General features: G+C 34.9%; 2 protein-coding genes across 2 annotated transcripts; one reads left to right on the plus strand and one right to left on the minus strand.

The window, feature by feature from the left end:
• Nucleotides 1-29780: 29780 nt before the first annotated feature.
• On the minus strand, nucleotides 29781-30965 carry LOC127080344 (uncharacterized). Its single transcript, XM_051020673.1, has one exon. The coding sequence runs from the start codon at nucleotides 30963-30965 to the stop codon at nucleotides 29781-29783; it is 1185 nt and encodes a 394-aa protein (XP_050876630.1).
• A 37692-nt stretch (nucleotides 30966-68657) lies between these two features.
• Nucleotides 68658-70747, plus strand: LOC127088229 (uncharacterized). Its single transcript, XM_051029141.1, has 2 exons — nucleotides 68658-68791; nucleotides 69601-70747. The coding sequence occupies exon 2, from the start codon at nucleotides 69724-69726 to the stop codon at nucleotides 70597-70599; it is 876 nt and encodes a 291-aa protein (XP_050885098.1). The 5' UTR covers nucleotides 68658-68791; nucleotides 69601-69723; the 3' UTR covers nucleotides 70600-70747.
• The last annotated feature ends 1342 nt before the right edge of the window (nucleotides 70748-72089 follow it).

Raw genomic sequence — 72089 nt, forward strand, 5'->3', positions numbered from 1 at the left:
GAAAAAATAAGCGTGTTTATTGAGTTTCTTTGCAATTTTTAAACAAATCTTTCTCGTCCATTTAGTGAGTATCAATGCTCAAGACACTGTCATTAGTGATCCGTGTGAAACCTAAAATAAATTCATTCAGAAGGCTCATGCCACATTATAAAAGCATTATAAATATAAAAAATTTATCATGAAAGATTTGTCATGAAAACATTGAAACTTATTTGTTTTATATCAGAAACATTGAAACATTGTTCTCTATGATGGATTGCAAGAGTAGAAAAATATTTGGGCTTAAGGTTTGTATTCTTAAATAATCATATAACTAACTATTTATTTTATTTGTTTAACCTTTTTTCTTATATATCAGAAACAAATGTATGAAATATGCAATATTTTATCTTTTCCAAGATTCAATGAATCAGATTCCAAATTTGTGAATATTTTTACTTTAATATTTTGTGTAAAAAATATAATATTCTGCGTAAATAATGTGATTTGTAAAAAAATTAATTTAATATTTTGAGTAAACAATGTAGTTTGTATTTTTTTTAAATAATTTTTCCCCTCGGTTTTCGCCATAAACCGAGAGGTATGTGACGCTAGTTTTGAAAATATAAAAAATATTGTTGTTGGGGATATAACTAATGAACATTTCAACTATCCCTTTGTTTATTCAGAAATTGAGGGGTAAAGTGGCAAGTCTTCATGATGCTCTTCATTAGATCGCTTGTATTACCTAGGTAAAATCCAATTCACGCCCGAGGTAACATGTGTTTTATGTAGTAGTGTATATATTACATTGAGAAATGGGGTAAAAAGAAAGAGATGAAGCACATAACAAATTAATCTATTGATGATTAATTTAGAATCCTTAACTCAGTTCTTATAAGAAAGAATCTTTATTTAGGAAGAGGTTTAGTAAAAGTGTATGCTAGTTGATTAGATGAAGCCATAAACTCAATTATGCAATCCTTTTTTTAGACATGATCCTAAATAAAATGGTGCCTAATATCAATGTGCCTCATATGAGAGTTAAGTACTTGATTCTTAGTGAGATTTTTGGCGCTAGGCTTTTTCGCATTTTATCAGGATAGTTTTGAGATTAACTCAATAAACACTTCAATGTTGTTTCATTCAGATAACTTATGAACAACAACTACATGCATCGACATATTCTACTTCAACTATGGATAACAAAACACTTGTTTGTTTCTTGCTATGCTTCGAGACAAGCATTTCCCTAGAAAATGACATGTACCATTGGGAGTTAGAATACCCAACTAAAGCATAATTTATCCCTTTAAGAAACCATAAAACCATAAGTGGTGTTCTAGTGAGATACCTCATAATGAATTTGACCATAGTGAGGTGTGATTCTTTAGGGTTTGCATGAAAGCATGAACACATACAGACTGAGAACATAATATTGAGACGAGATTCATTAAGATAAAGAAGGGAAACTATCATACCTTAATATTTACTTTCTTCAATAAATTTTCCTCCCACGTCTTTATCTGGACGACATGAGGTGCTCATGCGAGTTGAGGTAACTTTTGATTTTTCCATTCCAAATATTTAGCTTTATTGAGGAAGGTTCCTTTCTTTGATTGATAAATTTTAAAACTGAGAAAGTATCAAAGCTTCCCCATCATAGACATTTCAAATTTGTTTTCCATCACATCAAGAATATCCTTACAAAGAGACTCGTTAGTAGAACCAAGTATAATATCATCCACATATATTTTGACGATTAAAAAGGCATGCTCATATTTATTAATAAAATGTGTTGTATAAACCTTTCCTCTTTGAAATTGTTTATCAAGATGAAACTTGCTCAAACGGTCATACCAAGTTTGAGGGGCTTGTTTTAAACTATAGACAATCTTTTAAAGCTTAAATAAGTGATTAGGAGAAAAGAAGTTATGAAATTCAGGAGGTTGATTAAATACATACACTTCCTATTTGATGTAACCGTTCAAGAACACGCTATTTACATTAATTTGGAAGAGTTTGAAATTTAAAATGCATGAAAAAGATAAAAGAAGACTTATGGATTCTAATCTAGCTACATGAGAACAATTTTTTGTTCCACTGTGGAATTAGAAATGGAGAAGATTATGGAAGCTAGGGTGGAATGAAGCTTTGCGAATAATTCAGTGATACAATTTATTGGATCGAATGTTACGATCATGACACATCATGAATTAAAGACTTTGATCTTGACTGGTGCTACTAATATGTGGTACGGTGGACCTAGGGGGTTGCCTGCATGGTTAGCATTCCAACGGCCAAGTCAATTTAGGGTTCAAGATTAGAGATTATGTACCTGAAACCTTCTTAGAAATGTACTTATACCTTGGGCTCAATGGGGTCGGCGAGATGAGTGAGCCTTATCTTATTGGGCCTTTGGCCGACCCAAAACAGTTTCACTGAAATATACTCCTTTCTATTGATTGTACCTTATTGCAACAAAAGTTTCGTTATTTATCAAAGAAGTGTAATTTTCATCAAGTTTGCTGTGAAAGACTTATTTGGTTCCAATAACTAGATTATATTTAGGTTTGGGAACAATTTCCCAGACATCATTTCTCACAAATGAATTTAAATCTTCTTCCATATAAAGATACAAATATTCATCAATGAGAACTTCATTGACGTATTTTAACTAAATTAGGAAAATAAAAATTGTAAAATTACATACATGGTTAAGGGTGTGTCGAGTTGTTACTCCCTTAAATATATCCCTTATCATGTTATTTATTTAATGGTCTCCATTGTTCTTCATTCCTTAGATAGATCTTGATTGTTTTTACTTGTTTCTTTGACTTGGTAGTTATTTTTACCTTCAGTTTGATTTTTGTCTTGACTTTGATTTTTATCTTGATCTTGATCTTCCAAGAGATTCTTCACCAAAATACATGCACAATCAAAACTTTATATTTCTATCAATATGGGGTTAGTTTCATCGAATGTAACATTGGTTAATTCTTCTATACTAAAGGTTTGTTTATTAAATATTCTAAAAGCTTTAATATAAGTAGAATATCCTAATGATAGACCTTTATCATCTTTATCGTCGAATTTTCCAAGGTTATCCTTCCAGTTATCAAGGGAAAAGCACTTGCATCCAGAAATATGGAGATGATAAAAATTAGCCTTCCTTCATTTGTATAATTTATAGGGTATCAATTTTAGTATTGGTATTACAAAACACGGTTCATCAGAGAACAAGTGGTGTGATCAGTGCATTTTGATACACATTCTTCTATAATTGTATTTAGGAATTTTCCTAGTTTGTTTTGCTTATTTTACTATTTTATTATGTTTTTAGATTTAAGTTCATGTTTGCCTTTAATCAATTTTCGTTTGTTATTTTCAGGTTTAGTGGTTATTTGATACCTGTTCACTGTTCCGATCATAAATGGAGCTACGAGATGTTGTTTTGTGTGTTCTAATATGCATTGGAAAGCTAAGAGAAAGAGCTACAACTTTCATGTTGAAGCAAAAGTCTTATTCGCAAGTTAGGAAATAATTTCCTTTGGATCATTTTTAGATCGGGTTTAAGTTTTCCGACCCAGTTTGAGTTATAGGTGCAATCCTTATTTTATTAAAAGGGGTGAGCCGCGGTACTGTAGCTTACATATATTATTCACGATAAACTTTTTTCTCTATATGATTAAAAAGAGGAACTAATCTTTCAGAGTTGATTTACTATAACCGAGTTTCCAACGCTTTGAGATTCTTATTCTATCAATTAAATTATATTTCTCTTTCAATTCTATTCTATGAAAAATCATTTTCTTAATCTATATTTTATGGAATGGTTTTGATTAAATTCGTAAGATTTCATTCCTAACTGTTAATCGTTGTTTACGTCGCTTTTTCATTAAATCGCATTTGTAATCGTGTTTGCTTAATTCACAATTGTATTATTCCGTTTGTTTAATTTGGAATATAGGAATACCAGTATGTCATATATCTATTAAGCTTGTCAATCGATATGGAATCCTATAGAGATCGAAGCTTCTTAGGGAATTGGTAAGTAAAAACCAGTGATTAGCCGGAAACCAAAAATAGTAGGTTGCCTTATTTTATAATTTCTTATTTTTAATCACTTGTTTAATTTTTTTCTTAATCGATCCCTAAACCATAACCCCCAGAAATCGATTCAATTAGGTTAATAATAATTCAAGAATCCTTGCGATACAATACTCGAGTTGTCGCTTTCGCTATACTCGACAGCGGATCAAATTGGCATCGTTGCCGGGGATTCTTGTTATTTTAAACCGCTAGTTGAGTCATAGGTGTCGATTGTAGTGTTTTTGCCCCTACGATTTGTTGTTTTGGCCAATTCGCGCCTGTACGTCCGACCTAGTCCGAAAACCCGGTTTTCTGAAAAATTGTGTTCGATTTAAAATCTATTTTGTGAACATAGGCTCAACTTTTTCATCATCTTCCATTTTGAAAGCCTCATATTTATAGGTTAAGGCCAAGGCCTTTGTCTACTTTACTTGAGTGTTTCCCTCATGAGTCATTCTCAAAGAGTCAAAGATGGATCTAGCTTTATGATGATTTTTTAAGTCTTTCTTCTGTTGATCAAACATAACACTACTTGCTAAAGTATTTCCTTCAGCATTTACTAGGTGAACATAGTCATCGACTATGAGATCCCAAAGATCAACAACATAACCAAGAAAGAAACTTTCTAGTCTGTCTTTCCAGTAGTCAAATTTCTCACCATCAAAAATAGGTGGTTTTGCACTATAATGATCTATATCATTCTTATTAACAATGTTAGTAGCGTTACCAGCAACCATTGTGTAAGACCCCAATTTTGACCCTAAGATCCCTCATGCAATTTCATCATATGCACTAGCGTTGGGATCATACATTGACATCTTCCTTACCCCTCTTTCATTGGGTTTGTTTTGGGAGAGATCACCAAGCACCATGTGATTGTATCATACTTGTATATTATCATTTTACTAACCAAAATACCAAAAATATGTCTTTGCATTTGTCTAACTCTTTTGTAGGTTAGGCATGATCCCCATTGATCTATCAAGTTTATATCTAGGGTTTGAGACCATCATGGTTAAGAGCACAACCAAGGAATGATCCAAAATGTCTCTAAGCATCATACATGAGTTCCAATTATCTTTGCATGTTATTTTGATCAATATTTCTTCAAGAGTTTGGAGTTGGTTTGCTTTGGAAACCCTAGTTTGTCTGGGTATCTTGAGTAATTTTTTCAACAAGCTTCCTCATCAATTGATAAAATTTCTCAAGGGGGAACTTCAAAATTCATCATCTTATGCATATATGATCTACCATGAGCCTAAAAAGTCAAGAGAATTGCAAGTTAGTAAGTTGGTTGATGGTGGTTGGCCAGATGAATTCATCTGATCAAAACAGGGTCTCCCTAGACCCTATCTCCTACAATTTTCATCCTATGAAAATGATTTCAAAAGCAACGTTACTATAAATGACATTCCAAACAACTTTCATGTTGAGGTCTAGATCTATTTTTGCTTGGAAAAGCATTTTTTATGTTGAAACATTATAGGTCATTTTGTCTAAACCCTAATTTGAAAGTCAACTTCCCAAGGCCATAATTTGCTCAATTTTTATGAGATGAAAGATTTCCAAGTTTCACAATCAAATCCAAAATGTCTACTTAAACTTTTATGTTTGGAGTGAAATCTAAATCAACTTTTATGAGCATGTGATATGAGGATACATTATAGGTCATTTTGGACCAATACCATTGAACAAGTGATTTTCCTCAACTTCAAAAATGCATAACTCTCTCATTCTAAATCCAAATGATGTCAAATTGGTGACCCTTTTGAATTTCTTTGAAATATATACAACTTTGATGAAGACATGTTTCTCATTTGGAGCACACATAAAAAATTAAGCAAGGTGGAATATTGAAGTATATGACTTGACATTTAGAATTTTTTTCAACATGTTTAAATTTCCAAACTTCCACCTCAAAATTCATCATGATCCAAGTCCCAAATGGAAAAGTGTTCAACATAAGAGTTGTTTCTATTGATCTAAGCTTTCTAAAGAGTCCTAATTCATTCATTTTGGATGAGGTTTGCTAGGGTTGTGCATGGTGTTAACAGGCCTGCATCAATTAGCAAAATCAAAACTTCAAATGACCATTTCACTTTGCCTTGCCAATCAAGCTTCATTCAGACTTCAACACAGCTGAATTTGGACCTTAGTGCATTGCTTTATGAGCCTGTACACGCCCATGCAAGCATGAACATGACATTGCCAATTTTGAAAGAAATTTCAAGTGTGCAAATAACACTTCAATTTGCTATAAATAGAGACCCTCTGAGCTCATTTTTGAGGATCCTGGCGCGCCAGCTTTTCTTCCCCTCTTCAAACCCTCACAATTCAAAGGAAAACCTGATAATTTTCACTTGAAAATTGAGTTTGAATCTCACTTTTTGGAGATTCAAAAACTCCAGGATCCAAAGCTTTGTACCAATCCTAAACCACTTATGCAAGCTATTGGAGCAAGATCAAACGTGAATTGAAGCAAGAGAGACCAAGTTCTGCACATCATTGAAGGTATTTTTTAGATTTTTTCTTCTCTTGGATTCTCATTCAATTCTCATCAATTCTCTTGGATCTTTGGTTGTCTGAAGTCCTACCAATGCAGGCAAGAAGATTGAGTTGCTTTGAGGTCAAATTGAAGCAACTCAGTTAACACACCTCAAAATTCAACTCATCATATGTTTCTATATATTTGGAGTTAGTTAAAATTGAGGTCAGATTCGTGCTCTACGCTATTTTCTCTTTCAGATCATGTCCTCTTTTTTTATTTTAGTCATGGTGATGATTGAACTAGTCCGGCGAGGTTCGCCTGAGAAGGTAACCGGCCTTTGGCTCCGGCAGTGAGGTGGCACGGTTCAGAACCATTGATCCTTTTCAAATTGTTTTAATCACAAGCGTTGGTTCTGATTACCACTTGTGTGGCGCACTGACTGAGTTCCATCATGGAACGCGTGTTTGTGTCCACTTGATCTACCACCTCAATTAATGAGGGAGATCAAGTGGTCCACGTTTTTTTGTAATTTCTGATTTTCATTTTATTCCTTTGATTTTCATTAATTCATATTAATTTTAATATTGATCGAAAAAATATGAGAGTTTCACCAAAAAAATTTAAATAAAATCCTCTTTCATATTCTGAATTAAAATTATTTTTTGGATCATTATTAATATTTTTCAAGATTTAATTGATTTTGTGATTATTTTTAATTGTTTAAAAATACTTAAGTTTCCAAAACTGCTGAAATTTTTTCTCCAAGGTCCTTTGACCTTGTTTGACCTATGATAAATATCATGGCCATTTCTTTGGTGTTTTGATGAGGTTTTAGGAATTTGACCAACCATATTTAAATTAATGCATTATTTTTAGTATTTTTAATTTAATAAATGCCAAATAATTGTGTTGAGCCATTTTGATTGATTGTTGTAAGTTTGACTTGTGTTGTTGGGCCTTGGTCAAGGTTTATTTGACTTTGCTAGGTTAAGATCATTGAATTTAGGGGATTGATGGAATGTACATTCCATCTCCCAAAATGAATGAATGATCTTAATTTGGTAAAAGTACTCCTTTGTCCAATTTGAGTTTGATCCACTTCCCTTCCCTCTTCATCTCATCCCCCTTCTTTATGCATTCATGTCATGGTCCTATGATATCTCTATATCCTAAGGCTAGTTGATTGCAAAATCAACATGAGTATGGATGAGATTAGGCCACCACTTTTGCATATTCTTTTTGTGTGTGGTATGTTTTTTGAGCATAGTCCACTATACTATGTCTCTAACATGCATTAACACCAAAGTTCTATTGCCCGACCTCAAATAGTTGTGACTTCTACGTAAGTCCAATTACGATTGCTTAACATAGCGCTAAATTTTGACACAAAAGGCATAGAATTCTAGTTAGTAAGATTGTAAGTCTCCCCTCATTCATGGTATTTTGTGGAAACTTGTCCTTTTTTCCTTCCTTTGGAAGATGTCTTGGTTCAAGGATCCATGCTTGTGATAAGTGGGTTGAGTGTTCTCCAAAGAATGACTTAAACAAAAAAAGAAAAAGCAATACTAACTTCTTACTTATTAACAACTAACATTTAATTTCAAGTCCTTTATTTTCAATTCAATTTAATTTTAAGCCTTATTCATTTGCCATTACTCATACCATTTTAATTGTTTATGTTAATATCATTTTCACTTTGTCCACTTGGACCACACTTTGTGATGTATTTTGCTTGTGTTTGATTGTGTGGTCTTTGACCATTAATGTACATAATAAGAACAAAAACCCTAAAAAATACCTTGTGTGGACTGTTGGTTTGATCTGGAATAATTGGACTTAGAATTTAGGCAACACTCCTTATGCAAAGGACTTGGCCAATGCCAACTTTCATGTAACCAAGTGCTCGTAATTTGAAACTTCATCTGATACATCATTGAAGACCTATTTGAGTTCATCTGCAACATGATTATTGTGAAGTTGTTACTTTAAACCTGTGACTTGTGGAATTCATCTACTACATGGGCAAATTTGAAGAAGATCATGGAGTTGCTAAGCTTGGATGTGGTTATCTTTATTTGATGCCTTGCTCTTCAAATTGATATTTTGTGCATTGTTTGTTGCTTGATTCTAAATTCCAAGGGAAATTTGGGTTTCTATATGACATTCTTGTCTATTGGATTGCATCCCATTGGTCAGATCTTTTCAACTCTCAAATTTTAAATTTATGCTTAGGATTAGTCTCTTCATCTCCTCCCCGGTTCTTTAATTTCAAAGTCTCTCCCTTCTTTCAAAAATCTTATTTGCTTGTGTTTGTTGATTTCTAATCTTTAACCACTTTTGCAAACTAGAAACTTTGGCCTTATGCCATTGCATTTTCAAACTCATTTTCTTAATCAAACTTGTAAATAGACTTAACCATACTTGACTTAAAATTTTCAAAAGCCGAAAAGAACTAACTCATTCAAACCATTTTAGGCCTTTGTGCCTTTCAAGCTTAAATTTTCGTTAAAAGCAATGTACCCACTTTGAATGATACCACGAACTACGAGGTTTTGATCCCTCATTTTTATGTTCGTACGTAGGCACAAGTCCGAAGGTCTTGTCAAACTCAAAAACATAATTAATGAATTCTTTTCTCATCCCCCCATTCTATTTGTTTGTAAACATCAATTTGTACAAAAAATACATATGCACACAAGAAAGGGCTCCCTAGGAGTACCTAGGACACTTTGGGTGCTAACACCTTCCCTCTGTGTAACCAACCCCCTTACCTGTAATCTCTGGCATTTTATTAGTTTTGATTTGAAAACTTTTTATTCTTGGGTTTTGTTCGTATTTTTTCCTTTTTCCCTTAGAAACAATAAAAGCGCGGTGGCGACTCTTGTCATTTGATGTCTAGCTTATCCATAGCTTGATGATCATGAATTTACCGCTAGAAATTAAGTGGCGACTCTGCTGGGGAGTAGTCTCCAGTGGGTTTAGCCTACTTTTTTGTGTGTATATAATTGTATAATTGATGTATGTATATTTGTTTGTATGATATAATCTGCTTGTTGTGCTTGATGATCTCTGAGTGGTGAGATAAGTTCTAACTCGAACTTGAGTGTAATTAAGATAGGAGGATGGTATAGTCATGTTCGACTTGTGTGGAGTAGTCCTTAACAAGTTGGCTTGAGATCCATCTACTCAGTGGAGACCCTTTTGGATTTGGAAATGTCACACAAGTATTTGTGGTTAGGCATTACTATCTCTAATTTGGGGTCCGAGAAGCTGAGGAACGTAGAACATTTACCCCCTCTTGGCCTATTTAGGACGTAGTGCGGAGAATGTTCAAGTGTAGAATTGATAACAGTTGTTACGCGATGCTACACTCAGACGAGTTTCTCTTGAGAATATTATGGGTTAATGAGTCAGTCATCCTAACCTGTAATATCCGATAGATGGAATTAAGACTCTGGGAACTTCTTAGAACATGATCTACAGGTTGTTATCCTTAGTTCACTCCTTTGGGATGGTTCTTACCCAGACTCCATGCTCGTGATTTACAATAAACCCTTGATTCTTGGTTGATCCAATCAAGTCTTGTCAATATCAATGGAACTTGGGTGTTGATAGGGTGAAAACCATAATCCACCAAAATGGATGATTGATCTTGATAATGACTTGATTCATCCCTTGACCTTTGTTTGTTTTCCTTGTGTGTGATCCCTTCTCTGTGATTGTTACATTCATGCATTCATGCGCATCATAACATTCATCACACAGAAATTTCAAGGAACTGAGGTGTTATTTGCAAATATTTTCAGACCATGGATTGTGGACGAAGGAACACTAATAAGTACAGTTTCAGATGTCCCGACTTGAAAGAGTTAAGGAAGCTAGCATCTTTTATATTAGATCCCTTGGACTTCAAACAACGTCATGGGAAGCTTCTGTCCATCTTGTCTGCTGATGTGGTTGAAGGACTATTGAGTGTGTTGGTGCAGTTTTATGATCCTCTCTACTATTGCTTCACTTTTCCTGATTATCAGCTTGTGCCTATGTTGGAGGAGTATGCCCATCTCTTGGGAATACCCGTTTGTAGCAAAGTGCCATTTAGTAGATTGGAAGAGATTCCCATATCTCATATTATTGCTGAAGCTCTTCTCCTGAAGAAGTTTGAGATAGAGGCTCATTGGGTGAAGAAAGGAGAATTGTTTGGGTTGCCATCTGATTTCCTCATCAAGGAAGCTACTGCTTTTGCTCAAGCCGGTAGTGTGGATGTTTTTGAAGCTATCTTTGTGTTGCTCATCTATGGATTAGCTTTGTTTCGTAACATCGACGATTTTGTTGATGTTAACGCCATTAGAATTTTCTTGATTGGGAATCTTGTGCCTACTTTGTTGGGTGATATGTACTTCTCTTTGCATCTAAGGAATTCTAAGGGTGGTGGAACTATTGTCTGTTGCATTCCTCTTTTGTACAAGTGGTTTATTTCGAACTTGCCTCAGGCACCTGCTTTTGTGGAGAACAAACAATGTCTACAGTGGTCTCAAAGACTTATGTCTCTCACTAATGATGATATAGTTTGGTATGATCCTTCTTTGAGAAGCTTGGAGATTATTGGTAGTTGTGGTGAATTCTCAAATATGCCTCTCATTGGTACACAAAGAGGAATTAACTACAACCCTACTTTGGCTCGTCGTCAACTTGGGCTCCCCTTGAGAGACAAACCTAATAGCATGCTGTTAGAAGGTCTTTTCTATCAAGAGGGTAAAGATCTCCAACATTTGAAGCAGAAGATTGTGCATGCTTGGCATAATGTGTATAGGAAAGGAAAATCCGAGCTTGGTCCGCACAATTGTGTAGCTTTGGAAGCTTACACTCTTTGGGTGAAGAAGAGAGATTTGGAATTGAAGATGCCCTATCCTTGTGAAAGACCTATGTCTGTGGTTGTGGTTGAGCCATTAACCCTGCCTAACCAAGATGTAGAGGAGTTGGAAGACGCACTCGCCAAGATGAAGCGAGAGAAGGATATGTGTGAAGACCGAGTGACTTGAAGACCGAGTGACAAAGAGACAGAGAGAGTTGGAGGTTTCATCTTCTAGCATGCCTCAGCCTTTCGTTGCTTGGAAGAAGATTGTTGATCAGCTTGTCCTCGAGAAAACTCAAATGAAGGCTTCTTTTGAGACCGAGATCCGACGCATTCGAAGGAAGTACGCACCTACAGCCAGATCTTCTGACATTGTTGTTAGGGATCCTTAGGATGACTAGTCTCCTTTTCTCTTGTATTTTTCATTTGGTTTCTGAAATTGTATTCAGTGTAATCCCTCCAATTGTATAAATAAAAGAGATTTTTATGGTCATATCAAAATTGTTGCAATACTCGCGCTAATACTCGCGCCAATCACTCCAGAATTATGGAACATCTTAAGCAAGAGAATAGAGACTTGAAAGAGGAGATCGCCCGCCTGACTGCCATGATGGAGTCAGTTCTAGCTGCACAAAGCCAGTCTTCTCCAACACCTGCAACTCCCCCCCTCAGTGGACTGTTATTTCAGAAGTGGATGCATCTAATATTCCCGCAACTGCTGCGTATTTCGCGCCTGCCATGCCTGCCGGATTCCCGTGGGGAATGCCTCCGAACTTCGTACCTAAAGGCTTTGCGCCTATATTTGCTTCCATGCTGGCATCTAGCCAGGTTATGTCGGTACCACCGCCTGTCGTGCATACCTTACCTCGTGTGGAAGACACCATTTATCATTCCGAGCCGTCTGAGGGCCCGGATGTATATGAGAAAATGGATGAAATGAAAGATCAATTTCTTGAGCTGCACAAGGAATTGAAAACTTTGAGAGGTAAGGATCTATTTGGGAAGAGTGTTGCTGAATTGTGTCTGGTGCCGAATGTGAAGATTCTAGTGAAGTTCAAAGTGCCTGACTTTGAAAAGTACAAAGGGAAAACATGTTCGCTCAGTCATTTGGTGATGTATGCCCGCAAAATGTCTACGCAAACAGATAACGATTATCTGTTGATCCACTACTTTCAAGACAGTCTGACTGGCGTTGCATTAAGATGGTATATGGGGTTGGATAGTGCGAGCATCTGCACTTTCAACGATTTGGGTGAAACATTTGTAAGGAAGTATAAGTACAACGTTGATATGGCTCCCAACCGAGATCAGTTGAGATCACTATCTCAGAAGGACAAAGAGACGTTTAAGGAGTGTGCGCAGAGGTGGAGAGAACTCTCTGCTCAGATTAACCCTCCTTTAGAGGAAAAGAAGATGACCAAAATTTTCCTGAAGACCCTTAGCTCATTTTATTATGAGCGTATGATCGCCAGTTCCCCCAGTGACTTTACCGAAATGGTAAATATGGGGATGAGCTAGAAGAAGGTGTCCGAGAAGGACGGTTGTCTAAGGAGGAAGTATCGTCCAGCAAGAGATACGACAACATTTTTGGTAAGAAGAAGGATAATGAAACCAATGTAATTTCTAGTGGGAGGCAGAGGAGGCCTCAAATCAGAAGAAGTCAACCACCCCATCAACATCATCATCAAGTATCTTCGGTTATTCCTGTATTTTCAGCAAGTCAATCAACACCAATTCAACAACAACAACGTCAACAACAACAACTACAACAACGAACAAACACCTACAACAACAACAGTACCAACAATCATCAACAATAGAATTTTGAGAGGAAGAAGGTCTCTTTCGACCCGATTCCTATGACATATGCAGAGCTTTATCCCTCTTTGGTTCTCAAGAACATACTCCAACCAAGAAATCCTCCACAAATTCCTGAACCACTTCCATGGTGGTACAAGCCAGAACTTCGATGTGCTTTTCATCAAGGGGTACCCGGACATGACATTGAGAACTGCTATCCACTCAAATATGAATTTCAAAAGCTGGTTAAGAGTGGAATGGTGTCCTTTGAGGACCGTGCGCCAAATGTTAAAGCTAACCCACTGCATGCCCATGGAAATTCATCTATTAATATGGTAGACGGCTGCCCTGGGGAGTTCAAGGTATTTGATGTACGCTTCATAAGAAGGTCCTTGGTGACAATGCACAAGGATATTTTCTTGGTTAGTGATTGTGAGCATGACCATGATAGTTGTGCTATCTGTAGTGTTAACCCAAGGGGTTGTATGGTTGTGAAAAGAGACATCCAGCGGTTGATGGATGAGGGTATGATTCAGATTGTTCAATCCCGACATATAGATGATGATGTCAATGTAATTGTTCCCGTGTTTAATAATCCCGAGAGAGTGGTGATTCAATATGATAGCAGCAACAGTAACAGTATCATCCAAAGATCGGTATTTCCATTAGTCATACGGTTGGCGGGTCCAGTCCCGTACGCATCCGATAAGGTTGTTCCTTATCAGTATAATGAAACTATGGTGAAGGATGATCAAGAGGTTCCATTACCTACGACCAATTCTGTCATGAGCATTGCTGATGTTACCAAGGTGACCGGTAGTGGTCAAAAGTTTGGGCCGGTGTTCCCAAATGATGTAGAAGATTGTCTAGTCGGTAAGAAAATAGAAGCGCCTGTAGTAGATCCAGTTAGTACTTCAAAGCGCCAGTCTGGTGAATCCAGCAATTTGAAGAATAACGATGATGATGAGGTACTTCGGTTGATAAAGAAGAGTGAGTTTGATATGGTGGAGCAGTTGCTCCAAACCCCCTCGAAGATTTCAGTATTGTCTCTACTCATGAATTCAGAAGCGCACAGAGAAGCACTGCAAATAGTTCTTGAGCAAGCGTTCGTGGAACATGATTTTAAGGTGGATCAGTTTGATCATATTGTAGCTAACATCACTTCCTGCAACAATCTCAGCTTCTGTGATGAAGAACTCCTAGAGGAGAGTAGGAATCATAATCTGGCTTTGCATATCTCCATGAATTGCAAAGATGATGCTTTATCCAATGTTCTTGTTGACACCGGATCTTCGCTGAATATGCTGCCGAAGTCAACATTATCGAAGTTGTCATATCAAGGAGCGCCTATGAGATATAGTGGTGTAATCGTCAAAGCTTTTGACGGTTCGCGCAAAACAGTGATTGGTGAAGTGGACCTTCTGGTGAAGATAGGTCTGAGTGATTTTCAAATTACTTTTCAAGTAATGGATATCCACCCGGCCTACAGTTGTCTGTTGGGAAGGCCATGGATCCACGAGGCGGGAGCTGTTACCTCCACATTGCATCAGAAACTCAAATTTGTCAAGAATGGGAAATTAGTCATTGTTGGCGGGGAGAAGGCGTTGTTGGTCAGCCACCTGTCATCTTTCTCTTATGTTGAAGCTGAAGATGAGGTTGGAACTCCGTTCCAAGCCTTACCTATTGCTGCTGAAAAGAGAGTTGGGGCACCTATGTCCTCATTGAAAGATGCAAGGAAGATTGTTGAAGAAAGAATTGTTGACCAGTGGGGGCGAGTAGTAGACGTCGCCGATAACAAAAGTAGGACCGGTCTGAGTTTTCAGCAAGGTTCGTCAGCTGTCAGATCAGAGGATATGCAACTCAGCTTCCGTAGCGGAGGGTTCATTCATGGCAATGAACAACACTTAGTTGTTGTGCTAGAGGACGACGAAGAGGAAGACTGCACCAATTTTGTGACGCATAGAAATGCTTGCAACAATTGGACTGTTATTGATATTCCTGTTATTTTGCACTGGTCTAAGTAATTGCTTTTATTTGCTTTCAAAAATCCTTCTCCTATGCCTAAGGGAGAAGTGAACATTGTTTGGAATTTTCAAATTTGATCATCAATAATATATAATTCTATTCATCCACATCTATGATGTTTTGTTTTTACTTTTCGCTTTATTCTGAAAATGGTAATCATAAAAAAACATAAATAAATAAATAAACTTGTCCATCTGCATAATATTTGGTCACAAATCACTTCTCTAAAATCAAAATATCAAATCATTATATAGGTTGGTTTCTAACCCCATTGAATACAATGATCCTTCTCCTTCTCCAAATTTTGAATTCCTTGTGTTTGAGGCTGAGGAGGAAAGTGATGAAGAAGTGAGTGATGAATTGTCTTGTCTTCTTGAGCATGAAGGAAAAGCCATTCAACCATTCGAAGAGCAGATTGAGTTAGTCAACTTGGGTTCCGAAGATGATGTGAAGGAAGTCAAGATTGGGTCTCGATTGTGTCCAGAGGTTAAGAAGGGGTTAATTGATCTTCTCTGAGAATATTCAGATGTGTTTGCTTGGTCCTATCAAGACATCCATAGTTTAGATTCTGAGATAGTGGAGAATAGATTGCCGTTGAAGCCAGAATTCCCGCCAGTCAAGCAGAAGTTGAGAAGAACGCATCCTGATATGGCAGTAAAGATCAAAGAAGAAGTGCAGAAGAAGATTGATGTCGGTTTCCTTGTGACCGTTGAGTATTCGCAATGGGTGGCCAATATTGTGCATGTGCCAAAGAAAGATGGAAAAGTCCACATGTGTGTTGATTATAGAGATTTGAATAAAGCCAGTCCAAAAGATGATTTCCCTCTGCCACACATTGATATGTTGGTAGATAATACATCTAAATTCAAAGTCTTTTTGTTTATGGGCGGATTTTCTGGATATAATCAGATCAAGATGGCACCCGAAGATATGGAGAAGACCACATTCATTACACCTTGGGGAACATTCTATTATAGAGTGATGCCTTTTGGTTTAAAGAATGCTGGTGCAACTTACCAAAGAGCAATGACTACTCTTTTTCATGATATGATGCATAAAGAGATCGAAGTATATGTTAATGATATGATTGCTAAATCTATTGATGAAGAAGAACATGTTGAGCATTTGTTGAAGTTATTCCAGCGTTTGAGGAAGTATAAACTCCACTTGAATCCCAATAAGTGTACTTTTGGTGTTCGTTCTAGTAAGTTGTTGGGCTTTATTATCAACGAGAAGGGTATTGAAGTTGATCCCGCCAAGGTCAAAGCAATACAAGAGATGCCTGCGCCCAAAACTGAGAAGCAAGTCAGAGGTTTTCTCAGCCGCTTGAATTATATCTCAAGATTCATTTCACACATGACTGCCACGTGTGCGCCTATATTCATGCTTCTTCGGAAAGATCAGTCTTGTGATTGGACCGAAGATTTCCAGAAAGCTTTTGACAGTATCAAAGAATATTTGCTTGAGCCTCCAATTTTGTCGCCACTTGTTGAAGGAAGATCGTTAATTATGTATTTGACTGTGCTTGAAGATAGTATGGGTTGTGTTCTTGGCCAGCAAGATGAAACTAGAAAGAAAGAATTTGCAATTTACTACCTCAGTAAGAAGTTCACCGACTGTGAGACTTGGTATTCTATGCTAGAGAAGACTTGTTGCGCATTAGCTTGGGCTGCTAAGCGTCTGCGTCAGTACATGTTAAATGATACCACTTGGTTGATATCCAAAATGGATCCAATCAAGTATATATTTGAGAAGCCTGATTTAACTAGGAGGATTGCCCGTTGGCAGATGTTGTTATCAGAGTATGTTATCGAATACCGATCTCAAAAAGTTATTAAGGGTAATGTCTTGGCTGGCCATTTGGCTCACCAACCAATTGAAGATTACCAGTCAGTGTAGTATGATTTTCCCGATAAGGAGATTTTGTACTTGAAAATGAAAGATTGTGATGAACCATTGCTTGAAGAAGGGCCAGAACCTGGTTCCCGTTGGGGCATGGTATTTGATGGAGCTGTTAATCAGTATAGTAATGGCATTGGGGTAGTGATTATTACTCCTCAAGGCACGCATTTTCCATTTACAGCTAGATTGACTTTCAACTGTACAAACAATATGACAAAATATGAAGCTTGCATTATGGGGCTCGAAGAGGCCATTGATCTCAGAATCAAGCATTTAGATGTCTTTGGAGATTCAGCTTTGGTTGTAAATCAAATCAAAGGGGAATGGGAGACGAATCAACCCAGTTTAATACCATATAGAGATTATGCGAGGAGGATTTCAACTTTCTTTACAAAGGTTGAGTTTCATCATATCCCTCGAGATGAAAATCGGATGGCAGATGCTCTAGCAACGTTAGCGTCAATGATTGTAGTGAAGTATTGGAATGAGGTTCCCAATTTGACTGTGATGCGTCTTGATAGGCCAGCTCATGTGTTTGTTGTTGAAGAGGTCAAAGATGACAAGCCGTGGTATTTTAATATCAAGTGTTTCCACCAAAGTCAGATTTACCCGCCTGGGGCATCGTTGAAAGATAAGAAGACTTTGAGAAGATTAGCCGGCAACTTCTACCTGAATGGTGATGTGTTGTACAAAAGAAACTTTGATATGGTTTTGCTCAGATGCGTGGATAGACACGAAGCAGACTTGTTGATGGCTGAAGTCCATGAAGGTTCCTTTGGTACTCATACCAATGGACATGTAATGGAGAAGAAGATGTTACGAGCAGGTTACTATTGGCTGATAATGGAATCTGACTGTTGGAAGTTTGTGAAGAAATGCCACAAGTGTCAAATATATGCAGATAAGATTCATGTTCCTCCGACACTGTTGAACATCATTTCCTCTCCATGGCCCTTTTCCATGTGGGGAATTGATATGATTGGTATAATTGAGCCCAAAGCTTCGAAAGAACATCGTTTAATTTTGGTGGCTATTGACTACTTCACAAAATGGGTTGAACCGGCATCATATGCGAATGTAACCAAGTAAGTTGTTGTAAGGTTTATCAAGAATCAGATTATATGTCGTTATGGTGTGCCAAGCAAGATCATTACTGATAATGGATCGAACTTGAATAATAATATGGTGGAAGCTCTTTGTAAAGACTTCAAGATTGCACATCATAATTCTTCTCCCTACATACCTAAGATGAATGGGATTGTTGAAGCTGCAAACAAGAACATCAAGAAGATTATTCAGAAGATGGTTGTAACATATAAGGATTGGCATGAGATGCTCTCATTTGCTTTGCACGGGTATCGTACATCCATCCGCACTTCAACAGGGGCAACCCCTTTCTCACTTGTTTATAGCATGGAATTAGTACTCCCCGTAAAGGTTGAGATCCCTTCATTGCGTGTGCTCATGGAAGCCAAGTTGACTGAGGCTGAATGGTGTCAAACCAGGTTTGATCAGCTGAATTTGATAGAAGAGAAGAGGTTAACTACCATGTGTCATAGTCAGTTGTATCAGCAGAGGATGAAGAAAGCTTTTGATAAGAAGGTCGGACCTCATGTATTCAGAGAACGTGACCTTGTGCTCAAGAAGATCTTGTCTTTCAAACCAGATTCTAGGGGCAAATGGAATCCTAATTATGAAGGCCCATATGTTGGTAAAAGAGCCTTTTCAGGCGGTGTTTTGATTCTTACAACTATGGATGGTGAAGAGTTCACTCGTCTTGTGAACGCAGATGCAGTCAAGAAATACTTCGCCTAAAAAAGAAAAAGAAAAACTCGCTAAGTTGAAAACCCGAAAGGGCGGCTTAGGCAAAAATGAGCATCTCGGTGGATTGAAAACCCAAAAGGGTGATCCGGGCAAAAGTTAGAGACATAAAAATAGAAAAGAATTATCCCGATAAATTGAGTACCCCATCTGGGGGAAACTTATGCAAAAATTATGGATTATGGCAAGTATTTGCATCCTGCTGATCTTCAGATTTGGAGACTTTGTTGAGCACAACGGTCGACAGTGATTCATCATCCCCAGTAGCGGCCAAGAGCACAGTGGACATCAAGAGTTGGTGGAAGGATTAGTGGTCATTTGTATTCAATGTAACCCTTGTCCATGTAAATTACCATTTTCAACTTTGTAAAGATCTATGGAGTCTTGTCATTTACAAACTACCATTCTATTAAATAAAGTTGAGCTTTTATCCAATTGTTTATATTCTTATTTATTTCAGCCAAATAGTTTTAAATTTCATCATGATCATTTTTGAAAATTAAAGTTTTAATCAAAGCATGTTTTCTTAAACATATAAAAGCAGTAATTTTAAACAATTGATTTCATTTAAAAGGAATATCAACAGTGGTTCGAAAGTAGTAAGCCCTAAGTGTGGAGCAGTATTGGTTCTCCCCAAGCAGTAGGCGCAATTCCTCTTTCATCCCCGACAACATTGTTCATCACCCGACGTAGTGCTTATTCCCCAGCCGAGTTCCCAGCTAAGTGCGGACATTTCGTTACGGCAATTTACATGATTTCGGCAGAACTTTGGTTTCCCCACTAGTCACCATCAGATTCACTCCCAATCAGAGTTTTCTCCTGGTTTCTGAGCAGCTATTTGTGTTTATCCTCTGCATGGTTGTCCCCCATTTGATATGGTGTTGACCTAAAATTTCCCGTAGACTCGATAAAGGCCATTCTCAGCAGATCTCCTTCTCCCCGGCTAGGTTTGGGCCTTTGGGACGCTGATCTCTCTTCTCTCCAGCAGTTGTTCCCTCTTTTGTGGATTGACCGAGAATTATATCAATGATTCAAATTCTGCAACACCTTTGTATCCTTTGCAATTGTTTTGTCAGCATAATCATCATATATACATATACATATACATATACACTCGTATAATTTCATGGTTGCATCATCACATTTGTTGACTCATTCTTGTGATTTTTTCTCTGTTTTGGAGGTACTTTATCCCCATACGAGTTTGGTGTATGTCCTCCCTCAAATATAGAGTGTCAACCCCCTAAGCAGAAAGATTTTAACCTTTCTTCTTTCCCCACTGAGTTATTTCCTCGTGGATGATTAGTATTTCAGTTTCCTCCCCAGTTGATTATCTGGATGGAATCACTACCCTTGAGTTATATCCTCATTGGGTCGAGTCTTGATTGACCATTTCTTTCTAGATCCTACCTAGATAGATGTTTTGGGTCCCCTAAGAGTTTATTACCCAGTAACTCGTAAGATTATTCTTGGTTTGCAGTTTGTTACTTCTTGCCCAATACCCGGCAAAAGTACCCCTGTTTTCTCCCCAGTGGAGTCCCCAGCGGATTCATTTTATGTTTCCCCAAGAAGTCTATCCTTGATATCTTCATCCTAACCGATGACAGATATTTTCTTCCCCTGTTGTAAGTTTATCCTTGATATGTCCGTCCTAACCGACGACGGATACTCTCATCTTTGGTATTCTACCCAGTAAAAAGGTAGTTGTAATCCCTATTTTGCCACCCCGGAGGGTTAATCCTTGATATGTTCATTCTAATCGATGACGGGTTTTCTTCTCTTTGTGGTCTTCTGCCCAGTAACCGATAGTTGTAAATCCTGCTTTACTCCCCTTTGCAGAGTATATCCTTGATATGTTCACTTTAACCGGTGACGGATATTTTCTCTTTGGTATTCTATCCAGTAACTGATAGATATAATTCCTATTTCTCTCCTTACAGAGTCTATCCTTGATATGTTCATCCTAATCGATGACAGATTTTCTCTTTGATGGTATTCTATCCAGCATTCGATAGATGTAATTCCTACTTTATGTTCAATTGGTTTATCCTTGATATGTTCATCCTAACCGATGATGGATATCCTCCTTGACATCCCAATACAAGTTTATCCTTGATATGTTCATCTTAACCGATGACGGATTTTATTTCCTTTGAGTCTATCCTTGATATGTTCACCGTAATCGGTGACAGATATTCTCATCTTTGGTCTTCTGCCCAGTAACTGGTAGTTGTAATTCCTATTTCTGCAGTTTTCCCCAGCAAGGCTATTCTTACCCAATAACCGGTAATGAATACACCCTCTTGGCGATTCCCAATGAGTCATCCTTGATATGTTCATCCTAATCGATGACGGATGTCTTATTTGTCAGATCTTTATTATCTACTTACCCAGTAACCAGTAGTGGATAATAAATTTCTACTCCTCCTATGTTGAAGTCCATTTCTTCCCCAATTGAGTTGAGTGTGCATTTCCTTAGTGAAATCACTTTTCTTGCATGATTCAAGTATTTCAATTTTATCCTGATCTACTCGTTTTCCCTGCAGATGTTTTTGTTTCCCCTCCTGAGTCTTTCCATTTTTTATGGAATTCCTCTTGTCTCCCAGCAGTCTTTAAGTCATAGCCTGGCCTATGCATAACCCTTTCATTCCCCCCAGAGTCTCTGTTTCCCCAGTGATCTTTTCTTACGGAATGCATTGTACTCCTGCGGACTTTCGGTCGCTCTGATTTCTTTTCCTTTGTGGCAACATTTCCCCATAGAGAATTTGCTTTTACATTCATATCATATGCATCATGAGGTCTCTTAGGGACCAAAATTTGTTTATATATGTTATTATTTAAGCTCATTCTACTGAGTCAATATGAAGATTTTCACCTTCACCTCCTCAGTTAAAATATCCTTAAATAGGGGCAGCTGTAAGACCCCAATTTTGACCGTAAGATCCCTCATGCAATTTCATCATATGCACTAGCATTGGGATCACACATTGGCATCCTCCTTACCCCTCTTTCATTGGGTTTGTTTTGGGAGAGATCACCAAGCACCATGTGATTGTATCATACTTGTATATTATCGTTTTACTAACCAAAATACCAAAAATATGTCTTTGCATTTGTCTAACTCTTTTGTAGGTAGGGCATGATCCCCATTGATCTATGAAGTTCATATCTAGGGTCTAAGACCCTCATGGTTAAGAGCACAACCAAGGAATGATCCACAATGTCTCTAAGCATCATATATGAGTCCCAATGATCTTTGCCTGTTATTTTGATCAAGATTTCTTCAAGAGTTTGGAGTTGGTTTGCCTTGGAAACCCTAGTTTGTTTGGGTATCTTGAGTAACTTCTTCAACAAGCTTCCTCGTCAATTGATCAAATTTCTCAAGGGGGCACTTCAAAATTCATCATCTTATGCATATATGATCTACCATGAGCCTAAAAAGTCAAGAGAATTGCAAGTTAGCAAGTTGGTTAATGGTGGTTGGCTAGATGAATTCATCTTATCAAAACTGGGTCTCCCTAGACCCTATCTCCTACAATTTTCATCCTATGAAACTTATTCCAAAAGCAATGTTATTCTAAATGACATTCCAAACAACTTTCATGTTAAGGTCTAGAGCTAGTTTTGCTTGGAAAAGCATTTTTTATGTTGAAACATTATAGGTCATTTTGTCTAAACCCTAATTTGAAAGTCAACTTCCCAAGGCCATAACTTGCTCAATTTTTATGATATGAAAGATTTACAAGTTGCAAAATCAAATTCAAAATGTCTACTTAAACTTTGATGTTTGGAGTGAAAGCTAAATTAACTTTTATGAGCATGTGATATGAGGATACATTATAGGTCATTTTTGACCAATACCATTGAACAAGTGATTTTCCTAAACTTCAAAAATGCATAACTCTCTTATTATAAATCCAAATGATGTCAAATTGCTGACAATTTTGAAGGTCTTTGAAATATTTACAACTTTTATGAAGACACTTTTCTCATTTGGAGCTCACATAAAAAATTAAGCAAGATGGAATATTGAAGTATATGACTTGACACTTAGAAAAATTTTCAACATGTTGAAATTTCCAAACTTCCACCTCAAAATTCATCATGATCCAAGTCCCAAATGGAAAAGTTCTCAACATAAGAGTTGTTCCTCTTGATCTAAGCTTTCTAAATAGTTCTAATTCATTCATTTTGGATTAGGTTTGCTAGGGTTGCGTATGGTGTTAGCAGGCCTGCATCAATTAGCAAAATCAAAACATCAAATGACCATTTCACTTTGCCTTGCCAATGAAGCTTCATTCAGATTTCAGCACAGTTGAATCCGTACCTTAGTGCATTGCTTCATGGGCATGTACACGCCCATGCAAGCATGAACATGACATTGCCAATTTTGGAAGAAATTTCAAGTGTGCAAATAACACTTCGATTTGCTATAAGTAGAGACCCCCTGAGCTCATTTTTTAGGATCCTGGCGCGCCAGCTTTGCTTCCCCTCTTCAAACCCTCACAGTTCAAAGGAAAACCTGATAATTTTCACTTGAAAATTGAGTTTGAATCTCACTGTTTGGAGATTCAAAAACTCCAGGCTCCAAAGCTTTGTACCAATCCTAAACCACTTATGCAAGCTATTGGAGCAAGATCAAACGTGAATTGAAGCAAGAGATACCAAGTTCAGCACAACATTGAAGGTATTTTCCATATTTTTTCTTCTCTTCGATTCCTACTCAATTCTCTTGGATCTTTGGTTGTCTGAAGTCCTACCAATGTAGGCAAGAAGATTGAGTTTCTTTGAGGTCAAATCAAAGAAACTCAGTTGACACACCTCAAAATTCAACTCCTCCTATCTTTCTATATATTTGGAGTTAGTTAAAATTGAGGTCAGATTCATGCTATACGCCATTTTCTCTTTCAGATCATGTCCTCTTTTTTATTTTAGTCATGGTGATGATTGAACCGGTCCGGAGAGGTTCGCTTGAGAAGGTGATCGGCCTTTGGCTCCGGCAGTGAGGTGACACGATTCATAACAATTGATCCTTTTCAAATTGTTTTAATCACAAGTGTTGGTTCTGATTACCACTTGTGTGGCACACTGACTGAGTTCCATCATTGAACGCGCGTTTGTAACCACTTGATTTACCACCTCAATTAATGAGGGAGATCAAGTAGTCCACGTTTTTTTATAATTTCTGATTTTCATTTTATTCCTTTCATTTTCATTAATTCATATTAATTTTAATATTGATCCAAAAAATATGAGAGTTTCACCAAAAAAATTTAAATAAAATCCTCTTTCATATTCTGAATTAAAATTATTTTTTGGATCATTATTAATATTTTTCATGATTTAATTGATTTTTTGATTATTTTTAATTGTTTAAAAATACTTTTAAGTTTCCAAAAATGCTGGAAATTTTTCTCCAAGGTCATTTGACCTTGTTTGACCTATAATAAATCTCATGGCTATTTCTTTGGTGTTTTGAAGAGGTTTTAGGAATTTGACCAACCATATTTAAATCAATGCATTATTTTTAGTATTTTTAATTGAATAAATGCCAAATAATTGTGTTGAGCCATTTTGATTGATTATTGTAAGTTTGACTTGTGTTGTTGGGCCTTGGTCAAGGTTGACTTGACTTTGCTAGGTTAAGATCATTGGATTTAGGGGATTGATGGAATTTACATTCCATCTCCCAAAATGAATGAATGATCTTAATTTGGTAAAAGTCCTCCTTTGTCCAATTTGAGTTTGATCCACTTCCCCTCCCTCTTCATCTCATTCCCCTTCTTTATGCATTCATGTCATGGTCCTATGATATCTCTATATCCTAAGGCTAGTTGATTGCAAAATCAACATGAGTATGGATGAGATTAGGCCACCACTTTTGCATATTCTTTTTGTGTGTGGTATGTTTCATGAGCATAGTCCACTATACTATGTCTCTAACATGCATTAACACCAAAATTATATTGCCCGACCTCAAATAGATATGACTTCTACATCAGTCCAATTATGATTGCTTAACATAGCGCTAAATTTTGACACAAAAGGCATAGCATTCTAGTTAGTGAGATTGTAAGTCTCCCCGCTTTCATGATATTGTGTGGAAACTTGGCCTTTTTTCCTTCCTTTGGAAGATGTCTTGGTTCAAGGATCCATGCTTGTTATAAGTGGGTTGAGTGTTCTCCAAAGAATGACTTAAACAAAAAAAGCAAAAGCAATACTAACTTCTAACTTATTAACAACTAACATTTAATTTCAAGTCCTTTATTTTCAATGCAATTTAATTTTAAGCCTTATTCATTTGTCATTATTCATACCATTCTAATTGTTTATGTTAATGTCATTTTCACTTTGTCCACTTGGACCATACTTTGTGATGTATTTTGCTTGTGTTTGATTGTGTGATCTTTGACCATTAATGTACATAATAAGAACAAAAACCTTAAAAAATATCTTGTGTGAACTGTTGGTTTGATCTGGGACAATTGGACTTAGAATTTAGGCAACACTCCCTATGCAAAGGACTTGGTCAATGCCAACTTTCATGTAACCAACTTCTCGTAATTTGAAACTTCATCTGATACATCATTGAAGACCTATTTGAGTTCATCTGCAACATGATTATTGTGAAGTTGTTACTTTGAAACCTGTGACTTGTGGAATTCATCTGCTACATGGGCAAATTTGAATAAGATCATGGAATTGCTAAGCTTGGATGTGGATATCTTTATTTGATGCCTTGATCTTCAAATTGATATTTTATGCATTGTTTGTTGCTTGATTCTAAAGTCCAAGGGAAATTTGGGTTTCTATATGACATTCTTGTCTATTGGATTGCAGCTCATTGGTCAGATCTTTTCAACTCTCAACTTTTAAATTTGTGCTTAGGATTAGTCTCTTCATCTCCTCCCCATTTCTTTAATTTTAAAATCTCTCCCTCCTTTTAAATATATTATTTTCTTGTGTTTGTTGATTTCTAAACTTTGACCATTTTTGCAAACTAGAAAGTTTGGCCTTATGCCATTGCATTTTCAAACTCATTTTCTTAATCAAACTTGTAAATAGACTTAACCATACTTGACTTAAAATTTTCAAAATCCAAAAAGAACTAACTCATTCAAACCATTTTAGGCCTTTGTGCCTTTCAAGCTTAAATTTTCGTTAAAAGCAATGTACCCACTTTGAAATTGATACCACGAACTACGAGGTTTTAATCCCTCATTTCTATGTTGGTACGTAGGAACAAGTCTGAAGATCTTGTAAAACACAAAAACATAATTAATGAATTCTTTTCTCATCCCCCCATTCTATTTGTTTGTAAACATCAATTCGTACAAAAAATACATATGCACACAAGAAAGGGCTCCCTAGGAGTACCTAGGACACTTTGGATGCTAACACCTTCCCTCTGTGTAACCAACTCCCTTACCTGTAATCTCTGGCATTTTATTAGTTTTGATTGAAAACTTGTTATTCTTGGGTTTCGTTCGTATTTTTTCCCTTTTCCCTTGGAAACAATAAAAGCGCGGTGGCGACTCTTGTTATTTAATGTCTAGCTTATCCATAGCTTGATGATCATGAATTTACCGCTACACATTGTTTCTCACAAAACTGAGTCGGCACTAAACACTGTGAGATGTTGATAAAACTTTTCATCACAATCAGAACTGGAGCTCTGATGCCAAATGAAGGTGTGAAAACACAAAAAAGGGAGGTTTGAATTGGGTTTTACAAGCAAAAGTTTTTTCAAAATAAAAACACCACTAACAAGTTAATAACAAAGAGATAAAACACAATGATTTTCATCCTGGTTCGCTGGAACTCAAAGCTAATCCAGTCCAACCGCCAAGGTGATTTTTCCTTATACAGAAGGATTTATCCACTATAATCAACATATTACATTAAACACAAATAATAATCTTCTTAGTTTTCTCAAGGATAAATGTCTTTGTCTTCTCAAGGATAACCTCCTTAAGGACTCAAACAAATAGTTTGAAGAATATTTTGTGTGTTACAAGATGCTTCTACCCAAGCATATTTTACACAAATGAATAACAAACACTTAAAAAAAACTGTATACAAAGAATGATAGCTTTTCACAAAGAAAAAATAGCTTGTCAAAATACTTGTGTAATAAGCGTTTTCTTCAAGTCTCCAATGCATGCTTATATAGCATAAACATGTGACCGTTGGAGGGGAAAATAGGGAAAGCTCCTTTCAGGGACTGTCAACTGTTGGATGGGAAAGAATAGATATTGCATAATGTCCTTTCACCCACAAATTAAGTGACAGGTGTGATATATAGTACTGTCCTTGCCCATGAAATCGGGTAGTGAAAAGGTTGTTCGATTTGTACCATGTACTATTTGATCACGTTCCCTTTTTGATCTTATCTTCAAATTCATTGGCTTCTGATGAAAGATGATTGAAAGATGAAGTGAAGAAGTAGAGAGCTGGATTTAGAAACTTCAGAACCTTGGGTCAGAACCTTGACAACGTCAATAATTTGGCTTGTGGTCTTCAGTATCTTCAGAATCCTCAGTCAGAACCTTGATAACTTCAATTGTATGGTTTGAGATCTTCAGAATCTTCAGCTTCATAACACAACTTCATAAGCTTTCCATTCTTCAGAATTTTGGTTATCGGAGTCACGTCCAGATACACGAACTGAGAGAATATTGCAACAGCGACATAGAGTCTCCTCAGAAGCTTCTAATAAGTGAAACAACTCATAAGCATAAAGAACATCGCAACAGCAATAATGACGTCTTTTAGAACTTCTAATACTTTGCGTAGAAGCGGATTTAGAGGCACATAGTTCAGAAACTTATGATGTTGCACATCGTATGATCAGAATCAGAACTGGTTGTTAAAACTACACGATAACAAACCATTAGGGTACCAAAACTATTCTCACATAAATACAATATTGTTATCATCAAAACTCAAGGTATAGATGAAGAACCAAGTCTTGTTCTAATAATATCCCCCTTTTTTATGATGACAAAACATGTATTTTGATGAACAACTTTGTACAGGGTAATCACAAAAGGATACATCTTACATAAGCACAAAGCTCCCCCTGATATGTATAATCCTATAAAGATGAAATCAAAATGAAAGAACACTTTCTTAATTAACCTTTTTGAAGTACCGGAGTGAATATTCAGTCAGAATCTAGTTTATCTTCAAAAGTTAGTTGATGTTGTCCAGAACACTGGTTAATAACATCATCCTTCTCATAGGCTTCACTTCAGAAGCCTTTAAAGGAGCAGGTTTTCTTATTTGAACCTTGAATTTTCAAGTCAGATTACTTTAGAATAAAAACTCTCTTATCAGAAATATCATATTCATAACCATTCTAATTCTTGAGAAAATAACCTTGTAGAAAACACTTAACAAACTCTTTTTCAAAGTATTTGTTAGCAGAAGCATTAAACAATGTTTGGTTTTTACTTAAGGAAATTAGATATCAAAATATAAACTCTAATTCTTCCCCTTTAGAATGTTATGTCTTTCTCCCCCTTTTTCATCAATAAAAAAGATAAAAGACAATAAATAAATAAAGAGAAATAAAACATTTTTAATTGATTAAAATTCCAACAGGAAATGCATGGTACAGCAAAAGAAAACTTTCAAGAATGTAAAAAAAATAAAAACTAAGGGTTCTGGGGTGGAGGTGGAGGAGGAGGAGGAAGCCTTGAGAGAATCAGTTGGAACATGAGATCTTTCTCATCCAGACGCTCATTGACCTTTGCATTATCAGCCTTGATCTACTCGATTATCCTCAGAAGAGAAACCATAATAGGCTGAGAGGCAGAAGCTTCTAAGACGAATATCTAAGTAGGAGCTTCTTCCATAACAGAGTCTTGAGCGTCAGAAGTAGAAGCAGGCTCTGGAGAAGACTCAATGTGTTGAACAATCTCTATTTCCGGAGAAACTTCTTCTTCTTCCATAACTTATGGAGAGGCTTCCTTGATTTCTGGAGCAGGAAGGCATAATTGGGAATTTCTTAGCTTCCACAGTACCATTAAGGGCACGAACCCATAACAGAATTTGCTTTCAGCAAGAGTGTACCCAAGATCCTTCATCTTGGAAATCTTGGAGTTCATCCAGCTTCTATAAGCTTCCCATGCTGAATCACTTACAACAGGATTTGTAGAAGAACGAATGATAGTCATTACTTTCTCCAAATGGCTCTTAGATTCAGATTCAAAATCCTTCAAAACCTTACAAAAGTCATGGAGGATTTTGTTGGTAGTTTTGGGTATTTTATTGTGAGGTTGATTATGGACTCATTAAAGTCAGGACCAAAAACAGAAGGATGTGTTGGTTGAATAACAGGAGGTGATTCAGGTGAGGTGATTTCTGGTTCAAAATCGAACATTCCTTAGGAGTGCCATCAGAAACGTGTTCGTCAGAAACACTTCTTGTGGGATATGTTCTAGGTGTTGTAAAATTTGGATTAGTTGGTTATGGAGCATTAACATTTTGTGGTGGTGAGATGGGTGAAATTTGCAATTGTGGAGGAGATGATGGTGGTGGCATCTGTTGTTGTTCTAAAATAGGAGCAAAAACTAAAGGAGTTTATGTGATGGGACTTCCTGTAACAGGAGTTTCTATTATGGGATTTGATATTGGTGGTGGAATTTCTATGACTGGGGTTGATATTGGTGGGTTTGATTCTGGTGGTGGAATTGGGATTGGTTCATACATAGAGGATTGAGATGGAGGAGGGATTGGTAAGATCCTTTCAGAAGAGATTGAATCAGAATTTAAAGGAATGCTGCCAGAAGGAAGCTTACCAGAAACTCTTGAAGACTAGACGACTCCAAAAGTACCCTTCAACATCATTTTCTTTTGGCGCTCACTTAGAGGCACCTCATCTTCATCCTGAAAGATAGTAATCTTCTTCTTCTGAGCCCTAGAAGATCCTTCGCCTATGAAATCCTTCTTTATTTTTCCATGAACACCAGGGTAAGTTTCTAGAAGGTTAAAAGGATCCACCAACGGTTCAATTTTGTCCTTCAGACAACTTTCCAAATAAGCCATCAGAACTTGTAGAGGGTCAATTTTGATGAATATAGGGTAGTTATCAATGGGATTTCTTGTACCACACATATCATCCTTAGTCAGAATGACATCTGGCCTTTGAAATATGGATATAAGACCCATACTCTTCAGATTCTTCCCCCAAAAGACTTTACCATCATCCTTCACCAGCTCTTCTATCAAACCATTGACCAGAAGGTCATCCATCAAGCCAATTTCTACAACGATATCAAAAATTAATATGCTGATCGGAACGAATTTTCTCTTAGACTTCTTGGATAAGCCACCAGTTCTGGATTTTCTGATAGAATCCCTCATGAACTTAAACAAAAGTGATAGGAGTCCCGGCTTGACACCCTTCTCCAGAAGAAATAACATGAATTTATAACGTGTGTTGATGTAGTTAGAACTATTTGTACTTGGTCTGTGGTGAATGCAACCTAAAATAATCTTGAACCAAACTCTTAGGTTCCTTGTTAAATCCTTATCACGAGGACCCTTTTCATCAGCGAAGTTGGTTTCTTCCTTGAAGATGACATGAGAAATGACAACATCTCTCTTAGCAATAATCTTAGCACTGCGAATCCTCTTCCCTTTACCATCATGAGTAATGAGATCAGCTATCGACTTCTCAGTAATGATTATTTTCCTATTCATGACATAGGAAGTGATGGTTTCCTTCTTAGTAGTTGCATGAACCCAAAACTGCTTTACTAACACAGGGTAAACTGTGTTTGTGAGTCTCTCGAAGAAGGTGTTCCGGCCTTGAACATTCAAAGTTTCAGTGAAATCAAAAATGTTATCGTTTAGGTTTTTGAAATCAACAATGGTTTCACATAACATTGTTAACTCATTGATTGGAGTATGAAGGGTTAACTCAGGAATCCCTTCCAACATGGTGTTGCTTTCAATTGCCTTTGAGGAGCTTAGAGATTGTTGTTGTTGATCAGCCATTTAATTTGAAGAAGATGAAGATGAAGAACAATTGCAGAGAGAAAAGGGTTATTTTAAGGTTTGAAAACTTAAAGTGTGGGAGAGATGTGCGCATAGTGTGAAAATGTGAGTGAAATTGGTTTATATAGAAAATTTTGCAATAATGACAAAAAAGGAATACACAATCATAGGGGGAAGCGTAAGAGTTTAGACCTAATTCCAAGAATTGTTAAACCCAATTTGTCACGCTTTCATCATGCATGCTCAAAAAGTGGGACAGTTGTCGCCACTAAGAACCACATGAAATCAAACGACAAGACAACCATTTAATGCAGCGACTATTCAGAATCAGGAAGACAAATCGATAAGATTGCTTCTGATCATAACCTTTTTGATTCATGAAAACTTCCTTACTTCAAAAAGCTCATGTTTCAGAGTCAAAAAGAAAATAATCTCAGGATCTAATCAAGAGTTCTGAAGACTTTTACATTCTGAAAAATATCTTTTCATTCTGGACATAATTTCATAAATAGGTTTTCTAGAATGAACATGAATCTATCTCCAGCAAGGGGTTTTGTAAAGATATCAGCCCATTAATGATCTGTATCAACAAACTTTAAGTGAAAAAATCCCTTCTGAACATACTCACGTAAAAAGTTATATTTTATTTCTATATGCTTAGCCCTAGAATGCAAGATAGGATTCTTAGGTAAACATATAGTAGAAGTATTATAACAAAGAATAGGAACGTTACTCTCAGATATCTGATAATCTTCCAGTCGACTCTTCATCCAGAGTATCTAAGTGTTGCATCCATATGCTGCAATATAGTCAGCTTCAGCTATTGAGAGCGCAATTGTGATTGTCTCTTGCTGAACCATGAGATCAAGTTATCTCCCAAAAATTGGCAACTTCCAGGAGTACTTTTTCTTTCAATTCTATCTCTAGCATAGTCAGCGTCACAATAGCCTACTAATTTATACTCACTTGATTTTCTATAAAATAAACCAAGGTTAGTAGTATCTTTCAGATACCTAAAGATTATCTTAACAGCGGTTAATTGAGTTTCCCTAGGATCTGATTAGAATCGAGCACATAAGCAGGCACTTAATAAGATATCAGGTCTAGAACCGGTTAAATATAGAAAAGAACCTATCATACCTCTAAATAGCTTCTGATTTACCTTACTGCTTACCTCTCCTTTCTCTAGAACACATGTAGGATGCATTGGAGTCTTTGCTAGCTTGCATTTGATAAGTTGAATTTCTTCAGAAGTTCCTTTGTATATTTGTTTTGATGAATATAAGTTCCTTCTGATCTTTGATCAATCTGGATTCCTAGAAAGAACTTAAGTTCTCCCATCAGGCTCATTTCAAATTCTGCCTGCATAGACTTAGCAAAATCCTTGCACAACGACGCATTAGCATAACCAAAAATAATATCATCAACATATATTTGCACAACCAGAAATGCCATTCTTTAAGGTTTTGCAAAAGAGAGTTGTGTCCACTTCCCCTATGGTAAAATCATTTTCCAAAAGAAAGTTGTTTAGTCTGTCATACCAAGCTCTTAGAGCTTGATTTAGACCATACAGAGATTTTTTCAGTTTAAAAAAAATTAGGATTTTGAGAACTTTCAAAACCAGGGGGTTGATGCACTTATACTTCTTTAGAAATATATCCATTCAGAAATGCACTCTTAACATCCATCTGATAAAGGATGATTTCATGATTGACTGCAAAAGAAATTAGAAGACGAATAGACTCTAACCTGGAAACTGGAGCAAAGGTTTATGTATAGTCTATACCTTCTTGTTGACTATAACCTTCTGCTACCAGTCGAGCTTTGTTTTTGAAAAATTAACCTTTCTCATTCAGCTTGTTTCTGAATACCTATACGGTTCCAATGATATGGAAACCTTTTGGTTTCCGAACAAGATCCCAAACATCGTTTCTGGTGAATTGATTTAGTTCTTCTTCCATAGCCAGAATCCATTCATTTTCCAAAAGAGCTTCATCAATTGACGCGGGTTCTATCAGAGACACCAAACCTAGAAGAGTTTCTTTAGAAGGTATGAATGAAGATTTGGTTCTGACTGGAGCATTCTTGTCTCCCAGAATCAATTCTTCAGAATGAGAAGTTCTTAATCTGCTCTTCTTCTGACGAGCTGGATCAGCTATTGCTTCTGGTTGAGTCGTTTCTTCAGATTCTTTGGCTTTGCCTTCTGAGTCTTTTTTCCAGAGACAAAGTCTTTAGATTCTTAAAGATTGATCTTCAGATCTGCAAATTTCTTAACTAGATTTGAATTTTCAGGGTCAAGCTTATTATTGAATCTAACATGAAGTGATTCCTTAACAATTCGTGTTTCTGTGTTAAAGATTATGTAGCCTTTAGAGCATTCAGAATATCCTAACAGTAAATGCTTATGAGCTCTAGAACTCCATTCTTCCTTTCTACAACTCCATTTTGTTATGGAGTTCCAAAACAAGAGAAATCATGGGAAATACCATTTGAATCAAAAAGATTTTCAAAATGTTTGTTTTCAAATTCGCCACCATGATCACTTATGACTTTGACTATTTTGTAGTTCATTTCTGTTTGCATTAGTGAGCTTAAGGTAGAAAACACAAAATGTGACTCATCCTTTTTCTTTAAGAACTTTACCCATGTCCAACGACTGTAGTCATCAACTATGACCAATCCATACTTCTTTCCATTGATAGAAGAAGTTTTCACTGGTCCAAACAAATAAATGTGCAGAAGTTCTAACGGTCTAGAGGTAGAAACAACAGTTTTTTCTTTGAAAGAAGTTTTAGAAAACTTGCCTTTCTGACATGCTTCATAAAGAGCATCTGAAGTAAACTTCAGTTTGGGTAGACTCTGACTAATTCAAGCTTATTTAGCTGAGAAATCCTTCTCATGCTAACATGGCCCAAACGTCTATGCCATACCTATTGCTCCTCATTAACAGACATTAGACATTTTACATTTTGATATTCAAGATCAGAAAGTCTAATTTTATAAATGTTGCTTTTCCTCTTTCCGTTAAAAAGGATTGTACCATCTTTCTGACATACAACCTTACAACACTTTTGATTACAATGATATCATAACCATTGTCACTAAGTTGGCTAATAGACAATATGTTATGCATCATACCATTAACTAAAAGAACATTAGTAATAGAAGCAAGTTTACTGTTACCAATGGTTCTAGAGCCAATGATCTTTCCTTTCTGGTTTCCTCCGAAACCAACAAAGCCTTCAGGCTTAAGCTCCAAATCTTGGAGCATAGACCTTCTACCCGTCATGTGTCGCGAGCATCCATTGTCTAGGTATCATGATTGGTGTCTTAACTGAGCTATTAAGGATGTCTATGTAAGACCCCAATTTTGACCCCTAAGATCCCTTATGTCATCTCATAGCTTTGCATTGGCATTGGGATCACACCTTGGTATTCTCCTCACCTATCATTCATTGGGTTTGCATTGGGAGATATCACCAAGCATATATGATTGTATCATACTTTATTTTCTTTGTTTACTAACCAAAATACAAAAATATGTCTAGTATATCTTTATTTCTTTTGTAGGTATTGTGTGTGTCCATTTGTGTCCCACCAAGCCCATAACTAGGGTTTAAGACCCTCAATGCAATAGATCAAGCAAGAAAAGGTACACATTATTTATAAACATCATATATGGATCCCCATGTCCTTTATTTGTCATTTTGATCAATATTTCATCAAGAGTTTGAAGCTTGTTTTTCAAGGAAGCCCTAATTCATCTGGGTATCTTGTGTGCCTTCCTTAGCAAGTTTATTCAATAGTTCGTCAAAGATATCAAGGTATACTTCATTTTACATCATCATAAGCATATATTATCCTCAATGAGTCCCTAAGAGAAAAGTAACTTCAAAAATGCAAGTTGATTCAAGGAAGTTGACCAGGAAAGTCAACTGGTCAAGTCTAGGATTTCCTAGATCCTATCTCCTACAAATTTTGTCATATGAAAATGATTCCAAGATAAAAGTTACTATTTATGACATTACAAAAATATTTCATGTTGGACTTAAGAGTTAATTTTGCTTGGAAAGTCATGTTTTATGGTGAAAGATTATATGTCATTTCGTTTGTGCCTTAGATAGAAGGCCAACTTCCAAGAGCCATGAATTCCTCATTTTTTTATGATATGAAGATGATCTAAGTTTCATGATTAATTTCAATATGTCTTCTTAAACTTTTCTTCTTTAATAAACATCAAATTCTACTTGCAAGGTCATGTACCATGAGGAAACATTATAGGTCCATTTTGGTCCTCATCATTGAACAAGCAAATTTCCTCAACTTCTAAAATCCATAACTCCATCATCCAGAATCCAAATGGTGCAAAATTTATGGTCAAATTTAATAGAATTGAAATATATACAACCTTGTAGAAGGAATAAAGTTCATTTTAATCTCACATCAAAAGTTATTCAAGGTGGAAAGAGAGGTCATTTGGCTTATAACTTAGAAAAAAATTCTAAGTATGTTTGATACCTCCACCTTCAAGGCCAACTTTCTCCATTTTCCAAGCTTCAAATTGAAAAATTAACATCATAAAAGTTGTTCCTTATGATGAGAGCTTTCCAAAAAAATCCAAGATCACATCATTTGAATGCGAAATGAGGGACTTGCGCATGAGGTCTTTCCATGGCTTATTTTGGCAAGTTTTGAGTTCCAAACAATCCAGAACTTTGCATGGCCTTATGTGATGACTTAAGCAATATTATTGCATGACTTAGAGTGGATTACAATCAGTAATTGGACTTGTACATGCACCCATGCACCAATAATTTCTCATTTTCATTCAAATTTGGGAAAGGTGCACATATAATTTCCTTGGCCTATAAATCAAAGATCATTTGCTCAGAATTGAGAGAGAACATTGTGCAAGCTTTGCTAACCATTGACATAACCTCACACCATATAATTTGTAATAACCCGTATAATATATATCTAGAATAATATCATACAAGTACTATTAATTGGTACTGATCCAACACAAGTTCCTAATGGCATCGATATAAATACATGTCCAAACTAAAAACATCAATGGGACATGTTATACAATGGTACCTAAAAATAAAAATCTAAGAACTATGTGCAACATCTTTATTGCACACAACTCCACAATGGAAGATCAGAATAACTGCATTCCTTGAAACATCCATAGACAACTTCTCTTGGATTCAACCTGCAAGGAATATCTGAAAAATAACAACAATGATGGGATGAGATAATAATCTCAGTGATTTCTCCTATCATATGGATCCACTAAGCTCTACATGGTTTTCTAATCAAATCCTAACTCGGGTCTTCATCTCTCGTTACTTATGTATCATGCACACAAGATAGCTAAGACTCAGGTATCTAAGGGATATTCGCAATGTATGGAACATGTCACTTGAGTGCATCCACTCAACAAATCACTATTCGGATTCACGAAACATCAATCCCCGAGCGGAATTACGTCTAAGCCAGGCTCGGTTCATGCATGCTCGTATGATTCTACTTTCGCGGTGGATATCGGGTCCTCTATGAGTTCCAAACTCATTTCAAGCGACTGTCACCTGTATGGGACTCTAACCCATTTAGGGTGTCTTTCACCGTATATGACTCTAACCCACTTAGGTGTCCACCTTTCCCCCATGTCCGTCGTGGTTGGGGCTCAAACCCAATTGAGACACAAATCATTGGTGCCACATCCCCACTTACCACTTTACATAAGCCTTTGAAGTGGTATGTGCACCACCAAAACTAATTCCGAATACGTGATTAATTCAAAACAACAAATAGGACTTTTGGAGCAACACTCCTCACCAAAATATCAAATGAATTCTCATGATATCATATCAATTCTCATGGCATCATAACATGATCCATTCTCATACAGAAATCACACATGCTTCATACAAGGCATATTGATTCGTTTATGAGGTGAATACTTGTCCATGATACACACCTAGGTACCGTTGCATCCAAGCATCACCGTATACTCAATTCCATAACCTAGATTATCTTTCTAAGTCATGTCAAGTTATTCTCCTAGGTTCACCTCACTCATAAGTTTTAGTCATATTATTATTCAACCAATACAATCATATCATAATCAACACAATAACAATTCATGCAAAGGTTATAAAATGTAATCACATAAGAAACACAACAATAATTCATAACCATTTATAACCAATACACACAATACCCATGGCATCCCATGGTATATTCTTATCACTTGATGAGGTATTGGATTCACCTTCCAATGTATTCAACCCCATAAATAGGAGGCACGATTCTCATCTCATTCTAACTTATTCCACCCTCACACCACAAGTGAGTATCCGTCCAATCATCATACCGTGGGATTAATCGGACTCAAGGGAAAGTTATAGTGGAATATATTATAGGTACTTCTCTCTATACTATAGTTTTCTCCGGTATCTTCCTAACGCTTTCGACCGCGTCCAAAACAGATTTACGAAACTAAAACTACAATCGTTTTAACCTAATCGGAATTCTAGGTAAAAACCCACTCAATTGCGCATAGATCGACCGATTATTCTCAATCTAATACATATATCATGGTATAAGTTGATGGACTCCTAAGACGTATTAGAAATAAGGAACAAGTGGTTTTAGGCAAAACAAGGTTGGACCAATCGATTGCACTAGGAGTCAATCGATTGCATGAAGTTTTTCTAACGTGTTTTTCACAAAATTGTCAGGACCAATCGATTGATCTTCCATGTTAATCGATTGACATCAACAAAAATTCTATTTTTTCTTTACAGAAACATGAACTAATTGATTGGTTCTGCAACGTTTCTACAACCAATCGATTGACACCTGCATAATCCCTAAAAATACCTCTTCTAAACATTCTTCCTTCCAAATTTAATCATACCCAACCATTCTAAAACATATATTATCATGAATCATGTGGTTAACCTCCATAACTTCAACAACAAAACACATAAACATCAAGCACCCAAAGACAACAACTTCAACAACAACAACATGGTACCAACACATATCATAAATGAGAAGTATGAACACAACAATTTCATCACAAATCCTAACTCCCAAAACATATATTATTTTCCCCCAAAAGCTAATTTCTATCTAGAACTCACCTTGTAGAAGAAGAAGATGGAGTTTGGTGAAGAAGATGAGATGAAATCATGGTGTTGATGATGATGATGATGATGAAGATGAAATAATGGTGGCTTCCATGGCTATCTTCTTCTTCTTCTTCTTCTTCTTCTTCCATCCCTTTTCCTTTTCTCCTTTCTCTTCTCCTTTTTCTTTCTTTACTGATAACTCTACCTTCTCATTTCTCTTCTTATTCTTATCCTTTCTTTTTCTTTCTTCTTATCCACCACACATATACTATATAACATATATAAATAATATATAATATTAAGTAGTAATATAAAATATCTCAATTGATATTTTATCTTCCAGTACCAATTGACCAATTATTAATGTTATCAAAAATGTCCTCTCTTGTACTTATTAATATTTGTATGTCTCTTTTATTAATAATTAATCTCTTTAGAGTTCACTGGTTACTCTATTGGTCCCAACTGATAACACTTAGAGCACATAGGAGCCCTAATTGTTTCAATTGACAAAAGATAGAGTACATAGGAACTCAATTGGTCTCAACTGACAACTAATTGAGCATTTATGGGATAATGGGATATTACATTCTCTCCCCCCCCCCCCCCTTAAATTGAAATTCGCCCCCGAATTTCCTCCACTCAAAAAACAAATAATTCTTGCATCAACGTCTTAGACCAACACTTGACTTCTCTTCAATTTCAAACCTCTGACATACTCATTCTTCTAACTTGTCCTTGCTGACAAATTTCCTTCTTTCATGAACTCTTGAAACTTCTTGATTTCCATCATAATCTTATTTTGATATTGGATTAAATTCTAACCTTGTTCTCACTTAATTTATCTGATATACCGCTCTACATCAGTTCGTCACTTTCCTCCCAGAAATCACGACTTCCCTTCCTTGCACTAAGTTACACAAAACATAATTATGACATCTTATCTCGATTCGGATAATCGACACTCATTAAATCTTCATAAGAAAACTTATTGATTCCTTGACCGCACACAATATTGACTACTCTTCTCTTATTATTCCTTCAACAAATGTGACAAACTTTGTAATTCATCTATCGATAATCCCACAACTGCTCACAGAAGGTGAATTTCTCAAAACTTCATCTCTTCAATTCTCCCTCCATACTCTAGATCTAAACTGAATTTTGTGTTAGCTGGAATCCTACCAATGTAGGCAACATGACTGAATTATTTTGAGCTTGATTCGAAGCAACTCAGGTTGAACACCTCCAATTTTATCTTCACTTTTCTAATTATAGAGTGAGAGATGGAAAAAGTGGAGGTCATATTCGTGATCCTTGCAATTTTTCCTTTGAAATGATGTTAGATCCATCAGTTTCTATGCAAGTTTGATCTTGACAGTCCGGTGACCCTCACTGGAGAAGAAGACCGGAGCTAGGGCTTCAGCGGTGGCGTGGCATTACCCTCACCCTTGGATCTCTCTTCCATCTTCTAATATGAGCCTTTTTTTATTACCACGCGTGTGGCGTATTGACTGAGGAACACCATGGAATGCGTGTAACACCCCGATGAAATAAGGATAATTAATTAATTTAAATTAATATAATATTTATTAATTTAATTGATTAATTGGATTTTATTATTGGAATTATTATTATTGGGTCATTATTTTATTTTATTGGAATAAAAGTTGGAAGTTAGAAAAAGGTCCCATTTAGTAAAAAGGTTCATTTTCACGTGAAAAGGGAAAAGAGACAGAAAGTGGAAAAGGGCAAAGAGAGCCAGAGAACAAGGGTTGAAGAGAGGAAGAGCTTGAAGCTGCAGGATTGCCGGATTAACTCAGGTAAGGGGGGTTTATCGTCGATTAATGGGTATTATGGGATAACATGTCATGGGTAGTGATATACTATTGATTTGTCCCTGATTTGAATGATGCATGATGAAAATTGTGAAAGATTGGATGAATGAAAATTGAATTACGATTGGAAAGGAATTCGTAGAAATTAGATGTAAAAGTGTTAGAATTGGTGAAATTGAATAGGGTATGATTCGTGTTAGATGATATGAACGATTATTGTGTAAAATTGGACTGTGGAAGGTTGAATCGGATAGATCTCGTAGCAGAGAAAGCCATTGCAGATCTGGAAATTCTGGTTTCTGGTCATACGCGTATGGCACTAGGCAATACGCGTATGAGGTGGCATGGTACGCGTATGGCACTAGGCAATACGCGTATGGATGAGGAAGATGATGTTTTGAACGTAGTTTGGCCTCTGTTGGTACGCGTATGGGGAAGTGGTACGCGTAGCATACGCGTATGAGATGGTTTTACGCGTATGGGATTTGGTCAGGAAATGGGCCATACGCGTATGGGGTTAGGCAATACGCGTATGGGCAGGATTGTGATTTTCCTGAGCTGTTGTTGTGCAGTTTTTAACTGTTCAGTTGAGTAACGTAATTCAGATGATGTATGATATATTAGGGATCATTTCCCGTTGTTTTGAGTAGTATAGGTATTAGTAGAGTGTGCTAATACTGTGGTTGTTATTTGGCATGATATGATATGCTTATGTGATAAAATACTGATGAGGTGTGATGGTATGCATGATGTTGTGAATGTATCAGTTATGTGTGCATTAGTGAATAGACTGTTTTACGGCTTAGAGTGTGAGCATATATCTATTCCTGAATTGTTGTTGATGATGTAGCATTGCTAGGTGATTAGCATGCATGTTGTGGCCTTTATGGTGGTAGCTAATTCCCATGGTGAGGAATTAGTGATGAGTTATTGTGGATTGTTGTTGATGTTTGCATGCTAGGTGAATTAGCATGCATAGCATAGCCCTTGGGGTGGTAGCTAATTCCCATGGTGAGGAATTAGTGATGTGAGTCACTAGGTCTCAAATGAGTGGGACTAGTGAGCTTGGTAGCCGTACCTGGATTTGGTCGGTGAGGTTGAACTATATGTTCACGAGTAGTCGGTACCGCATGCATGGGGTCTCATTGCATAATATATGTATGTATGGCGTATAATATGAATGGATGTATTCCAATATTATACGTGTGTTTTATGGTTGTTTTGAGTTTGAGTATGATGATGGTGATGACTATGAGTTGATATTGCCGTTGCATGAATATGTGTAATCTGATTAGGGTGATGATATGTGTTATATTACTTAGCATTACATGATATTTTATAATGCTTATTATATCGATTGAGGAACTCACCCTTACAACTATGTTTTCAGGTAACGAGCAGTGATTGAATAGAAGCTAGTCCTGGGAGTCTAGTGTAGTCCTTAGTGGGTCATGCTCTGGTAGATGTAACATCGGGATGGGATGTTTTACTATGTTTTCTTTTGGTTGTTGAACAACTTTACATGTAATGTAGTACATGATTTGAATGTTGTTATTTTGTATCCGCTGCGAATTATGCAAAAGTGTCTTATTTTGATTAAATAAATGAGCATGACAGGATATTTTGATGATTGGTGTGAAGTGATTGTGTGACACCCTTCGGGGCATAATTACTCTGATTGATATTTTTATTATTTTAATTAAATATTTGGGGTATTTTAGAAGGGTGTTACATTAGTGGTATCAGAGCATAGTCGGTCGAGTCGAGTCGTAATTATTCTGTTTCCCCTGTACGGGATAGGTGTTGTGTAACCCTATCAGTACTTATTGTTTTAGTTTGTTGGGTTTTCAGAATAGAGATGGCTGGAAGAGGTAGAGATGATGCTGCAATTGCTGAGGCTCTGGGTATGCTAGCTGGAGTACTTGGAGGGAATCCGAATATTGTAGGAATGGGAGCTGCTCGTCAACTGAGTGAGTTCCAGAAGAACAATCCTCCAATGTTCAAGGGAGCATACGATCCAGATGGCGCTCAGAAGTGGTTGAAGGAGATCGAGAGAATCTTCCGAGTGACTGAGTGTGCCGATAACCAGAAGGTCAGGTTCGGTACGCATATGCTGTCAGAGGAAGCAGATGACTGGTGGGTTGCTACCCGCACTGAGTTGGAACCTGCTGGGAATGCTGAGATCACTTGGGCTGTATTCAGAGAGAGATTTCTGAGGAAGTACTTTCCAGAGGATGTCAGAGGAAAGAAAGAGATAGAATTCTTGGAATTGAAGCAGGGTAACAGGTCTGTTACTGAGTATGCTGCTAAGTTCACAGAGCTGTCAAAGTATTATACTCCCTATAACGAGGCTACTGGGGAATTTTCAAAGTGTGTGAAGTTTGAGAACGGGTTGCGTCCCGAGATCAAGCAGGCTATTGGGTATCAGCGGATCAGAGTGTTTTCTGATTTGGTTGACTGTTGCAGGATTTTTGAACAGGATTCCAAGGCTAGAGCAGAGAGCTATCAGCAAAGGGTTGATAGGAAAGGCAAGAATCAGACTGATCGTGGGAAGCCGTATGCAGCTGGCAAAGGTTTCCAGAGACAGAGTGGGATGAAGATGCCTAGTGGGGGAGACTCCAATGCCCCTGCTAAGTGTTTCAGATGTGGTCAGGCTGGACATCGTATCCATGAGTGTACCAGTAATGAGAAGAAGTGTTTTAAGTGTGGAAAAGGTGGTCATTTGGCTGCAGAGTGCCGGTTGAAGACTGTGACTTGTTTCAACTGTGGAGAGGTGGGTCATATTAGCCCACAGTGTCCTAAGCCGAAGAAAGAGAACCAGTCGGGAGGCAAGGTTTTTGCTTTATCGGGTTCTGAGACTTCTGCAGATGATCGTTTGATCCGAGGTACGTGTTATATTAATGGCTTTCCTCTTGTAGCTATTATTGACACAGGTGCGACTCATTCCTTTATATCTTTGGATTGTGCTGTGAAACTTAAGTTAGAGATATCTGAGATGCATGGAAGTATGGTGATTGATACTCCTGCGAAGGGTTCAGTGACTACTACTTCAGTTTGTTTAAATTGCCCTTTGAGTATTTTTGGTAGAGACTTTGAGATGGACCTAGTGTGTCTTCCACTAGTGCAGATTGATGTTATCTTGGGTATGAACTGGTTGGTGTTTAACCGAGTTTATATCAACTGTTTTGATAAGACTGTGATCTTTCCTGAGATTGAGGAAGAAAAGAGTTTGTTTCTATCAGCGAGGCAAGTGAATGAGGCAGTAGTAGATGGAGCAGAGTTGTTTATGCTGTTAGCGACTTTGGAGGCTAAAGATAAACTGGCGATTTGCGATCTAGCTGTGGTGTGTGATTTTCCTGATGTGTTTCCTGAAGAAGTGAATGAATTACCGCCAGAGCGTGAAGTTGAGTTCTCGATTGATTTGGTACCTGGTACTAGGCCGATGTCGATGGCTCCGTACCGTATGTCTGCTGTTGAGTTAACTGAATTGAAGAGTCAGTTGGAAGATTTGTTGGATAAGAAATTTATTCGTCCGAGTGTGTCACCGTGGGGTGCACCAGTGTTATTGGTTAAGAAGAAAGAAGGTACTATGAGGTTGTGCGTGGACTACAGGCAACTGAATAAAGTGACGATCAAGAATCGGTATCCTTTGCCGAGGATTGATGATTTGATGGATCAGTTGGTTGGTGCGAGTGTGTTCAGCAAAATAGATTTGAGATCTGGGTATCATCAGATACGTGTGAAAACTGAGGATATTCAGAAGACTGCTTTCAGAACGAGGTATGGACATTATGAGTATTCTGTAATGCCTTTTGGTGTGACTAATGCGCCTGGAGTGTTTATGGAGTATATGAATAGGATTTTCCATCCGTACCTAGACAAGTTTGTTATGGTGTTTATTGATGATATTTTGGTGTATTCGAAATCTGAAGAAGAGCATGCTGAGCATTTGAGAGTGGTTTTAGGAGTTCTACGAGAAAAGAAGTTATTTGCTAAACTGTCTAAGTGTGAATTTTGGTTAGAAGAGGTTAGTTTTCTTGGTCATGTGATTTCAAGAGGTGGTGTTGCCGTTGATCCTTCTAAGATAGAAGCGGTATCTAAGTGGGAAGCTCCGAAGTCAGTTTCTGAGATAAGGAGTTTTTCTTGGACTTGCAGGTTATTATAGGAAATTCATTGAGGGATTTTCTAAGTTGGCGTTACCGTTGACGATGTTGACTAGAAAGGGGCAAGCGTTTGTTTGGGACTCAAAATGTGAAGAAGGTTTCCAAGAGTTAAAGAGAAGGTTAACTACTGCTCCTATTCTGATATTACCGAGTCCGTCGGAACCATTTGAGGTTTACTGTGATGCTTCATTGTTGGGTTTGGATGGTGTGTTGATGCAGAATAAGCAGGTTATAGCTTATGCTTCGAGACAACTGAGGGTTCATGAGAGGAACTATCCGACACACGATTTAGAGTTGGCAGTTGTGGTATTTGTTCTAAAGTTATGGAGGCATTACTTGTATGGGTCAAGATTTGAGGTTTTCAGTGACCATAAAAGTTTAAAGTATCTGTTTGATCAGAAAGAGCTGAATATGAGACAGAGGAGATGGTTAGAGTTTCTGAAGGATTATGACTTTGGTTTGAATTACCATCCGGGTAAAGCAAACGTAGTGGCTGATGCATTGAGTCGGAAATCATTGCATATGTCTATGTTAATGGTTAAAGAATTGGATTTAATTGAGCAGTTTAGAGACTTGAGTTTGGTATGTGAGAGTACTCACAATAGTGTGAAATTGGGAATGTTGAAGTTAACGAGTGGTATTCTGGATGAGATTAGAGAGGGTCAGAAATCCGATATGTTTTTGGTTGATAAGTTGACTCTAGTGAATCAAGGTCAAGGTGGTGAATTCAGAGTGGATGAGAATGGTGTTTTGAAATTTGGTAATCGGGTGTGTATTCCGGATGTTACCGAACTTAAGAAGAGTATCCTGGAGGAAGGACATCGTAGTGGCTTGAGTATTCATCCTGGAGCTACGAAGATGTATCATGATTTGAAAAAGTTATTTTGGTGGCCGGGAATGAAAAGAGAAATTGCGAGTTTTGTTTATTCTTGTTTGACTTGTCAGAAGTCGAAGATTGAGCATCAGAAGCCGTCTGGGCTAATGCAACCGTTGGTTATTCCAGAGTGGAAGTGGGATAGTATCAGTATGGATTTTGTTTCTGGTTTACCGAGGACAAGTAAGAATTTTGAAGCTATTTGGGTGATTGTTGACAGATTGACAAAATCGGCTCATTTCATTCCGATCAGAATGGACTATCCATTGGAGAGATTAGCCGAGTTGTATATTGAGAAGATTGTAAGTTTGCATGGTATTCCGTCGAGTATTGTTTCGGACAGAGATCCTAGATTTACATCGAAGTTCTGGGAAGGTTTGCAGAAGGCTTTGGGAACTAAGCTGAGATTGAGTTCTGCATATCATCCGCAGACTGATGGTCAGACTGAGAGGACGATTCAGTCACTAGAGGATCTTTTGAGGGCTTGTGTTTTGGAAAAGGGAGGTGCTTGGGATTGTTATTTGCCTTTGATTGAGTTTACCTACAACAATAGTTTTCATTCGAGCATTGGTATGGCACCGTTTGAAGCTTTGTATGGTAGGAGATGTCGGACACCTTTATGTTGGTATGAGTCCGGTGAGAGTGTTGTGGTTGGACCGGAGATTGTTCAACAGACTACGGAAAAGATTAAGATGATTCAGGAGAAGATGAGAATTGCTCAGAGTCGTCAGAAGAGTTATCACGACAAGAGGAGGAAGTCACTTGAGTTTCAAGAGGGAGATCATGTGTTTCTTCGTGTTACTCCGATAACTGGGGTTGGTCGAGCTTTGAAGTCGAAGAAGTTGACACCTCGATTTATTGGTCCTTATCAGATTTTGGAGAGGATAGGGGAGGTAGCCTATCGTATCGCTTTACCGCCGTCACTTGCGAATTTGCATGAGGTTTTTCATGTGTCTCAGTTGAGGAGGTACATTCCTGATCCGTCGCATGTAGTCCAAGTAGATAATGTACAGGTGAGAGATAACCTGACTGTTGAAACATCACCTATGAGGATCGAGGATCGAGAGTTGAAGCAGTTGCGGGGTAAAGAGATTGCTTTGGTAAAGGTAGCTTGGGGAGGACCAGCAGGTGGCAATGTGACTTGGGAACTTGAGAGTCAGATGAAGGAGTCTTATCCTGAGTTATTCACTTGAGGTATGTTTTCGAGGACGAAAACTCTTTTAGTGGGGGAGAGTTGTAACACCCCGATGAAATAAGGATAATTAATTAATTTAAATTAATATAATATTTATTAATTTAATTGATTAATTGGATTTTATTATTGGAATTATTATTATTGGGTCATTATTTTATTTTATTGGAATAAAAGTTGGAAGTTAGAAAAAGGTCCCATTTAGTAAAAAGGTTCATTTTCACGTGAAAAGGGAAAAGAGACAGAAAGTGGAAAAGGGCAAAGAGAGCCAGAGAACAAGGGTTGAAGAGAGGAAGAGCTTGAAGCTGCAGGATTGCCGGATTAACTCAGGTAAGGGGGGTTTATCGTCGATTAATGGGTATTATGGGATAACATGTCATGGGTAGTGATATACTATTGATTTGTCCCTGATTTGAATGATGCATGATGAAAATTGTGAAAGATTGGATGAATGAAAATTGAATTACGATTGGAAAGGAATTCGTAGAAATTAGATGTAAAAGTGTTAGAATTGGTGAAATTGAATAGGGTATGATTCGTGTTAGATGATATGAACGATTATTGTGTAAAATTGGACTGTGGAAGGTTGAATCGGATAGATCTCGTAGCAGAGAAAGCCATTGCAGATCTGGAAATTCTGGTTTCTGGTCATACGCGTATGGCACTAGGCAATACGCGTATGAGGTGGCATGGTACGCGTATGGCACTAGGCAATACGCGTATGGATGAGGAAGATGATGTTTTGAACGTAGTTTGGCCTCTGTTGGTACGCGTATGGGGAAGTGGTACGCGTAGCATACGCGTATGAGATGGTTTTACGCGTATGGGATTTGGTCAGGAAATGGGCCATACGCGTATGGGGTTAGGCAATACGCGTATGGGCAGGATTGTGATTTTCCTGAGCTGTTGTTGTGCAGTTTTTAACTGTTCAGTTGAGTAACGTAATTCAGATGATGTATGATATATTAGGGATCATTTCCCGTTGTTTTGAGTAGTATAGGTATTAGTAGAGTGTGCTAATACTGTGGTTGTTATTTGGCATGATATGATATGCTTATGTGATAAAATACTGATGAGGTGTGATGGTATGCATGATGTTGTGAATGTATCAGTTATGTGTGCATTAGTGAATAGACTGTTTTATGGCTTAGAGTGTGAGCATATATCTATTCCTGAATTGTTGTTGATGATGTAGCATTGCTAGGTGATTAGCATGCATGTTGTGGCCTTTATGGTGGTAGCTAATTCCCATGGTGAGGAATTAGTGATGAGTTATTGTGGATTGTTGTTGATGTTTGCATGCTAGGTGAATTAGCGTGCATAGCATAGCCCTTGGGGTGGTAGCTAATTCCCATGGTGAGGAATTAGTGATGTGAGTCACTAGGTCTCAAATGAGTGGGACTAGTGAGCTTGGTAGCCGTACCTGGATTTGGTCGGTGAGGTTGAACTATATGTTCACGAGTAGTCGGTACCGCATGCATGGAGTCTCATTGCATAATATATGTATGTATGGCGTATAATATGAATGGATGTATTCCAATATTATACGTGTGTTTTATGGTTGTTTTGAGTTTGAGTATGATGATGGTGATGACTATGAGTTGATATTGCCGTTGCATGAATATGTGTAATCTGATTAGGGTGATGATATGTGTTATATTACTTAGCATTACATGATATTTTATAATGCTTATTATATCGATTGAGGAACTCACCCTTACAACTATGTTTTCAGGTAACGAGCAGTGATTGAATAGAAGCTAGTCCTGGGAGTCTAGTGTAGTCCTTAGTGGGTCATGCTCTGGTAGATGTAACATCGGGATGGGATGTTTTACTATGTTTTCTTTTGGTTGTTGAACAACTTTACATGTAATGTAGTACATGATTTGAATGTTGTTATTTTGTATCCGCTGCGAATTATGCAAAAGTGTCTTATTTTGATTAAATAAATGAGCATGACAGGATATTTTGATGATTGGTGTGAAGTGATTGTGTGACACCCTTCGGGGCATAATTACTCTGATTGATATTTTTATTATTTTAATTAAATATTTGGGGTATTTTAGAAGGGTGTTACAATGCGCGTTGACTGATGGCTCCAATTTTTCCTTTTTATTTTATTTTTCTAAATTGTTTTTTTAAATAGATTTTTGTTTTAAAAATCACCATAAATTCATTTTTGATCAAAGAATTATGGGACTAACACCAAAAATTCACAAATATTATCTTCTTCCCATTTATGATTTAAAATTAATTTTTGGATTAAGTTTAATATTTTTGGTGAATTTTGTGATTTTTAACTTGTTTTAATTAGTTTTTAATTACTTCTGACTTTTGAAAAATACCAAAAAAAAAAGTCAATGGTCTTTTGACCTTACTTGACCTATGATAAATCTCTTGGCTATTTCTTTGGTGTTTTAAAGGGGTTTTAAGTTTTTGATCTTTGAAAACTTATTTTTCTTCATTTTTAAAATGTTTAAAAATGGTTTAATTGATTTAATGCTTTGATGCACTTTTGTATTGACTTTATGTTGACCTTACTTCTGTTTGAACTTGGTCTTGGTTGACTTGGACCTTGACTTGATCCAATGACTTCTCATGGATCATTAGCTAGTTTATTCATTAATGACCTTGTGTCAGATGAATCAACATGAGCTTGATTGAGATAGGTCCATCCTCTCTTGCTTTTATGTGTGGTATGCTTTAGGAGCTTGGTATTGGATACCTTGTCTCTAGCATGCATTAACACCAACATTATTATTGACCGACCTCAGATAGGTATGGCTTCTACATAAGCCTACTTACGATTGCTTAACATAACGCTATATTTGCCTCAAGGCATAAATTAACATACTAACTTGACAACTAACATTTAACTTTCTGGTTGTTTACTTTAATTCAATTTAAATTATTGCACTTTATCATTCCTTGTCATTTACATTCATGCAGATTGTTTATGCTTCAGTCATTTGCTCTTTGCCCACTTGGGCCTATGTTTATGCTTTAGTTATTTTCATTTTTGCTCACTTGAGCCATTATATTTTGTGCTTGTGATCATATTTTGTTTGTGGTCTTAGAACCTTAAAACACTTAATAAAAACAAAAACACTAAAAACCACATCGGTGGACTATTTGATATTTGTCTGTGACTTGATTTAGACCTATGGACTTAGAGTATGCAACATTCCTGAGCTCTGGAAGAAAAACTTGGCAAAGGCCATTAATTTGAGACCAAAAATATGGCCAATGCCATTCATCTGACACAAGCTTGAGAGACTCCCTTGGGTTTATCTAATACACTCTTTTTCTTTGTCCCAATTGTTATTTTAATCTTATTGTTATTATTTGATGTTTTCTCTTTGAGTATGTTTCAAGGGATTTTTCATCTGATACACATAAAGGACATTGAAGATTGCTTGCTTTGGAGTGCTAGCTTGGATGATTGGTTATCTTTATTTGATACCATTGGTTTTCTTATTAATTGCTTGGATAAGGAAATGGGTTTCTATCTGACACTATTGTCTTGTGGATGCTTCCCATGGGTTAGATCTTTTCAACTCAAAACTCTTAATCTTGTCTAGGATAGTCATTTCATCTCCACCTCCTTCTTCTTTAATTTCAAAATCTCCTTCTCATTTTCAAAACTTCTTTGCTTGTTGTTTTTCAACTTAGACTTGTTTTAATGAGTAGAAACCTTGGCCTTATGCCATTGATTTTCAAACTATTTTCTTGATCAAACTTATAAGAAGACTTAATGATATTGACTTTATTTTCAAAAAGATCAAAAATAACTAATAACCTCATCTAATCATTTTGGCCACTTGGTGCCTTTTTTCTTTTAACCTTTCAAAAAGAAAGCATTTAGATTTGAGTTATCCTTGGTTGAGATATAATTCTCCCATTTCATGATATGTTGAGTGTAAGACTTTCCATTTACTAGGGGTTAGTGACATACTTGTTGATATAATCTGAGTTGGAGTCATCCCTCTTAAATGTTGTAAAGCCCTCATTATCGATGGATGTTTGGTTGAGTATTCTCCCATTGATAACAAACGATCTTTAAGTTTTTGTTAAAATCAATCCACCCATCTTTGAAATTTTTACCATGAACTACGGGGTTTTAATCCCTCATTTATATTGGTACGTAGGCATAAGACCAAAGGTCTTATCAAACACAGAATGTAAATAATGAATTCTTTTCTCATCCCATCATTCTATTTTCAAAACAAACATATTTTCAACCAAAATAGTTACACATAAAAAGGGCTCCCTAGGAGTACCTAAGACACTTTGGGTGCTAATACCTTCCCTCGGTGTAACCAACCCCCTTACATGTAATCTCTGACATTTTATTAGTTTTGATTTGAAAACTTATTATCTTTGGGTTATATTCGTACTTTCTCCCTTTTCCTTTGGAAATAATAAAAGCGTGGTGGCAACTCTAGTTTTATTGATGTTGAGTTAACCAATAGCTCAGTGGTCATGAATTTACCTCTACATTCTACAACAAAAATTATTTTTCCTTAGGTACCCATTTTTGGGTCCTCTTTTGTTAGTTTTCCCAAAGTTTCTTACAACTTTGGGTCTTTTAGCAGAAGGATAATCATCAGAGATTTATGCATGATACTTATGTTTCAGAACAAAGTTCTTATCCTTAGTATGCCTCTGTGTCTGTGCAGAAGTATCAAGCTCAGCGCCAGCAGGCATGAAATGCACATAGAGAGGTTTTGGTTTTGCCCTTCTGACTTTCATCAGGTTTTATAGATTTTGTACAACCTAAACCTTTCCTGCCAGTTATGCTAACTCCATAGATCAAGGAAGCCATTTTTCTTCTATCTATGCTTTTAGCCAGAAAGTACTAAAATGCTCTGTCATATCTGATGCCACAGTCAGTACTGGATGCTTTTGAAATTATTTCCTCCTCTATTTTTGAAAATTTTCTTTTTAAAGCAGAGTTAATACTTTCTAAAGAAAATACTTTTTCATTTAAAGAGGAAATATCTTTCTCAATCTCTTTCTGAGTTTCAGAAGTAATTGCTTGGACTTGTTTAAGGTCCTTGTATTTACTCTAAAGACTCTGGTACTTTTCCAGCATTTCATAGACACATGATTCAATATCAGAACGAGATAGGTTAGAAAATACCTCTTCAGAATCGGAGTCGAATTCTGATTTTGATAATACCTTGTCTTCTGGTTCCTCAGTGGTTGCCATTAGTGCACCATTGGCATTTGCTTCGTCGGAATATTCTTCTTCAGATTCTTAGTCATCCCAGGTAGCCATTAGCCCTTCTTGACCTCAGAGAAGTTCTTATTGGTCCTTTTGTCCTTCTTCAGCTTAGGCCAATCATTTTTATAGTGGCCTGGCTCCTTGCACTCGAAGCAGATAACTTTTTTTCCAGAAGCTTGATTCTTTTGTCCATATGAAGATTCGAAGCGACCAGCAGTCCTTCTGACTCCTTTGAATTTCCTTTGACCACTTTGCCTATGTTTCCAGATTCTGTTGACTCTTTTTAAGATTAGAGACATCTTATCATCATCTTCTGAGTTTTCATCATATCCTTCTGATTCTTCCTCAGCTTGATATGCTTTAGTCTTCTCAGGCTTGGATTTTAGAGATGCATATTTACCTCTCTTCTGAGGTTCATCTTCTTCTAGCTCAATCTCATGACTTCTTAAAGAAATAACAAGTTCTTTAAGACTGATGTTATTGAGATCCTTTGCCAGCTTCAGGGCAGTTACCATAGGTCTCCATTTTTTGGGAAGACTTCTGATAATTTTATTGACATGATCAGTTGTAGAAAACCCATTGTCTAGAACTTTAAGCCCTGCGAAAAGCATCTGAAACCTTGAGAACACAGTATCAACTTTTTCATCATCTTCCATTTTGAAAGCCTCATATTTCTGGATTAAGGCCAAAGCCTTTGTATCCTTTACTTGAGCATTTCCCTCATGAGTCATTCTCAGAGAGTCAAAAATGGATTTGGCAGAATCCCTATTTGTTATCTTCTCAAACTTCATATAAGAGATATCATTATGCAATATGGTTCTGGCCTTATGATGATTTTTGAAGTCTTTCTTCTATTGATCATACATATCACTTCTTGCTAAAGTATTTCCTTCAGCATTTACTGGATGAACATAGCCATTGACTACAAGATCCCAAAGATCAACATCGTAACCAAGAAAGAAACTTTATATTTTGTCTTTCCAGTAGTCAAATTTCTCACCATAAAAATAGGTGGTTTTTAACTATAATGATCTCTATCATTATTATAAACAATGTTAGAAGCAGCCATTGTTTCTCAAACAATTGGATTGGTACTGAACACTGTGAGGTGTTGATAAAACTTTTTATCACAATCAGAACCGGAGCTCTAATGCCAAATGAAAGTGTGAAAAACACAAGAAGGGGGGGGGGGGTGAATTGGGTTTTACAAGCAAAAGCTTTTTCCAAAATAAAAACACCACTAACAAGTTAATAATAAAGAGATAAAATACAATGATTTTTATCCTGGTTCGCTTGAACTCAAACCTAATCCAGTCCACATGCCAATGTGATTTTGCCTTATACACAAGAACTTAATCCACTATAATCAACAAATTACAATAAAAACAAAGAATGGCCTTATTTGTCTTCTCAAGGATCCAACTAAACCTTAGTATCCTTAAGGACTTACAAAGAACAACTTTATTTGTCTTCTCAAGGATAACCTCCTTAAGGACTCAAACAAATAGTTTGAAGAATATTTTGTGTGTTACAAGATGCTTCTACACAAGCAGATTTTACACAAATGAAAACAAACACTTCAAGAAAATTGTATACAAAGAATGATAGCTTTTCACAAAGAAAAAATAGCTTGTCAAAATACTTGTGCAATAAGCATTTTCTTCAAGTCTCCAATGTATACTTATATAGCATAAACATGTGACCGTTGGAGGGCAAAATAGGGAAATCTCCTTTGAGAAATTATCCACTATTGGATGGGAAAGGAATGATACTGTGTACTGCCAATTCACCCACAAATTCAGTGACAGGTATGATGTATAGTATTGTCCTTGCCCACAAAATTCAGGTAGTGGAAAGGTTGTTTGATTTGTACCATGTACTATTTGATCACATTCCCATTTTGATCTTATATTCAAATTAATTGGCTTCTGATGAAATATGATTGAAGTATGAAGTGAAGAAGTAGAGAGATGGATTCAGAAACTTAAGAACCTTGGTTCATAACCTTGACAACGTCAGTAATCTGGCTTGAGGTCTTCAGTGTCTTCAGAATCTTCAGAGTCTTCAGAATACTCAGTCAGAACCTTGATAACTTTAATTCACTGGCTTGAGATCTTCAGAATCTTCAGTTTCGTAACACAACTTCAGAAGCTTTCCATTCTTCAGAAGTTTGGTTATCAGAGTCACGTCCAGAAGCACGAACTGAGAGAACATTGCAGCAACAACATAGAGTCTCCTCAGAAGTTTCTAATGAGTGAAACAACTCAGAAGCAGAAATAACATTGCAGCAACAATAATGACGTCTTTCAAAACTTCTAATACTTTTCGCAGAACCAGATTTAGAGGCACATAGTTCAGAAACTGATGATGTTGCACATCATATGATCAGAATCAGAATTGGTTGTTAAAGTTACACAATAACAAACCATTATGGTACCAAAATTGTTCTCACACAAATACAATATTGTTATCATCAAAACTCAAGGTATAAATGCATAGCCAAATCTTGTTCTAACACTATTGGCCCACTATTTTCAAAGATGCCTATGAGACCTGTCGAACTTGTAAAGAGTTCCAAATAACAGGTACAACTATCACTCGTAAGAGTGAAATGCCTCAGCAACCTATGATTTTCTATGAGGTATTTGATGTATGGGGAATCGACTTCATGGGTCATTTTCCTATATCATTTGCTTTTCTCTACATTTTGCTTGCTGTTGATTATGTTTCAAAGTGGGTGGAAGTTATCCCCACATGGACTAATAATTCTAAAGTTGTTGCAGATTTTGTCAAGTCAAATATTTTTTGTAGGTTTGGAATTTCCCGAGCTATCATAAGTGACCAAGGCACTCATTTCTTTAACCGCACCATGGAAGCTTTTCTCCGGAAGTATGAAGTTGTGTACAAAGTCTCTACCGCATATCACCCACAAACTAATGGGCAAGCTGAGATCTCAAACAGGGAGATCAAACATGTTCTAGAGAAAATGGTGCAACCAAATAGGAAGGACTGGAGCCTCTGTCTAGATGACACACTTTGGGCTCAAAGAACAGCTTTCAAGACACCAATAGGGATGTCTCCCTATCAACTTGTTTTTGGTAAGGCATGTCACCTTCTTGTAGAGACAGAACACCATGCTTATTGGGCGGTAAAAACTTGTAATTTGGAGATGTAACAAACAGGTATTGAAATAAAACTTCAATTACAATAGCTTGAAGAGCTAAGGCTAGAGGCTTATGAGAGATCTAAGATTTATAAAAATAAAACTAAGCACTTCCATGATAAGATGATTTCTAGAAAGGAATTCTTTGTGCGCCAACAAGTTTTAATGTTTAACTCCTGCCTTAAGCTTGTGGCTGGGAAACTTCGATCCAAGTGGATTAACCCTTTTGTTGATACTAATGTTTTCCCTCATGGTGCAGTAGAAATGAAAAGTGCAGGTATTGACAAAACCTTTAAGGTCAATGGGCAGCGCCTGAATCTGTTGTCGTCGAAATATTATGTGTCGAAATTGTGTGAGTGTCGAAGTGTCAAAGAGTTAGCCCCGACATGGATTTGGTTTTAAACATAATTTTGTAGTGTTGGAAGAATTAGGTATTTTTGAGCTTTTGTTTTTGGGCTTTGCTTGGGGAGAAAGCAATCAAAATATATAAATAGGGAGTAACCCATATTATTTTAAACACTTGAATTTTGAAGTTTCAAAAGAATAAATAACCACAGTTTGTAAGCAGAGAGGAACTCTACAGAAAATTCTTCTTCTTCCTTCTCTCGATAAACCCTAACTCTTTTGTTCTCAATTCAATCTTCTTTTCTTGTTTTTCATCACCATTGTGCAGTAATACAATCTTGCAACCAAGGTTGGTTGATTCACTCGAGTGAAGAGTGAAGAACAAGGGGGAATTCGATTGGTGCGATTGAATCTTGTTTATCAAGACTAATTTGGAATTACTCAAAGTCATGGGTTTAATTCCAACATTTGGTATCTAGAGCATTGGCTGAGATTCTTGGAAGCATAATATGATGAATCATCCGAACGGGAATTTTCCAACGAGTTTCCCAATTCTGAAGAATTAGAATTAAGAGAATTGATGCAAGCATGTAAATGTTGTCTTTTACTATCAAGATCTTTAGGGTCTTGTGAAGGACAGAGTGACATCGCTTGCAACAAACGCGACATATGAGGAAAAAGCTGCACACAAAGAATTGAGGAAGAAAGACTATAAAGCTCTCTTTATAATCCACCAATGTGTTGATTATGATAATTTTGAAAATGTTAGTGATGTTGAATCAACGAAAGAAGCATGGAAAATTATTGAAAAATCGTTTGAAGGCGGAGAGAAGGTGAAAGAGGTGAGGTTACAAACTCACAAAAGAACGTATGAATTGCTTCAAATGGAATACAATGAAAGCATAACTGATTTTTTCACCAGGGTTAAAAAACTGGTGAATCAAATCAAGGTATGTGGAGAAGTGTTGACATCATGATCATTTTTTTCAAAGATCTTGAAGTCATTGGCTCCAAAGTTCGACCATGTGGTAGTAGCCATAGAAGAGTCAAAAGATTTGTCAGCATTGACAAAGGAAGAGATTCAAGGGACGCTTGAATCTCATGAACAAAGAATGAATGAAAGATTTGTAGGAAAGTAGAAGAGTGATGTGGCTTTGCAGGTGCAATCAACAAGAGAAAAGAAATGAAAATGGAAGTGGCTCGACAAAAAAGATAAATGAGGCTACAACAATTCGACTGGTCAAAATCAGCAAGAAAGAGGCTGGTAAAATCAGAGAAGAATCTCATACCAAAGTAACCAAAAAGGCGGTGTTGTAGGTAGAGGAATATGTGGTGGTCGAAAACCTGTCAAAAGTCACATTCAATGTTTCAATTGTCAGAAGTGTGGTCACTAATCAAGCCATTGTCCTGAAAAACAGAAGAATCGGGAAACTGATGCAAAGTTTAAAAAGAATGAAGAAGAAGAGATGTTGTTGATGGTCACAAAAAGTGATGAAGAAAGATTCCAGGACCAATGGTACTTAGACTCAGAATGCTCATCACACATGACTGGTAGGAAATATTGGTTTGTCAACATGAACCCCTCAATGAAGAACATGGTAAAATTTGCAAATGACAATACTCTAGCAGTTAAAGGTATTGGTGATGTTATGATTATGAGAAAAAATGGCAAGAGGTCAGTAATTTCCAATGTATTGTACATATCAGGCATGAAAAGTAATTTGCTCAGCATATGGCAGTTGGTCGAAAAGAACTATAAAGTGTCGATCAAAGACAAGATGATGAGAGTTCTCGACTCAGGTGGAAGGTTAATCTTGAAGGCACCTATGTCTCAGAATAGAATCCAGGATTAAACTTAATGTGATGAAGCACAAGTACCTTGCAACTGCAACTAGCATGGATGAATGTATATATCACTATAGACTTGGCCATCTCAATTTCAAAGACATCAGATATCTGAAAAGAAAAATATGGTTTTAGAGTTACTAGAAAACAACATTCCAAATGAAGTTTCTGAAGAATATGTGCAAGCGAAGCAGCACAATAACAACTTAAGCAAGGATACAAGAAGCAAGTCAAAGCAAATTCTTGAAGTCATATACTCTGATGTGATTTGAGGTAACATATACTTTGCCACATTCATAGATGATTTCAGTAGAAAACTATGGACTTACCTGATCAAGAAGAAAAGTGAAGTGATCGAGGTATTTTCCAAGTTTAAATCTATGGTCGAAGGACAAAGTGGTCGAAAGCTCAAGATTCTGAGGACTGGTGGTGGTGGAGAGCATGTGTCGAAAGACTTTGACAAGTTATGTGAGAAAGAAGGGATTTTACATGAGGTGGTGCCACCCTACACTCCACAACAGAAAGGAATGACAGAAAGGAAGAATAGAACCATCATGAACATGGTGAGAATTATGTTGAAAGGAAATCATCTCCCCCAAAGAATTATGGGGAGAAGCAGTGTCGACAGCTACATATATTTTGAACAGATGTCTGACGAAGAAGCTGGAAGGAATTACACCAAAAGAATGTTGGTCTGGTGTCAAGCCTAGCTTGAGTCATCTGAAAGTATTTAGATTTATAGCACATAAACATGTGCCATATCAGTTGAGAATAAAACTTGATGACAAGTCAAGTCAAATGATCCTAATAGGATATCATTCAAATGAAGGTTACAAGTTGTTCGACCCAGTGAATAAGCAAGTAGTGATCAGAAGGGACGTGATCATAGATGAGCTTAAGGAAGGGGATTGGACTGAAAATGTAAAGAAGGATTAAGTGAGAATCTTATGTGAAGAACCGGCAAGTGAAGTCGAAAGAGAAGTTCGACAGGAAGAAGTCAGAGGTTAAGCAAGCACAAAAAGACCTCAAAGAACAATACACATGCCTGCAAGGTTGCAAGAATGTGTTATTACATCAGATGATAACGCCAACGATACAGGTGAGATGGTACATTATGCTTTCTATGCAGATATCGAACCAGTTAATGCAGTTGATGAAATAAAGGATTCAAAGTGGGTGAAAGCAATGAATGAGAAACTGAAGCCCATTAAAGTCAACAACACTTGGTCCCTTGTCGAATTGCCTCAAGACAAGAAGGCAATTGATGTGAAGTGGGTATACAAGGTGACGTTGAATCCCAAAGGTGAGGTAACTTGACACAAGGCAAGACTTGTGGCGAAAGGATTTCTTCACAAGGAAGGAATCGACTTCGACGAAGTTTTTGCACCTGTTGCTAGGATCGAAACAATCAAGTTGGTTATTGGTCTAGTAAACATGAAGAATTGACACACATGTTAGATGGATGTGAAATATGAATTCCTGAATCGCCCCTTAGATAAAGAAGTTAATGTTGCACAACCAGTTGGGTTTGTGAAACATGGCGAAGAAAGCTAGGTATACATGTCGTCTAAAGCCTTGTATGGACTTAAGCAAGCTCCAAGAGCTTGGAATAAGAACATAGATAGTTTCCTAAGGGAAAAGGAATTTGTAAAGTGAACAACTGAGCATGGAGTATATGTAAGAAGAAGCAAGGGTGAATTGCTTATACTATGTCTCTATGTCGATGACCTGTTGATAATAGGAAGTTGCAAAAAAGGGATCGGAGATTTCAAACATGACATAAGTGAGGAGTTTGAAATGTCAGACTTGGGAAATCTCTCATATATCCTTGGCATTGAATTCTGTAAGAGTAGTAGAGGCTTGATGATGCACCAAAGAAGATGTGCGGGCGAAATACTCAAGAGATTTGAGATGCAAGAATGCAATCCAACTTCAACTCCAGTTGAGCCCAGATTGCAACTATCGAAAGATACAAATGAAGATGATGTCGATCCAACGCAATACAGAAGACTCATTGGATCACTTCGATACCTTTTCCATACAAGGCCTGATCTAACATACAATGTAGGTATGGTGAGTAGATTCATTCAGAAACCAAAGGTATCACACCTAGTAGCGACGAAGAGGATACTAAGGTATCTGAAAAGAACTCTCGACTATGACATTTTTTTCCTACAATTGATAAAGGAAAAGAATGCAAGCTAGTAGGTTACACCGATTCAAGTTGGTGTAGTGATGTTGAGGATAGAAAATCCACAGCTGGCTACATGTTTATGCTAGGTGGTGCACCAGTTGCCTGGAGTTCAAGAAAGGAACCAATAGTAGTTATGCCGTCGTGTGAAGAAGAGTACATAGATGTTTCTCTTTGTGCATGTCAAGCAACATGGATGGTGAATTTGGCCGAAGAGATTACAGGAAAGAATCATGGAGCGATTACCATGAAGATCGATAACACACCTACTATCAATCTAGAAAAGAATCTGATAGTGTATGGAAGAAGAAAGCACATCCAAATGAGGTTCCATTATCTTCGAGAGCAAGTAGCAGAAGCGAAACTGGACTTAGAATACTGCAGAACTGAGAATCAGATTGCAAATATAATGACGAAAGGAATGCAGGTAAAAGTATTCAAGAAGTTAAGATCTATGATGAATGTAGATAGCTTAGACACAATGAATTATGTGGTGTGTTAAATTGTAATTCTTTGTGTTAAAGCAGCATTTTCGACAGAGTTTGTTATCGTCAAAATGTTGTGTGTCAAAATTGTGTGAGTGTCGAAGTGTCGAGGAGTTAGCCTCGACATGAATTTGGTTTTAAAACTAATTTTGTAGTGTTTGCAGAATTAATTATTTTTGGACTTTTGTTTTTGGGCTTTGCTTAGGGAGCAAGCAAGCAAAATCTATAAATAGGAAGTAATCCCTATTATTCTAAACACTTGAATTTTACAGTTGCAAAAGAATAAAGAATCACAGTTTGTGAGTAGAGAGAAGCTTTGCAGAAAATTCATCTCCTTCCTTCTCTCGATAAACCCTAACTCTTTTGTTCTCAATTCAATCTTCTTTTCTTGTTTTTCATCACCATTGTGCAACGATACAATCTTGCAATCAATGTTGGTTGATTCACTCGAGTGAAGAGTGAAGAACAAGGGGGAATTCGATTGGTGCGATTGAATCTTGTTCATCAAGATTGATTCGGAATTACTCACAGTCTTGGGTTTAATTCCAACAAATATGTCATTTTTCATATCTCACATTTATTGAGAAGAAAATAATTGTGCGGATTATTTTGTTAATATAGGACTCACATATATTTTCCTAACTTTTTTTATTCCATCTCCTTAGATATTAAGAATGATTTTGTAAAAAAAAAGACTTGCATTACCTTTTTTTTCTTCCATATTCATTTTCTTTTGAGTGTGTTTTGACTTAAATCTCCTCTAAATTATTTCTTCGTATATTTTGTGATTTTTTTACTTTGTTCTCGTATCTGTGGAGTTGTTTCAGCCAATAAAAAACTCGAGTGACTAAGATCTCGTTTAAGTTAGAGTGTCCTTCTTGTTCTTTCGGAGGATTAGTTCTTGTTGATGGTGATCCTTGGTTCTGAACTCTATCAGATATATCATTAGTGTGGATAAGGGCTCATTTGCTAGGTTTTTTTTATACTTGGTGGATCTCTTTGTTAAATGAGATGCTTGCTCTTATTTTTGTTTTGTGAGGGTCGTTATCTTTTGAAAGATTTGTTTGTTTGTTTCTATTTATCTCTTTTTGGCCTCAACTGAGTACTCTTTATGAAGATTTCATAGCCCTTATTTGGTTTATAAGATTTGTGTGTATTTATTTCTTCTTTAAAAATATATATATTTTTAAATAGTATCATCTTCAATCTTGATCCAATGCATATTTAGTTGATGGCTATAGTTTCTTCAAGGTTGCAAATTTGAAAGCATGAGTATTTTCGACACTTTATTTTGTTATATTTGTGGGTATTGTTATGTATGTATACAATTTTATACATGCTTTTAATCTGGATATTCTGTTAATTTGAACGAAGAAAAAATAATTTTAATATAGTTAAAATAAAATAAAGATAATCAAATTTATTAACCAAAAATGTTTGAAAAACTAATCTTTAAAAAATAATTTTAAAAATGTTAAATTGATTTTATTTTATTTTTATAAAGACCAAAAATGTATATAACATGGAAATGAATAAAGAAGATGCAAATAATTTTTTTTTTACATTTAGCAATATAGTATAAAAATACAAAATAACATTTAAATGTAAGAAAAAAACAAATAGTAAAAGAAGTATGCGCGGAGAGACTAAAAGCATTTTTGAAGTATTTTTTACCGTATTTAATTTAATTATATATTTAAATATTCTTTGATATACATCTTTATTTAATTATATTAATTATTTATTAATTTAAAATTTTATTGTTTAATAACTAAATTGAGTAATAAAAATAATTAACTATATAATTAATTGTGGGTCAGTTGATTTTGTATTTTTACAAATAAATAGATATTGAAAATCGTTTATTTAATATCATAAATATTACTATTATTTTAAAATTTTAAGTTCTTAAACATATCCATAATATTTTGTGAATGTAAGAATTAATGTCATAAACAGTTTTTTTAATAATGAAAAAAATGTACTTTATTCCAAAAAAATCAATTAATCATAAATATTTAAATGATCTATGACCGATGTATTGATTCACAACTATTTAAAAAAATTATAATTCAATTTCTAAAATTTGTAATTCCTTTATGAACTATCAATACACAAATTTATTTAATTGAAAACATTTCTTCTTCTTTAATACATGTTTCTAGAAGAAATGAGAAGAAAAAAGTAACTATTTTACGTATCATAATATATTTAGGATAACTAAACCGACTTTACCAACAACACACTGTGATTTGTAAACTTCTATTTTAATAATAATAAAAGTTTTATTCTAATAAAATTTAATAACAATATATTCAAATTATCAACTTTATTTAAAATTATTATTAAAATATTTTATTTTAAAGGTAAGACTTTACATATAAATAAGTAAAAAAATGTCCTTCAAAAAATAAAATTTTATAAAACATGTTTTATTTTAATAAATCAAAACGAAATAAAAGTAGGAGTATTTTTTGTTTTATTTATTTTGTATTTTTATTTATTTATTCATTTAGTTTCACATTAATTATTATTTTGTTCCTAATATAACTATTAGAGGGGAAAACAATTTTTAAAAAAATTATTTAAATTTTGTATTCTTAATTTCTATTATCTTTTATACTTTCTTTAAAAATAAAAACTATAACATTTATTTTTGTCTTAAATAGTATTTTTGTCACTGTTGGCGTATTTTTAAAAATAATTCCTGAACGTTAAAATTTTTCTGTTTTAGTCTTTAAAATCAAAATCTATAGAAAATTATATAGGTTTCTTGCAAATTTTCTTCGAATTTTTATGCGGATTTAAAATCTATAGGTTTTCTGCGAAATTTTCTTCGAATTTATTTTCGGATTTTCACTTTAGATAATAAAACCAAAATGATTTTAAAATTCAGAGACTAAAAAAAAAATTTAGGAATTAAAAACAAAAACACTGCAACTTAAAGAGATAGAAAAACTATTTAAATATTTATTTTTATATTAATGAAAAAAAAATTCTCATTAAATAAATTTAATAATAATTATATTTTAATTTGAATGTAAATAAAAATAACTGATAAACAAATAGTGATACAAAGTTACTTTAAAAAGTATAATATAATCAAATATATGACGTTTAGCATTTTTTATAAACAATAAAAATAATATTAATCACAATTGTGAGTAATCTTTCAAGTTATTCTTGAAATTACATTTTTAATTTGAGCATATTCTTTTTTTATCAAGCCCAATATATTAAATAAAAATTAGGTATAAAAATGATTAAGACATCGAAACCTTGAATATATCTAATTTTAAAATTAGAGATATCAAATTTGTTTAGATTGAAATCAAGCGCTACATCAGTGTATATGCTAGACTACCACGTAAAATTAGAAGCTAAAAAGTTAACTAACTTATCTCTACAGTGATTCTCTTTCTTGTAAATATGAGTTGTCAAAAAATTGAAATCTCTAATTTTAATCATACAATTGTCTCATATGTTTCTTAACTTCCAAGTCACGACATATGGTTTACTATAGGCTTTAACAAGTAACCTTAAATCTGTCTCCAACCACAAATTTAGACCAATTACAACTAACAATGTATTCCTGCAACATTGCAGGAATGACTCCCATAATCTCTTCGTAAAATGCATTGTTCGAAAGAAAATTATAAGCAAACTACCTAAACACTCACCAAGATGATTTGTAAACATCCCAATACAAGTTTCTCTAAGAGGTATGTCACCCGAAGACCCATAAATATTCACTTTGATCCAACCTGAAAGAGAAGGATTCCATAATTGTTTTATAAATATTTGGGGCTAAGAGGGTGAATTTAAATAGATATATTTTTCATGATCACAAATTCTCGCATGGAAGAGCTGACAGAAAACTTTACCTGCGAATGCCATAGTAGTCATCAAAACAATGGAGGAGCAAGCATACTTCCATGGAATAGACACATTTTGAAACATGGCCTGATTATACGCATGCCAAATAGCATACACGGTGCTCACCACAACAGCAATAGACACCAAATTGCACTGCGCATAAGCGCTTCTGTCTATGACCAAAAAATAATCTTCCAAACAACCAATTGATAAACATAACTCAAGCATATGATGCAGCCAGTTCCAAGGAATATAAGGGTTCCAACACATAAATGCCACAAATGCATGAATATGGCAGGTAGAAGATACATTTTCAAAGATGTAGGGTCCGTTTGTTTTAACTTTAAAAAAATGGATTTTTTCTTTATATTTTTGAAAATGGATTCTACAAAATTGTTTTCAAAATATTATAAGTTTTTCTAAATTTGTTTTCTATAAATTAAAAGATTGAATTGTTCATTCTATAACATAAATATACATTATTGAAGATTAAAACATAGTCAAAATTACAATTTTTTCAAAAAGTTGTATCTTAAAAATGATTTTTATGAAAAACTATTTGAAATAGCTTCAAAATTAATTGATTTTTTGAAAATTTGATATCCAAAAAAAGTTTCGATAAAATGATGAAATACCTAAAATAACATTTTAAGAATAACTATTCAACCAAATTTTCATTTGAAGCTTTTATGAAAAGTTTCTTTGTAAATTGTTTTTACACTAAAATTTGTAACACTATAAAAATTATTTTAAAAAAAAGAAAAAACAAACGGGCACCTAATCTTTAATAAAAATGAATTTTCTTTTAAAATTGATTTTAAAATGGAAAATTCTAACCACAACTTCACAAAGTCACCATGGCCTTAGCTCACTCACTTCCAACATCAAGGTTCACACATTTGAGCTCCCAATATCTACTTTTTCCAATAATTATGCAGTTCCCAATGTTTAAAGTAAAGGCATATCCTCATCTGACAAATATCCACCAGTTCATACCACTAACCTCAAAATTAGCCCAACTCCATCAATACAACATGATAACCACCATAATGAAGTATTACATGATGGTTCTAATGTTGTTCCTTCACCTACCTCATCCAACCCTACATCAACACCTTGTTCTAATCCCACTACACCAAAGAAATATATGGCTTGAATCAGGCGCCACAAGCCTAATATAAGAAGTTGCATCATGCTCTCATTCAGTTTAGTTTTGTGTCAATTCGATGTCATCCCTCCCTATTTGTGTATAATCATCACAACATTACACTTTATGCATTGGTCTATGTAGAGATATTCTTCTTACAAGATCCTCTTCCAAGTTAATTCATGACTTGATCACCAAGTTTCACAATAAGTTTGCACTAAAACAGCTATGTAAACCTCAATACTTCCTTGGATTTGGAATACATTATCAACATAATGGCTAAATGTTGTTGACACAAACCAAGCACATTCAGGACCTTCTATCCAAATTCAATATGACTTCTTTTAAATTGATTCATACACCTATAATTACCACTTGTAAACTAAGCAAGCATCACATAGATGTGTTAATTGATCCTCTTCTTTATCATTCAACAGTTGAAGCATTGCAATATCTCACATTAACTGGACTGAATATTGCATTTTCTATCAACAAAGCATGTCAGTTCATGGCCAATCCTCTAGAATCTCATTAATGTGCATTCAAACGTATCTTACGTTATTTAAGTGGCACATAATCTTGTGATTTAATGTTTTCTCCATCCAATACATCTCACAAATCCTCTCTACGTGCTTAAAGTGATTCTAATTGGGCCATTGATCTGGATGACCTTCGTTTTACCTCATGCTCGTGTGTCTACTTTGGTTATAACCTTGTGCCATGGAGCTAGAAGAAACAAGCATTGGTAGCTCGTTCAAGCACCGAAGCAGAGTATCGAGCATCGGCATATACGACCTCAGAAGTTTTGTGGTTAGAATCTCTTCTCGCGGAGTTGCACATTCCTTAATTACTTCCTACACTACTTTGTAACAACCTTAATGTTATCATGTTATCTCAAAACCCTATACTTCATGCTAGAATGAAACATATAGATCTTGACATTCATTTCGTTTGGGAAAAGAGGGTGTCGCAACAACTCCTTATTCAACATATCTCATCTCTTGCTCAGATAGTTAATGTGCTAACAAAATCACTATCTATGACGTTGTTTTTAGATTTTCAACTCAAACTCAAGGTGCATTATTTGCCTCCACCATGAGTTTGTGGAGGAGTATTAGTGAGGTATAAAAGATGAAGTAATTAAGAGTTAGTTAGCAGTGTTACAAAAGTTGTTAGCATGAGTATGATGTTAGTTATGGATGATTAACTAACTTCTTCATAGATTAGTTAGTATATAAGAGCCGATCATTATTTGTAAAGTTTAACAAAGTGGACACTTGCACCATCTCTCTCTCTCTCTCTCTCTCTCTCTCTCTCTCTCTCTCTCTCTCTCTCTCTCTCTCTCTCTCTCTCTCTCTCTCTCGCTCTCTCTCTCTCTCTCTCTCTCTCTCTCTCTCTCTCTCTCTCTCTCTCGCTCTCTCTCTCTCTCTCTCTCTCTCTCTCTCTCTCTCTCTCTCTCTCTCTCTCTCTCTCTCTCTCTCTCTCTCTCTCTCTCTCTCTCTCTCTCTCTCTCTCTCTCTCTCTCTCTCTCTCTCTCTCTCTCTCTCTCTCTCTCTCTCTCTCTATATATATATATATATATATATATATATATATATATATATATATATATATATATATATATATATATATATATATATATATATATATATATATATATATATATATATATATATATATATATATATATATATATATATATATATATATATATATATATATATATATATATATATATATATCGACTCAATTGAAAACCCTCGGTATTATAGAAATAACAACAATTAATCATAATCATTAAATTGCAATTCATTGAAATTAATGGACTAGATTGATTTCTCTTTCTGTAATCATCTTTATTTGTAGTATATACAATCTTCAACAAAATTAATTCACATTTATATTTTAATAAACAAAATATTTAATTTGTCTCCCTTTGAAAATAATGAAAATTGATTAAAAATAATTTTATAGTTGATATATTTTATTTTATAATTAATCTTTAAACAAGTATTATCATACTATCAAAAAATTTAAAAATAATACTAATATATTCATCCAACAATATTTACTGCTAATATAATTATAAATATATAATTTATTTGTATTTTAAAAATAACAATTAATATAATTATGAGTAAATAAAAATATTAACATAATCATATATTAATCCACATATTATTAATATTATAATGTATTAATCATAAATGTTAATATAGTTATATGTTAATTGTTAAATAAAAAAATAATATTTATAAAACTCTCTTCTATCAGTTATTATTATATTAATTGTTTTTATATAAAAACTAAACGTGTACTGCTTTGATTATCATATAATTATTTTAGTAATTTTTATATAAAAAAATATAATTATTGATTTCTCATTATAACGTCTTTATATTTATAATTTATATTTTTTTTTCCAAAATTTAATATATGTTATATTTTAAGAAATGAAATATTTGATTTGTTGTCTTTTAAGAATAATGATAATCAATTGAAAATATTTAACTTTTATATAAAACACAATTCATATAATTAGATATTTATTATTAATGTTAATATTTAATTATATTAACTCCTGTCTTTTATATTATTAATGTTAATATGTGGATTAATATATTATTAAAATATTTTTTTTATTAATACATAATTATATTGATTGTTATTATAAAACACAACAAACTTATATGTTTATAATTATATTACCAATAAATATTTTTTAGATTGATATGTTATTATTTTTAAATTCCGGATAGTACGACAATACTTATTTATAGATTAATTATTAAATAAAATGTATCATCTATAAAATTATTTTCAAAAGAAAACAAATTAAATATTTTGTTTCTTAAAATATAAATGTGAATTATTTTTTTTTTGAAGATTATATATATTAATAATAAAGAGGACTATAGAAGGAGAAATTAATCTAGTTCATTAAATTCAATGAATTGAAATTTAATAGTTAAGATTAATTATTCTCATAATTTAAATATTCTCTTAATTTGAGTGAAGAAAAATAGTTTTGTGTTAGTCAATATAAAGTTAAATAAAGATAATCAAATTTGAAGGGTGGTGTGACTTTATACATGTTAGTTGATTTAAATGAATGCAAATTTTTGGTTTACAGTTAAATTTCGGCCATTAACATTTATTTATATTTTTTTCAATCACATTTTTTATATTTATAAATCAACATATTTAAAAAAAAATTACTAACATAATATATTTGAAAGATTATTCTTTAAAATACAAGTTTTAAAGATGCTAAATTAAATTTATTATTGTTATTTTATGGAGATTAAAATTTTTATAACATAAAATTGAATTAAGAGTATGCAAGTAAAGTGAGCTGGTGAAATAACTTAATTAATATATGATAGCTGAGTTAAATATCTACAAACTGCTAATATACAATTCAATTCTTATTTATAAATCAACGATTTTAAAAAATGTAAATACAAAATAAAAGTTAGATAAATAATAAGAAAAAAAAAACAAATACTAGAAAGAAGTATGTGTTGGGAGAGTAATAATAGTTTTAAATATTTAATTTAAACACAAATTCCAAAATTGGTTGAGTATAAATATTTATTTAATTATCTTAGTTATTTATTATTTTTAAAAATGATGAATGATTAAATTGAGTAATAAAACTAATTATTTATATAATTAATGAGGTTGCATTGATTTTCTATTTTAAAAAATAGATTTTTAAAAATCCAAAACGTTTATTTAATATCATAAATATTATTATTTTTAAATTTGAAGGTCCTAAACTGAAATTCCATATTTTTAAAAGAATAAAAATAGATCTATAAAAAGAAAATATGATTATCCTTTTATTTTAAAGTTATAAAAAATGTAACAAAATAAATTTTCAAAAAAAAAAAAACACTTTTAAAATTCTAAAAGTAATTTTTGTTTTAAAAAAAAAATTCTTAAAAAACTCATAACAAAATCAGCTTGAATTTCGTTTAGGAATAATTAGAACCAACGTTCCACTCTATATTAAACAAGGGTAAGCTTTGACTAAAAGGAGTTATTAAAATATGTAATAAATGGGAGCCACGTTTCAAATTAGAGGAAAAGACTTTGTTGCCCCTGGAACCTCGTATTGACTGGGGCCTTGTTAGCGTGTATCTCAAGTGGACCCACATAAGGATATCTGAGGTAAACATTGTACTATGTATATAAATACGGATCTCACTTTAATTGTAAAATTGTGTCGTGTTTTTTCTTTCGTTTTCTGTCTCTTTTCCAATCTTTGTGGGTGATAGAGAAAACGTAGAGATGCAAATGCAACCTGATTGATCCTCTTTATACAGTAGCAATGTAAGATCTTATTTCATTTCTGGTTTATTTTTCATTTCAATGTTGAATTATTGATCCATCCTATTTTATGCTCTAACTTTGATTTTAGTTTTACAATATTGCTTTTATATGTTTTCTGATCTCAGATATATACATATTTCATGTCTTTTATTCTCAGATTTTCTTAATCGTTAACATCGACAACTACTGTGTTTCATTGTATCAGTTTTTTTCATTATTTTTTATTTTTATTTTTAAATTTACTTTATTTTCGAGTTTACTGTGATTTGAAGCAGCTATGACCACATTATGATTTGTCTAAATTTTTATTTAAATAATTTATTTTTTCAAATAAATATTTAAAGCAGCTAATCCAATTGATGACAATATAAATATATATATATATATATATATATATATATATATATATATATATATATATATATATATATATATATATATATATATATATATATATATATATATATATATATATATATATATGAGATTAATACATTCTCTCCCACGTAATTGGATTGACGTTTATTTTTTTTGAAATTTTTTTATTATTAAAAAGTGAGTTATTTTCAGAAATAAATAAAAAATAAATTATTTTAGATACTTATTTTGAAAAATAGGTTAGAGTTTCCTCATTTACCATGGATCAAGTTTTTAATATAGTTGGATTTTAAATTAAAAAAAAACGCTGTTTTTTTTCTATATATAATAATACATTTATTAAATTATCAAGTAATATAAATATAATTTAATTGCTTGCCAGCTATATTTTACCAATACAAGCCTAATTTTCTTTTTCTGATTTGTTTCAGGATAAACATCATCATCACTCACCTGCTTCTAGTTTATTTTGTTGAAACCAATTGCAAGGGCATAATAGAGAATTAAAAAAGTAGCCTATTTTGTTTTTGATTTTTGATGTGAAAAATTAAGGAATGGATACATTGAACGAGTATTTATCAAGCCAAGCGGAATACATAGCTTCGTCTCTATATAGCTATGCATTAAGGGCGAAACGGAATCGTCGTACAAATAATGGAAATTATCGTTGTTCTTATCGTTATCATGGTCTTCAAACCCTAGTTCATTCCGAAGATGCGAAGCTACCGGAAAGAATTCTACATTGTTACAATTACAACATGGATAAAACAAGAATTGCACTATCACAAGGTGTTAAGACATCTTTGTTGTGGGAGAGATTGTCGAAGTCGTTATGGTCATCGTCGCCGGGTTCGCCCAGGTTGCGTTCGACTGTAATGGGCGATGTGATTGGGACGGAGAGTGGAGATTGTATGAGCTGTGATTTACTTGAGCTTCTAGGTCAAGATCAAAGTCATAAAAAGGGGTTTGTGTTTAAAGAGAGGGAGAAAGTGAAGAAGGAGTTTCCTCCTGCAATAACATTGTTGAGAGAATCGGGAGGCGTGATGCCGTGGTGTATTAGAAAGGAATGTAATGAGGATGGGAGGTTGATTTTTAAGACGGAGCGAGTTAAGTGCTATTATGAAAACATGGAGGCTCAGAGAGAAAATGGTAGACTTACGATGAGGCTCATCCATCATCAGGATAATGACGATGATGATGGATGGCCTATTGAAGACAATGATGAAGATGAAGAAAAGAATGGTTATGATGAGTTTGAAAAAGAATTGGCGAAGGAATTTGATAGTAGTGAGACGCGGAAGAATGAGAGCGGGCGATGTTGGGCCGATTTTCGGCCGTGTGTTTCTTATGGTGGTGGAGGGTTTGCTAGGGATTCAGGATCCTTCTACTTGGGTCAGACAGGTTCTGCACCCATTGCTTATGTTATGTGATTTGATTCTTTGCCAACTTAATAAATAAGCTCTTCAACTTTCTGTGTGATGCACTAAAAAGCACACAGAAAGGATGGAGCCATCTATCTAGCAGGTAGAGTGGCTAGTTGGTGAAAAATATGATATACTATTTTCGTTTGTCCTTCAACATTTTGTCTCCGGCGTTTTAAGAGTTACAGCATTTGCTTGTTGTAATTTTCATGGTTGTTTGTTGTTCTTTTGAAGAAATTAAATAAACATAAGTAAATTATTATTGAAAATTAGTTTGAAGAATTAGACGACATCTTTTGAGTGGTATTTTTTAATTTTTTAATTAAAGGAGTTTGTGAATATTTATGTTTATTACATATATTTTATATGAATTTAATGGTTATATACATAAAGATATAAAATAATCTTAGGCTATCTAATACATATTTATTATTCAATCATATCACACAAATAATTTTAAAATTACAGTTTGATTTAATAGAATATATGATAATGATGAATTGAAAATATAAAATTAATTCACATCGTTAATGTATATCTTATTTTTTATTTTATATATATATATATATATATATATATATATATATATATATATATATATATATATTATATATATATATATATATATATATATATATATATATATATATATATATATATATATATATATATATATATATATATATATATTAGTGGTGAAACAGTTCAATTTGGATCAGTTTTTATTTAAAGAATGCTTAAATCAGTCAAAGCTATGTTAGTTTGGTTTACTTCAGTTTTTACTATTTTTTAAAATGTTACCGATTCAAACTAATTGAATTGGTTCAATTTTAATTGATTTGTTTGAAATACGTTTTTTTCTTCATATAATACTATGGTAACAATTTTATTTCATGTTATTGTTTTTTAAAAGGTCGAATTAAATTAATTCACAGAAGGGAGTCATAATGATGATAGTTCACCCTCAGATACATTTTTCTTGTAAGGTGTTGATGACATATTTATTAAGTGTTATTAACATATTATATTTTTAAAAAAAAATTCTAAAAAACAAAATAATATATTTTTTGTTTAAAAATAAAATGAGAAAAAGATTTTAAAAAACAGAATAATATTTTGTTTGTTTTAATATAGAGTTTTATGAGTTAATAACATATTTTTTATTAAAAATAGAATAAATATTTTTTGTTTTAAAAAGAGTTAAAAAACAGAATATATTATTTGTTTTGTTTTAACATATATTTTTATTCATTATCTATTTAGTTAATAATATGTTTATATATTGTTTTAATATATATTTTTATTAAAATAGATTTATGTATTTAGTAATATGTGCATATAATTAATTAAAATAAAATTTATAATTTTCATAAAAAGTGTTAACTAAAACTGATTTAAAAAACATCTTTAAATATATAGTTAAAACAAAATTTAGTAAATATATGAATATAGTAAATAATAAAATTAATTTAGTAAGTAAACATCTTCGTAAAACCAAT

Source organism: Lathyrus oleraceus, chromosome 5 (assembly GCF_024323335.1).
Source record: "Lathyrus oleraceus cultivar Zhongwan6 chromosome 5, CAAS_Psat_ZW6_1.0, whole genome shotgun sequence".
Classification (NCBI taxonomy): Eukaryota; Viridiplantae; Streptophyta; class Magnoliopsida; order Fabales; family Fabaceae; genus Lathyrus; species Lathyrus oleraceus.

Bases quoted from the DNA above. Each gene is read 5' to 3' on its own strand.
- LOC127088229 (XM_051029141.1), top strand. From the start codon at position 69,724: ATGGATACATTGAACGAGTATTTATCAAGCCAAGCGGAATACATAGCT.
- LOC127080344 (XM_051020673.1), bottom strand. From the start codon at position 30,965: ATGGCTGATCAACAACAACAATCTCTAAGCTCCTCAAAGGCAATTGAA.